The sequence below is a fragment of the Vigna umbellata genome, chromosome 9, assembly GCF_029865625.1.
Source record: "Vigna umbellata cultivar VRB3 chromosome 9, Vumbellata_1.0, whole genome shotgun sequence".
Taxonomy (NCBI): domain Eukaryota; kingdom Viridiplantae; phylum Streptophyta; class Magnoliopsida; order Fabales; family Fabaceae; genus Vigna; species Vigna umbellata.
In genome coordinates this window covers 17,004,618-17,076,706 of record NC_142173.1, presented here as the reverse complement: position 1 = coordinate 17,076,706, position 72,089 = coordinate 17,004,618, and the positions used below count along the sequence as shown (strand labels likewise).

The 72,089-nt window shown below is 34.2% G+C and overlaps 3 protein-coding genes, 2 long non-coding RNA genes and 1 pseudogene across 7 annotated transcripts in view; 2 read left to right on the top strand and 4 right to left on the bottom strand.

The window, feature by feature from the left end:
- Positions 1-8,392, top strand: part of LOC148192746 (uncharacterized) — an 8,556-nt gene extending 164 nt beyond the window's left edge. The window contains exons 1-4 of the mRNA XM_088099276.1: positions 1-1,179; positions 2,545-2,723; positions 2,949-3,105; positions 8,267-8,392. The exon at positions 1-1,179 is cut by the window's left edge and continues 164 nt beyond it. Of these exons, the coding sequence (XP_087955402.1) occupies positions 319-1,179; positions 2,545-2,723; positions 2,949-3,105; positions 8,267-8,392 (1,323 nt within the window). The 5' untranslated portion in view covers positions 1-318. The remainder of the gene's footprint in view (positions 1,180-2,544; positions 2,724-2,948; positions 3,106-8,266) is intronic.
- Positions 8,393-8,706: 314 nt separating this feature from the next.
- LOC124834454 (bifunctional TH2 protein, mitochondrial) lies at positions 8,707-13,381 on the bottom strand. 2 transcript variants are annotated; one of them, XR_015782317.1, is made up of 7 exons: positions 12,945-13,381; positions 12,325-12,433; positions 11,467-11,757; positions 10,912-11,326; positions 10,540-10,806; positions 9,000-9,610; positions 8,707-8,904 (listed from the first exon to the last, which is right to left on the bottom strand). XR_015782317.1 is itself a non-coding variant. In XM_047309149.2 (6 exons), exons 1-6 carry the CDS (start codon positions 13,283-13,285, stop codon positions 9,198-9,200), a joined length of 1,836 nt encoding a protein of 611 aa, XP_047165105.2. In that variant the 5' UTR covers positions 13,286-13,381; the 3' UTR covers positions 8,707-9,197. The 2 variants fall into 2 exon arrangements, 1 of the variants encoding a protein (XP_047165105.2); XM_047309149.2 differs by having other exon boundaries at positions 8,707-9,610.
- Positions 13,382-25,901: 12,520 nt separating this feature from the next.
- On the top strand, positions 25,902-46,100 carry LOC148192745 (uncharacterized). The gene is made up of 4 exons (XR_015782106.1): positions 25,902-30,853; positions 31,599-31,901; positions 32,006-32,086; positions 45,965-46,100. It is a non-coding gene; the product is annotated as an uncharacterized LOC148192745 (long non-coding RNA).
- Positions 42,392-46,201, bottom strand: LOC148192744 (uncharacterized). The gene is made up of 2 exons (XR_015782105.1): positions 46,062-46,201; positions 42,392-42,684 (listed from the first exon to the last, which is right to left on the bottom strand). It is a non-coding gene; the product is annotated as an uncharacterized LOC148192744 (long non-coding RNA).
- Positions 46,202-48,217: 2,016 nt separating this feature from the next.
- LOC148192743 (myosin-11-like) lies at positions 48,218-63,978 on the bottom strand (annotated as a pseudogene). Its single transcript, XR_015782121.1, has 38 exons — positions 63,650-63,978; positions 62,268-62,396; positions 61,287-61,430; positions 61,055-61,200; positions 60,810-60,966; positions 60,608-60,666; positions 60,067-60,226; positions 59,843-59,992; positions 59,611-59,747; positions 59,389-59,534; positions 59,167-59,268; positions 58,963-59,020; positions 58,782-58,883; positions 58,161-58,198; positions 57,837-57,963; positions 57,588-57,758; positions 57,293-57,424; positions 57,063-57,172; positions 56,884-56,943; positions 56,460-56,637; positions 56,098-56,302; positions 55,899-56,018; positions 54,863-54,961; positions 54,478-54,699; positions 52,701-52,840; positions 52,185-52,296; positions 52,055-52,099; positions 51,702-51,968; positions 51,448-51,603; positions 51,158-51,364; positions 50,864-51,007; positions 50,392-50,462; positions 50,202-50,301; positions 50,063-50,119; positions 49,916-49,972; positions 49,762-49,842; positions 49,560-49,642; positions 48,218-48,759 (listed from the first exon to the last, which is right to left on the bottom strand). The product of XR_015782121.1 is annotated as a myosin-11-like (transcript).
- A 1,016-nt stretch (positions 63,979-64,994) lies between these two features.
- On the bottom strand, positions 64,995-68,113 carry LOC148192742 (GRF1-interacting factor 1-like). The gene is made up of 4 exons (XM_088098579.1): positions 67,784-68,113; positions 66,719-66,795; positions 65,816-65,900; positions 64,995-65,668 (listed from the first exon to the last, which is right to left on the bottom strand). The coding sequence occupies exons 1-4, from the start codon at positions 67,862-67,864 to the stop codon at positions 65,276-65,278; spliced, it is 636 nt and encodes a 211-aa protein (XP_087954705.1). The 5' UTR covers positions 67,865-68,113; the 3' UTR covers positions 64,995-65,275.
- Between the last annotated feature and the right edge of the window lie 3,976 nt (positions 68,114-72,089).

Here is a 72,089-nt window from a genome sequence, read left to right as displayed (position 1 = left end):
CTATAAATAGGGAGCTCCTCCTCCATTCCAATACACACAAAATTTCATTCTTTCTTATTCTCCTCTTTTCTGAGTTTCATTCTCTAGCTCCTTTTTCTCTTCTAAAATTATTCTGGGTTGTTCTTATACTCTATTGAGAGTTCCTTGCTAGTTCTGAGATCCTCAGAAATTCTGAGAAGTTCCTGTTGTATCCTGGGGGGCTTGCGCAATACACCGCGGATAAGTCCTTAAGGGCAGTGATCTACACGCCTCAGGAAGTATTTTTGTTCGTGATCTTTATTCTACTTTTGTCAGCTTTTACAACAATCTTAAGGACTTATGGCTGACAACAACAACAACTCAATCCCGGAGAATCAGAATAATGTTTCCGGAACTCAGACGGTCTTCGCGAAACCTTTCCCGGATGTATCAAAAATTGAAGTCTTCTCTGGTCAGAATTTCCGGCGCTGGCAAGAACGCGTGTCAACCCTCTTAGACATGTACGGAGTCGCTTTTGCTCTTTCATCTTCAAAACCCGACTCCAGTCTCCCTCCAAATTCAAAACAAGTTGAAGATTGGGTTCATGCAAACAAGGTATGCCGTCATACTTTACTTAGTGCACTCTCTAACGATTTGTTCGATGTATACTGTTCCTATAAGGAAGCGAAAGAAATTTGGGATTCGTTGATTCTCAAATACACTGCTGAAGATATAGTCAGACAAAGATTCATCATTGGGAATTACTATCGTTGGGAAATGGTTGAAGATAAGGACATAAAGTCGCAAATTAATGAGTACCACAAGCTACTCGAAGATATCAAAGGAGAGAACGTTCTTCTTCCAGATGAGTTTCTTTCAGAGCTTCTGATCGAGAAACTGCCGCCTTCATGGACTGATTACAAGCAACAACTAAAACATAGGCACAAGCAAATGTCACTTTCAGAGCTGATCACTCACATAATTATTGAAGATACCAACAGGAAAGAATGTGCTGCTGTAAGGGCCAAAGCATTGTCTGCAAAAGCAAACATGGTAGAAGATAAACCTGCTCCAAAAAGGTACGAACACAAACCTGATCACAATAAGAAAAATAATTTTCGAAAATTTCGCCCCAACACATCTAACCCCACCTTTAAGAAGAAAGGAAATTGCTTCGTATGTGGGAAGTCGGGCCATCATGCACCGCAGTGCAGACGCAGAGTAAGAAACGACAATCCTCCTAAGGCTAATATAGTCGAAGGAGATGACATTATTACTGCGGTCGTTTCTCAAGTAAATCTGATGACCAATGTGAGCAAATGGGTGGTAGACTCTGGTGCTACTAGGCATATCTGTGCAAACAGAAGTGCTTTTACCTCTTACACTAGTGTAGGGGATGGAGAAGAACACGTTTACCTCGGTGATTCCAGGACCACTCCTGTTCTGGGAAAAGGGAAAGTTCTTCTCAAACTCACATCTGGAAAGACTCTGGCCTTGAGTGATGTGCTACATGTGCCATCAATCAGAGTTAATTTAATCTCTGTAGCACTACTGGGAAAAGTGGGGGTTAAAGTGTCATTCGAGTCTGACAAGATTGTAATGACAAAAAATAATGTTTTTGTGGGGAAGGGATATTGTGATCAGGGTCTCTTTGTACTTAACATTTCTGAAAATATTAATGAATCATCTTCTTCTGCTTATATTATTGATTCATATGATATATGGCATGCTAGATTAGGACATCTAAATTCTTCCTATGTTATGAAATTAAAACAACTAGGATTAATTAATATGCATGATAAACAGAGTAGTAAGTGTGATATATGTGTAGAATCTAAAATAACAAAGAAAACATGTTTCTCTGTAGAACGCCAAACTGAATTGTTAGGGTTAATTCATACTGATTTAGCTGATTTGAAACAAACAATGTCTAGAGGAGGTAAAAATTATTTTGTGACCTTTATAGATGATTATTCTAGATACACCAAAGTATACTTAATCAAACATAAAGATGAAGCCTTTGATGTGTTTCTTACCTATAAAGCAGAAGTAGAAAATCAATTGAATAAGAAAATTAAGAGGATTAGATCAGATAGAGGTGGTGAGTATGTGTTATTTAATGACTATTGTGTTAAAGAAGGAATCATCCATGAAGTAACCCCACCGTATTCACCTGAGTCTAATGGAGTAGCTGAGAGAAAAAATAGAACTCTTAAGGAGATGATGAATGTTATGCTTATTAGTTCTAGTGCACCTGATAACCTTTGGGGAGAAGCCTTGCTTACTGCGTGTTTTTTACAAAATAGAATACCTCATAAGAAAACTGGTAAAACTCCGTATGAGATGTGGAGAGGTTATCAACCTAACCTTAAATATTTAAGAGTGTGGGGGTGCCTAGCTAAGGTGATGTTACCCGATCCTAAGAAAAGGAAAATAGGCTCTAAAACCTCTGATTGTATGTTCTTAGGTTATGCTGAACATAGTGCTGCCTATAGGTTTCTAGTTCTTAAAAGTGATACACTTGAAAGAAATTCTATAATGGAGACGAAAAACGCTGAGTTTTTTGAACATGTTTTTCCTTTAAAGGTTAGTGAGACGTCTCAACCTATAGAAGATAATAATAATAGTGATGCCTTGTGTGAGGAATTAAGAAGAAGTAAAAGACAGAGGAAGGAAACTTCATTTGGTAATGATTTCTATACCTATCTAGTTGATAATGATCCAAGTAACTTTGTAGAAGCCATTAGTGCTCCTGATGCAAAACAGTGGGATAAAGCCATTAAGACTGAAATTGAATCAATTCAGAAAAATAATACTTGGACCTTAGTAGATTTGCCTAAAGGAGCAAAACCCATTGGTTGTAAGTGGATCTTTAAGAAAAAGTATCATCCTGATGGATCTATAGAGAAATATAAGGCAAGATTAGTAGCAAAAGGTTTTACTCAAAAACCCAACATAGATTACTTTGATACTTTTGCCCCTGTGACTAGGATTTCCTCTATTCGAGTGTTGTTAGCTTTAGCAGCAATCCATAAGCTAGTGATACACCAGATGGATGTTAAAACTGCTTTTCTAAATGGTGATTTAGAAGAGGAAATTTATATGACTCAACCTGAAGGGTGTGTTGTACCTGGTCAAGAGAATAAGGTATGTAAACTTTTAAAATCTTTGTATGGATTGAAACAAGCACCAAAACAGTGGCATGAAAAACTAGATAATGTATTGTTATGTGATGGTTTTTCACCTAATGATGCTGATAAATGTGTGTACTCTAAATTTGAAAATGGTGATTGTGTTATTATATGTTTGTATGTGGATGACATGTTAATTTTTGGTACATGCAATGAGATTGTTACTAGAACTAAATTATTTCTAGGATCGAACTTTGAAATGAAAGACATGGGTGAAGCCAACGTAATTTTAGGTGTTAGAATCATAAGGAAGGGAGATAGTATATTACTATCCCAAGAACAATACATTGAGAAGCTTCTTAAGAAGTTTGGGTATTATGATTTCAAACCCGTGAGTACCCCTTATGATGCTAACTCCAAATTAATGAAAAATAGAGGAGAATCATTATCTCAGCCTCAGTATGCCCAGATAATTGGGAGCTTACTGCACTTGATGAGCTTTTCTAGACCCGATATTGCTTATGCAGTAGGTAGACTAAGTAGGTACACTCAATGTCCAAATCAAGAACATTGGGATGCACTTTCCAGGCTTATGAGATACTTAAGAGGTTCAATGGATTATGCCATTGAATATAGTGGATTTCCCGCTGTACTAGAAGGGTATAGTGATGCTAACTGGATCTCTGATTCAGATGAGACAAAATCCACTAGTGGTTATGTATTCACACTTGGGGGTGGTGCGATTACATGGAGATCTTCCAGACAAACTATTATTGCAAGATCAACAATGGAATCTGAGTTTGTAGCTCTTGAGATGACTGGAAGTGAGGCTGAGTGGTTGAAAAACTTCTTAGCAAACATTCCACTAGGAATGAAACCAACCCCATCGGTGTCAATACACTGTGATTGCCAATCGGCAATAGCTATAGCTAAAAACAAGAATTACAATGGAAAGAATAGACATATTCAATTGAGACATAATTTGGTGAAGCAGCTGCTAAAGAGTGGAACTATTTCCATTGACTATGTGAAGTCAGAAAGGAATCTAGCCGATCCTCTGACAAAACCCTTGGGAAGAAATATGATCTTAGAAACATCGAGGGGAATGGGACTTAAGCCCCTAGCAAACAAACAAGTGATGGTAACCCAACCTTTGTGACTGGAGATCCCATGAATAAGGTTCATATGGGTAAAAACAAGTCATTTGTTAGTTCTGATAGCACTAATTTGATTTTAAATCAAATATGTCCATTCCTATGGTGTGTGTGAAAGTGCTAGAGACTGCATAATTGAGAGGTTAAACTTTGTAATTAAACAAAGTTTTTAATGATCTTCATATCCCTTACGGGTGGTGTATGAATTGCAGCATACACTTGATGAAATCACCTATATGAGTGTCAAGTGGGGCCGCTTGCATGAGATATTGGCATGATCTCTAGAGCACTCATGAATACCGGGCACGCGCATGGCCTATTAAGCGCATCACAGCGATAACAGCAAGGATTGTGGGGGTATAATGTGATTGATAAACCTCTAACACACTCAAGTGTCTTTGGTTCATATAGCTTGCTATACCAACTACACTGTGTGTTAAGTTTCTTGATCTAGGACTGGTTCATATAGCTTGCTATACCAGCTCTGATGCATTACATCTTATAAAACCCAGGATTTTTCTTCTTTTCTTCAATCTATTTTTGTCGTCTTTTGCAATATGTGGGGGATTGTTATTATTTTTGAATATAATATTGCAAAAGAAGATTTGATCCATCAAATGCGGAAGTTTTTCTGAGCTTGGACCGAGACTTTAGCTTCCAACGTTTTGATTTAGAGATATATCTCAAACTTACCAAACTTCACGCTGCAACGTTATAATGTTGTTTGCACGTTCTTTATTTGATTAAAAATTATTATTTTAATAGAAGATATTTTGGATTTTTGGATCATGGGCCTGGTCTATGAACTCTATAAATAGGGAGCTCCTCCTCCATTCCAATACACACAAAATTTCATTCTTTCTTATTCTCCTCTTTTCTGAGTTTCATTCTCTAGCTCCTTTTTCTCTTCTAAAATTATTCTGGGTTGTTCTTATACTCTATTGAGAGTTCCTTGCTAGTTCTGAGATCCTCAGAAATTCTGAGAAGTTCCTGTTGTATCCTGGGGGGCTTGCGCAATACACCGCGGATAAGTCCTTAAGGGCAGTGATCTACACGCCTCAGGAAGTATTTTTGTTCGTGATCTTTATTCTACTTTTGTCCGCTTTTACAACACTATTGGTGTTCTTACAAAGGACCCAGGTGTCCTTATAAGATCCTCCTTTGTCTTCTAGTACCTTCAAATTGTTAAGATCATTCACCATATATATATATATATATATATATATATATATATATATATATATATATATATAAAGTATTGTTTGCTTTAAAAATTGAAGTTTCGTAACGGTTTTTTCTTTAAAGAATTTCTCAAACAGTAAAAGACATAAAAAGTATTTAAATTGCACTTAACCTCTTAAACGATGGAAAACTATTGATTATGGTAGCACCATAATTGAACAACCTGATGCTGTTAGTTTATTTCCTGCTGCCAATTAGTTATCAGGTTATCTAAGTCTATGGAAGCATTTGGCAGTTAATGTCTGTTATTAATGTTTATAATGAGTTGTGACAGTAGAATGAGGACAAATTTATATTAATTGCAAAGTACACGAGTATAATTATTCAACCTTGCATTAATCTTGGTTGTGGAGTTGGTGGTTTTCTCTTTAATGAAAAAGTAAAGCTTTATATAAAGTATGAACTACGGTTGTTAAGCTTGATATATAAAGTTGCTGAAGATGATTGTGCCCATGATTTTGGTGGATGCTTTATAGTTTCTTCTATTGTACTCAACCATATAAATCGATGTTTAGAAACAAATCATTTTCTCAATTAACCAGCCCAAATTTCATGCTAAAACTGATTTTATTTCATTTTGTCTAAAATTAGACCAATATTTCCAGTTTTCTTTAAAGTAAATTTTGTAATTTTTTACCTTTTACGGAATTGCTAAATATTTTATAATAACAGTTTATCAAATAAAAATAATGTTTTTATTTTTTATATTTATATTTTCCTTTTATTTTTATATTTATAAATAATCCAGGTAATCTTATCATAAAAAATATTATCACGTTTTGATAAATATAATTTCAATACAAGTATAGTATAATTAAAACTACAACAATCTTATATTTTGATAAAATTAAAGTTTGATTACACCCTTGATTTTAAATTATGATTCTTTTAATAAGGTTTTCAAAAGAAAAAGCTGATCTTTTGGTTGTTTTTACAAGACTTCCTTTAAGTTATTTATTTATTTTTACAGAATACATTTTAAATACAGTTGTATTAACTAATTGAGTGAAATGAAACTAAGACTTTTCAATAATTCCCAGGATAACGTTGATAAGTAATAGAGTCAATTGATAAATTTAATACTATTAGCCGAATTTGTTGAATAATTTAATTCTTGTGAAGTAGTTAAAATCATTTTCATTTAACTTCCTAAAAAAATCACAATCTCCCAATGTCGAATATTTTTGGGGTCAAAGACCAATTCACAAAGGCAGTACACAATTACAAGCAAGAAACTCAAACTATGTCCTCGTCTTTTTAAGCTTCAAGGATGAAATAATTAGGTTCATTTTTTTTCACTAAAGCATAATTGATTAAAAAAATAATAAATAATAAAATTATTTATTAAACATAAAAAAAGACATAGTTAACATTTGTCAAAACATAGTTTTTTGACATTATATGAGAAAATCATGATTAATATTGAGCTAGAAACAACAATGATTTGCAAGAAGAATATTAACAGTGTAAATAAGAAAATAACTCATTAACATGAGAAAAAAAAAATAAGTAATTCTCCAAATGTTGGGTAGGAAAATCTTTATTAACGTTAGTAAAAAAATAACTTGACTTATGTTACCTAGAAAGTTAATTTAATTAATATTGGTATGAAAATAATTTGACTTATGTAAACTAAAAATGACCTCAGTTCACATGAATATAAAATATTGTGTTTGATATTAGTCAAAAACATCGTAATCATCAAAATGTTGGCTAGGAAAATCTTAATTAATGTTAATAAAAAAATAACCTAGCATGTATTACTTAGAAAATAACTTTAATCGATGTTGGTAGAAAAAAAAATATCGATTGACATAAACTAAAAATAAACTCAATTCACATAAATCTAAATTAATGTGCATGCAATTAGCCAAAAACACCATTAATGTTGACTAATAAAACCCTGACTAATGTTAGTTGGAAAAAAACTCTGACCTAAGATCAACAACAAAATAATCTTTATGATGTCAACTGAAAAATAAACATGATTAATTTTAGCCTGAAAGAAACTTTTTCACCAACGTTTGTAACAAAATCTAAAAATTATTATATTCAAACCTTAACCAAACCAATAATGTCTCGGTCTTAGTTTAGTCAATTATATTCTGGCCAAAACTAAGTTGGAGAAAGAATATAAAAAGATGATACATGAACATGGTAACACGTTACTTTTTTAGTTAAAATTTGAATCTTTAACTTTAAGAAATCCAATTTCTCCTATAAAATTATAAAATTTATTTATATTTTCAAATTCTTTACCTATACAACATATTTTTATCGTAAAACATTTTAAAAAATAATTTAAAAACTTTTGATTTATGCTATGTTCCCTGACTTTAAACTCCATCACAATCCGTCATGTTCGAAAGGACAATTTCCCTCTCAATTATTTTATTCCATTTTGTGTATACTAGGTCAACTAGTAAAGGGCAACATACTCACCAAGCAATATGTACACAAATAACTCATATTACACTTTCGAAAAAATGGTTTAATAACATTTTTTATCCTTATATTTGTAATATTGTTCCCCTATTTGTAATATGATCTCATATTGTTTAAAAAGACTTAATGTAATCTTTTTTATTAATATTGTTACATTTTGGCATTTTGAGATTACATGGATATTGCATAGGTTGAGTATTAATTTACTTAGGTGAAAAATATGTGTGAAATGTTTAAATTTCTCTTATGGATTTTAATTAAGTCATACCCTTTTTTTCCCTTGTCTCTTCTCAAAATCTTTCCTTTTACTAAATCACTGGAGAATTCAAACAAAAGGGAATGAAGAATAACCTTGCCAAGGACCTGTGCAATTGCCCTCAAGATGCCAGCAACTATGGGAGAGAACCATGGTTATGCAAGGAAGAGGATTTTGAGAAGAAGGGAGAAAAGAGTAGAGTTTAATTAAAATTCATAAGGACAATTTTTTTATCAGCATATCCCTCGTCAAGTATTTGTCTGCCCACATTCATTCAAAATTTCCTTTCTCTCTTTACCCAAACTTCTCTAATTCATATGCAAATTAATTCTCTCACGAGCTTGATATATTAATATTAGAAGTAAAATACATTTTTCTATATTTTAAGAACATACATAAAAGGCCCCTCTGCCATTCCATTCTTAACCTCTCCCACATATATAAGAAAAATTCCATAAATCTAGCTTAAAACTAACCAAAATTATTCGAAAAGGAATAAAATAAAATAAGTGTCCCAATATAAACATGAACATCATTTCTGCATCTGCATTCATAAAATGATCAAGGAGTCAACCCAAAATACACAGGATCTCTGCTGAATTTTTAAAATTATGGAACAGCAATAGCCTACTAAATACCAGTACAAACACTTCAAAGCCTGAATTGATGTCCTGATCTAACAAGCATTTGTATTATTGCTGTCTGAATTTTCTCATACCTGACAAGATTTAAGGGGAAAGAAGATATCAATAACAATGAGCAAACAGAAATGTCAAGGAAACATTTGAGAAAATTCCAGGTAATCGCAGATACCCTGGTTACAGCATATCCACTAATCAGAGTGACACCATATCTCTGAATTGCAACATCCTGTGAGAGAATAAGAGACAGCAGAAAATCTGTGGCCGCTTATAAAAATTAGCCACCTGCTTGTGTATTTGTATTGCACTATATATATGTTTCTTTCTTTTAGCCTAGCATGAATTTGGGTGCGAGAGACACAAAATAAGACTAGCAACCCAAAATAAAAGCATGCACTTCAGCCCAGCTAGAGACTGTGTAAAGAACGCCAGATAAACCCTTCCAATCAGAAGTAGTTCCCTCAACGTATTCTTTCTGTTTTTTAACCAAGCCAGAATACAATGGGACAAATGAAATACCAAACTGCATCCCTACTCTCCTAAGGCTTGAACTTGAACCAATGACAATTCCTACATCTGCTTCAAGTAGGCAGAGTAAATCACCCACTGAATCTCCGATGTAAACAGTCAATTTCTTCTTGTCATCGTTGCAATTTTTCAATATGCTCCGAAAAGCTTCAACCTTGTCAATGGGAGACTCCATCTTCTTAACAATTTCACCCGTGGAAACAGATCCCTCATAAGTGAACTCATTAGCATGAACATCCAACTCATTTAAATCGGCTGCTCAACAATTAGAAAAATATAATTATAAGACAATATAGGAAACAACAACATAAGCAATTGCAACATTCTAATCATGTGGCAAGTTCTAAGCAAAATGTAAACATAAATAATGAAGTACTTGGGTAAACAAGAAAGACATCAACTATTATTTAAATTACACAGAAACAATGAAGGTTTGATATCGGAAATCAGAGCTAGACAACAGAAAACATGTATTTTAATACAAAATTACACATATGCTCCAAGCAAATAACAAAAAGAGATCAGGACAAACAAGAATGCGGAGTCCATATCGACCAATTCATTCTCACTAACCATAACAACGAAAAGTCCATGCTTTGCATGTAACATAGAAATGTACAACTTTAACAGATAATATCTTGTCTGGTTGCACGATCAAAGTTGAATCAGTATCTGTGGTGTTTTTTTTTTTTTTTAACTGGCTATCTACTGTAGTTAAAATCACTAAAAGTTGAAAAAGAATTATATATCTAGTAGCAAAATAGAAGCTAGCTGCTAAAGTGGATCGAAATTCCAGCAGAGCTTTCCATTTTTATTGCATACCAGTAACAAAAAGTCCCTTAGCATAACCATGGGTAGAGCAGGAATGAGAAGCACTAAAAAATAGTATTCCCCAGTAAAAGTAAAGATTTAAAAACATGGAAAAATAGTTCACTCTCCAACAAACACATCAAACTTGCATAAACCTCACAATACCATTATATGCCTTATTCCGTACAACTTTAAAAGCATTGCGAGAATATCCTCAGCACTGAAGAGACACGATTGTTCATCAACAACCCAAACAACTTACTCTATGCAACATGGCTTGATAAGGACGACTCTCAGAATGAAAAATCAAGATGATAATATGATTCACTATTAGCAAGAAACAAAGATTACAGCTCATGGCAAGGGATATGTACCTGAAGAGAAAGCAGACCTGATGAGGTCAACACACCAGCAATATGAAAGAACATGCACGTTGGCATTCAAATTTTCATTCTTAACAATGCTGTGAAAGAAGTTAGTGCAACCATCTTGAAGTATCAGACGCTCTCCAGCACGCTTTATATCTTCTAGACTTATACCTTTGAGTACCCCAGACTCGATAACCCTATTATTTGCCGTGTTCTCAAATTTTGAAAGTTGCTCAAGGGCAACAGACAATTCTTTATAATCAAAATAGTCCACTGCAAAAACATTAGGTTAAAGCCAATTAACAAAGTCTGAGAAAAACAATGGCTTCCTAAACCATTTAAGACAACTGGAGAAAGAATAGTTGAAAAACACCATACATCTATCGGAAGGCATAATGTTTTCTATACATTGCTCATACTCCTCTGTATACTGTTTCGACAAAAAGCCCCATGTATTCCTGAGATCAGAAGATGACATCCGAACAATTTGATCTTCAGGTTGATTCTGATCAGATTTCGGTGCCGTCACTATAGCAATTTCAGCCAAGATGGCAGACGAATCAACAACAGTGCACGTTAAATCAAAATCAGAAAATATTATGAGGTGATCTTCCATAGGCTTATGTTCCTTAGTCAAGGGTGCTACAGTCGGCTGAAAGAGTGGCTGAGCAGAGAAGAACTCTATTTCAAGCTTCATTGCTTGGGAATAAAGCTTTTCAATGACATCAAGTTCTTCACCGGTCAAAGAGACACTTAGTTTGTCGAGCAAATCTTCAGTTTGCAGAGCAGTAGCCTAAATTCAAATATAAGAATAACTGAGTAGTTGGGTTGCAAGAATGCCATGACTAAAATGTATATTTGACCAAGATTCAAAATAGTATCCAAGCACCCACAAGGGCAATATGGTATGGCTCTACTGTCAATATGACAAACCTGGAAACCATCAGATGAATAGTTGTCGATCCACTTGTTATACGGGTGAGTACCTTCATTCGAATCCAAAAGTTCTTGGAACTTCTTTCCCAAAACGGCATAAAGCCTCATGCAAGGAGTCATGGCACCTAAAGTATAAGCAGAAATTTTTGTTTTCTCAAACGGTGTAGCAAGTTTACCAGGACCTTTTAGTCCTTCAATCTTCCCAGAGGCTGTAGCCAGCAGGAAATCAGTGTACTTAACAGTTGCAGAATTAATATTGTGCTCTTTGGTAAGGTCCAACCCCCATTCCTACACACCATCAGCAAAAACCCAAAATAATATGCGCTAAATGGATAGCATAAGGAAAAGAAATCCGAGCATGTGAACTATAAATTGGTTTTTTGAAAATTCATAAGTTAGCACAATATGTTGCATACATTTTATATATTTGAAGTTTAAAGATTCGCTTAATCTCATATACAAGACGCCAACTAGAAGTTAAAAATTGTACATATCTTTCCTTCCCAGAAATAATTTACAAGCACCCATTGCCTAGTTCCACTGGAATGGATGTCCCGTGTGATCAAACTCAAACATAATAAAACAATGCAAATTTATTGAGCTTTTTAACTAATGAAAACGGATCCAATCCGCATATAGAAGAGTTTTATTTTTGCTATCAACACACAAACCCTACAATATTTTTCGTACAGCTGTTCTATTTACGAGTTGAAAATCATAGCAAATGACTTTCTAAACCTGGAATTATTTACAGTTAGAGTAACGATTTACAAATATAAGTTACATAAGCATACTGAGTAAGATCTGAAGACCATAATTCAGTCCAGCACCGTGTTAATGAGGAAATTGTCTTACCTGTACCAACGAGTGGTGCATCTTCAACTCCTCTAGAACTGCCTTCCTCAACTGACAGATTCCAAGTTTTGCATCGTCATCATCAGCACACTCTTCAGCCAACTCATACCTAAGTAACAATTAAACACACGAGAAACTTTAAACAACCAAATTATTTTGCACAACCTTCTAACACTTTTTTCTATTATTTTAAAAAAAAAAGACAAGGGAGAGTAGAGTAGGTCTCGTACAGTTTCTTTCCTAGATTAAAGACCGAAACTCACCCCAATGAATGCATATGCAATATCACCAAATAACCTAACCTTCCAGTTTTGGTTGCAAAGAAAACTGACAAAAGGAAAAAAGACAACAACAAAAAAAAACAACCGAACATATGAATTGAGCGGCACTTGAAATCCATAAATTGAGTGAGACGAAATAAATAACGCTGAGTGACGAGAACATTTTCACATTTTCACACTCTACCATCTGAGACAGACAGATAGATAGATAACAATTTCAACATAATTGTAGAGCTTCTCCGCAACCAAACTATAGAGAATAAGACCTAGGGAAGCCATTGTTTGTGGATAAGCATGTATGAGTGTATGAATAGTATAAATTGAAGAAAGCCAACTCACGCTTGAGCAAAGGCGCGTAGGAAATGGACATCTTGGGCGATGTAATGGTGGAAGGAATCGATGTTCAAATTCCCGGAGGCCAAGGCGATGGCGAAGGGAGTGTACATGGCAAAGATGGATTGGCGCGTGAACTTGATCCAGAATCGTCTGGCAAGTCCAGCTTCGCTGTTGCTGTGGTTGTGGATGGCTGCCATTGGAATTGACGATCTCGGAAGGGAGCGAGGAGAAGCGGGACTCGGCCAGTGAGGAACCAAAGCTCTCAACGAGAATGAACGCTTCGGGCTCAGGTTCAGATTCAGCGGGCTTTTGATTGGGCTTCGGAGGAACCACCGCATGCGCATCAAATATCAATTACACACACGCGCCGATGCCTCTCTTTCTCTCTCTCTCTCTCTCTCTTTCTCTCTCTTGTCCTGTGTGTTTGTTTTACAATCTACACAGTGAGTGAGACGGAGAAAGAGACGAGTGCTACTCCTGGTCCTGGGTCTCTTCGCTTCCGCTCTACATGGGCTATCATTTCTTTATGCACCTCAAAATTTATCCATACAACCCCTAAACCATGAAATGACTAAAATACCCTTAGAGTAAGGGTGCCTCTCGTTTTTGTAATTCCAAATCTAAAACTTTAAATCCATAAACTTATCGAGATTCCGAATGATAATAATGGAGTCTTTCTTCCATATCATAATTATGGAATCATTTCCATATAATTAGTTACACGATATTAAAAATAAGTAGTATCCAATGTACTAATAATTTTTTTATTAAGTTAAAAAAATGATAATTAAGCTTTAATTATAATTTTGGGTATTTTAATTGAATTCCTATTAAAAATGTTTAGTATTGAGTAGTGAAAATGTTATATTATTTTAATTGAATTTCTACGATTTAATTTTTTTTGTCTTCGAATGTTAGTTTGTGTTAATATTAAAGTGTGTAGTATTGTGGTTAAACACATGAGGGTAAAAAATTGAGGTGCAAAGCAGCATGAAAACAAAAAAGAAATCAAAACGAAAACTTAAATACATAATCTAGAGACTGTAGGACAAGAATGAGGTTCAACAACATAACTGTTAGAGAATGCAGAGAATGAAACTGATAGAAGATATCAGAACAGAGAGAAATGAAACGTGAAAAAATACTGAATGTATTGAACAGTAAAATATGTAATACAAAGAGTGTTTTATAGTAAACAAAAATAACAGAACAAACTGTATAACAGCTTGAATTTAAAATCACCTAACATTCCTTCCTAAATCAAGCTGTAAAAGGTAACACTCCTATCTCTTTTCTGAGAAACTCAATTCTATCAGTCTTAAGTGGTTTTGTGAGAAGATCTGCAAGTTGTAAGTCAGATTTGCAGTAGATCAGCTCAATTCTTCCTCTGGTTACCATGTCACGCAAGAAATGATATTTGATCTCAATGTGCTTACTCCTTCCATGGCTAACAGGATTTTTAGCCAAGTTCATAGCTGAAGTGTTGTCCATTTTTAACAGCACTGGACTTTCTTCAACTATCCCTAACTCCTTCATTAGTTCCTTTAACCAAATCCCTTGACAAGCTGCATGGCAACCAGATATATATTCTGCTTCGCAGCTAGACAGAGCAACAACATTCTGCTTCCTAGAACTCCATGAAACAGGTGCTTTATTTATGAAGAATATGTTTCCAGACGTACTTTTCCTTTCAACAAGATCTCCACCGTAGTCAGAATCTGCATAGCCAATAAACTTCAGTTCATCCTCACGCAAACCATATGGAAACAAGATTCCATAGTTAGTTGTCCCTTTTACGTATCTTAATATCCTTTTGGCAGCCATCAAATGACTCTTCTTTGGATTTCCCATGAAGCGACTCAGCAGGCCTACACTAAACATCAAGTCAGGTCTACTATTACATAGGAATCGTAATGAACCAATAACCTGTTTGAAGATCGTTTCATTCACTCCTTCTTCAGTCTCATCTAACTTCAGCTTGGTATTTACTTCAAGAGGACTTCTAACATCATTGCATGAAGCCATCTTGAATCTTTCCAGTAACTCTTTCATGTATCTTTGCTGATGCATCAACAATCCTGCTGCTGTTTGAGTAAATTCCATGCCCAAGAAGTAATTAAGCTTCCCGAGATCAGTCATTTCGAACTCGGATTCCATCATACGCTTGAACTCGTCTATCTCCTTTAGGCTTGATCCAGATATCAACAAATCGTCTACGTACAAGCAGACAATCATCTTGTTGCCATCAGTACTCTCCCTTACATACACACCATGCTCCACAACACAGCGTTTAAACCCAAGATCAAGGAAAAACCCGTCAATCCTTCTGTTCCATGCTCTTGGAGCTTGCCGCAAGCCATAGAGAGCCTTATGAAGCTTGTACACTTGCTGCTTCTTATTCCCTTTGTTAAATCCTGGAGGTTGTTGAACATAGACTTCCTCCTCCAGTGGTCCATGCAAGAACGCAGATTTAACATCAAGTTGAATCATAGACCATCTTTTAGCACAGGCAATAGCAATTACTACACGAATTGTTTCTAACCTTGCTACTGGAGCGAACACCTCTGTGAAGTCAATTCCTTGTCTTTGCAAAAATCCTCTTGCCACAAGCGTAGCTTTGTGCTTTAAAACAGTGCCATCTGGATTCAGCTTTCGCTTGAAAACCCACTTCAATCCAATGCATTGCTTTCCATGTGGCAGATCGACCAAACTCCACGTTTTATTCTTCTCGATGGATTTGAGTTCTTCAATCATGGCTTCCTTCCATTCGGTTTCTGCCATAGCTTCATCTACATCTATTGGTTCAGTTCCAGCCATTAACACCATGTGAACCAGATCACCTTCATCACTCACACCAGTATCCGTATATAACTCGTAATCTGAAAATCTGGGTGGTCTTGTAGACTGTCTTCTAGGTCTCCTTAGTGTATCATCACTATTAGCACCATCAACAACTTTCTTATCAGTTGCATCTGATATCTCAGTCACCATCGACACTTTCTTAATATTGGTCTGCCCTTTCTCCTAATCCCAACTCTCATCTTCTAGAACTACTACATCTCTGATGATCACCATTCTGCCTTTGTTAGGATCGTAGAGCTTATATGCCCCTGTCGGATGGTATCCCACGAGAACCATCGCCTCTCCTTTATCTTCAAGCTTTGATCTCCTCTGATCTGCAATATGGCTAAAAACCAAAGATCCAAACACTCTAAAATGACTTACACTTGGTTTCGTACCTGTCCATGCCTCGAGTGGAACTTTGCCTGTGAGTCTCTTGGTAGGACACCTGTTCAATATATGAACAGCTGTTGACACAGCTTCACCCCAGAGATTTCGTGGCATGCACTTATCACGCAGCAAACACCTGGCCATGTTCATAATTGTTCTGTTTCTCCTTTCTACCAAACCGTTGTGCTGTGGAGTGTATGGTGCTGTTACTTCATGATTGACTCCACTGTCTTGGCAGAATTGTTCAAATGCATGAGATGTATACTCACCCCCTCCATCGGTTTTGAGTATTTTAATGGTTCTTCCACTCTCTGTTTCCACCTTAATCTTGAACCTCTTGAATGTCTCAAGCGCTTCACTCTTCAGCTGTATCAGGAACACCCAAACCATTCTACTAAATTCATCAACAAAAGTGATAAAATACCTATTTCCAGCCAAGGTCGACACTTCCATAGGGCCACATATATCAGAGTGCACCACATCAAGACATCCTTTGGATCTCATCTCCAGTCTCGCTTGAAATGGTCTTCTGCTTTGTTTTCCCACAATGCAAGATTCACACACGTTTTCTGGTATACTGGTTTCTGTCATTCCAGAAACCATACCTTTTCCACTTAGCTGCCTTAGATCTTTAAAGTTTAGATGGCCAAACCTTAAGTGCCACTTCCAGGTATCATCATCCTTTACAGTAGACAAACAATGCCAGCTTCCTACTGCATCCATACACACTTGAAATGTTCGATTTTTAGAAATCTTGCTTCTCAAGATCAACACTTTGTTTTTATCAAACACTTCTACTTGATCACAGCCTCCCATAACAACTGTAAATCCTTTCTCAACAAGTTGTCCAAGACTTAGCAGATTGCATTTCATTGCTGGCACAAGAAGAACATCTTCTATGATAGCATGTGAGCCATCTTTTCTTCGTATAACCACGTTTCCCATTCCTTCGACCTGGAGTGTGCTGTTATCTGCGAATCTGACTCTACTCTTCTTTGATTCATCTAATCTGACCAGCCACTCCTTGTTGCATGTCATGTGATTTGAGCATCCCGAGTCCAAATACCACGATTTCACAAATGATTGTGAATTATCAGATGTTGTTGTCACCATCAGCGTCAATGGTTCTGAGTCAGAGTCCTCTTGAGCTAGATACGCCTCCTTGTTTTGTTGTTTCTTCTTCTGTTTACCTTTATTTGAGTAACATTCGAATGCGTAATGCCCCATCTTGTGACAACTAAAGCATTCTACATTCCTTCTATCTTTCTTCTTAATGTTCTTTTCAGAACCACTTTTGCCTTCTGGACATTCAACCTTTTCATCTTGCTCATTTGCATTATACTCATTTTTCCATTTTCCTTTCGCTGGTTTTCCTTTCCACTTCTTGAACTTCTTTTTCTCTTCATTTCTGACATGCAACGCCTTGAGTGCTTGCTCATCATTCTTTACGGGATTTCGGTCTATCAATCTCATTTCATGCGCCTCTAAGGAACTTTGTAGTTCCTCAATCTTCATCTTCTCTGTATCTTTTGATTCTTCAATTGCCACAACAATGTAATCGAACCGCTGGGGTAGAGACCGCATAATCTTTTCAACTATCATGAAATCACTAATGGACTCGCCACATCTCTTCATCTGGTTAGTAATACTCAGAATTTTAGTGAAATAATCACTAACCTTATCACTATCCTCCATTTGTGCTAGTTCGTATTGTCTCCGCAGCGTCTGGAGTTTCACTTTTCTGATTTTTTCTCCCCCAGAATGACAGCGTACCAATATCTCCCACGCTTCTCTAGCCGTAACTGCATTTTGTATCTTCTCGAAATGCATATCATCCACACATTGGTGAATGATCAGCAAGGCTTTATTATCTTTCTTTCTTAGTATCTCCTTCTGATCTTCTGAACCACGAATATCACTTACGACTTTATCTCCTTCTACCACACTGCTCACATCTTGAACGCGAAACAACACACGCATCTGCGTACTCCACCTACTCCAATTCTTGTCGGTGAGTACAGTAAGATTTGTCGTAGAGAAATCAGCCATGGTCCACCCTTCTTCTCTGCCCAAGAACTGCTTTCTTGATCGTTCTAAACCACCCACAGTCAGCCGTACTGAACTCGGAAACGATACCCCTTAGGTCCTCTTTCAACCTGGGCTCTGGATACCACTGTTAGAGAATGCAGAAAATGAAACTGATAGAAGATATCAGAACAGAGAGAAATGAAACGTGAAAAAATACTGAATGTATTGAACAGTAAAATATGTAATACAAAGAGTGTTTTATAGTAAACAAAAATAACAGAACAAACTGTATAACAGCTTGAATTTAAAACCACCTAACAATAACAATATGTGAGATGCGATTGAAAATGAAGTAAATGTGTTGAATGAGGGTAAACAAAATAAAGATAAAACATAAACTTAAATAAAATATTGAGAGACTGTGAAACAAGACTGGAGTTTGTTGCACTGATTGTTAATATAGAAAAATTATGAACATTTAAGCTTGTTAGGTCTTGCCTTTCAAGTTTTACAATTGGTTGAACAAGGAAATTAGAAAGAAAGCAAGAATTAATTAAAATATTCCCAAAGTGCTAAGAATTAGTAATTATATACATGGTGGTTCTTGTAAAACACTAAATTGGTCTCATTATACAAAATCATACCATGTGCTAGTAATATAAATATCGACTTTCAAATTATATTCTCTTAGTAAGAGAAAATACTAAACCACAACTATAGTTGTTAAAACATGTACGGAAAATCAAATGAGTTTGAGAAATAGGTGCTTTAGTTAAATTATTATGTGAGGAGTACATAGTCTTTTAAAATCATATTTAAGTTTTTGTTTTATTTTCTTTTGGGTTAAATATGTTTTTCGACCCTTAAGTATCACACGATTTTGGTTTTAGTCCCTACTTGAAACTTTGATGGTTTTTAGTCCTCGTAGTTTTGAAACTATTAGTATTAGTCCTTAAAAATGGACGGCGTTAAGTTTTAGTAGATGTGGCAAACGGCGATGTCCAGCTGCGCTCTGCACTCTATGCCACGTTGCTGGCCAATAAGAATCTGACACTCACATGGCCATTCTCGTTCTTCCTCCCTCACCCTCACTACAACTGGAATTTCAACCGTCAAAAGGACTCAGAATGTTGTTGCCAAAGCCGCTTCTCAGCGCCTCGCTCAGGTCATGGCTTCTCAAACTGCCGACGACGACGAAGATCTAGGTTTTCGGTACACTGCTCCCCCGCCTCAAACTCTCTCCAGAAACTCTGCTAAGTCCACTGCAACTCTCAGATCGCCATCTCCTGCCGCGGTCCGATTCTTCCCATTCCACTCCACATTTATCCCATCCATCATTAACTGACTTCGCCGTTGTTTGCAGTGGTGTTTGTAGTTTTTTTTTGGTATAGGTTGTTTGTAGCGTTTATTAAAGGATTCCACAGCCCCACTGTTAGCAGTTTTCAGATCATGGTGTTCCTCTGTTATTGGATTTTTTTACTATGCTGTATTTGTGTATGAAATATACTATAATTACATGGTGCTTCCTTCTTAGTATGGCCTAAACGTTTCTTAATTTCCCTTTTGAATAATCTAATTTGTAAATACAAAAGAATATGCAAAAGTTTTTAGATTTCATTTCCTATATCAGAAGTACTCCTTGTGAAACTCGAAGCGTGTAGTTGTCTTGTGGCTGAGTTCAAGTGATAGCTTCTTCTTTAGCTCCTTTGCCAATACTGGCATTCCGCAATAGAACACTCCTGCAATTTTTATACATTTTCTTGTTAAAGTTTACTAATATTAGCAAGTAACAAATATGCATCAAGCTTTCAAAGTGAATACATCAAACAAAAGTGTACCATATGCTCTGTATGCAGATAGGGATGGTTTGTAACTCAGTTGTTTCTGTTTTAAATCTCAGTTATTAATATGAATATGTTCTTTTACGATTAACTATTTAATCATATTGAACAATGGATAATTAGTATATTACTATTAATTGACTTAATTAACTGAGATGAGTAGTCCTAATAATAAAAAAGTTGTGGATAAAGTTATGGTATATTAACAATTTTATTTAAATATATAACCAGATGAAAACTCTATTTAATTTATCAATCATTTATTTGTATTATTATATTTTAGTTGTTAAATAATTGGTATAGTCGTAAAAGTATTATTTACTTTTAATATATACATCAGGTAATAAGTTTTAATCTTCTTATAATTACCGATAAATTTTTTTTTGTATCTTAATTAACTACAATACTTCTTTAACTTTCCCAGTATCAGTTTTTTTTAGGAGGGAAGGGTTAATTTTCCTTACACTTTAACTACTTTGGCTTTTACTTTTATGTAGTGGGATTACTTGTATTAGTTTAACTTCTATCTTACGCAAACTAAATTTTTAAGATTTGTATTATTAGTAAGATACTTTAAACTAAATATTGTTTTATTTGTAAATAGTTTAAATTATTGAAGAACTGCACTAGATATCCATTTCTTCATATTTGTATTGAACAACTGGATCTATGGATCTATAGTTCCATGTAAATTATCAGCTCATACTTTAGTATTATAGTATCATTCATAGTTTCAACCGGTTACTACAGCTCCTTTATCTTAATTTTTATCAGTATCCTTTACTTCTAAGCATATTTATAATTGTTGTCCCAATATTGCAGGAAAAAAGAAGGAAAATTCAATATCCTCTCTAGAAAACGGTTCTGCACTTGTAGCTAGCAATTTACCTATTGTAGAAAACGGATGTTTGGAGGCAATCTTGTTGAAAACCTCTTTCCAATTAGGCCTAGCAAAGTGTGTTCTTACATGCAGTTGGACAACAACAAAAGGAAAATGATCACTTTTAATGTTTGGGTGTGTAATCACAATAAGCACAGACAAAAAACCTTGTTCTTTTTGTGTTCAGAACTCTAGATATTGAAGATCTTACTCGAGTGCCTGATAGGATGCTAACAGTGGGGCTGTGGAATCCTCCAATAAACTCTACAAACAACCTATACCAAAAAAATAACTGCAAACAACGGCTAAGTCAGTTAATGATGGATGGGATAAATGTGGAGTGGAATGGGAAGAATCGGACCGCGGCAGGAAATGGCGATCTGAGAGTTGTAGTGGACTAAGCAGAGTTCCTTGAGAGAGATAGAGGTGGGGGAGCAGTGTAGCGAAAACCTAGATCTTTGCCGTCGTCAGGTGAGGGAGGAAGAACGAGAATGGCCACGTGAGTGTCAGATTCTTATTGGCCAGCAACGTGACAGAGAGTGTAGAGCGCAGCTGGACATCGCCGTTTGCCACATCTACTAAAACTTAACGCCGTCCATTTTTAAGGACTAATACTAATAGTTTCAAAACTACGAGGACTAAAAACCATCAAAGTTTCAAGTAGGGACTAAAACCAAAATCGTGTTATACTTAAGGGACGAAAAACATATTTAACCCTTTTCTTTTTCGTTTTCATTACTCACATTCAACACATTTTTGTTTTCACTTCAATTTTAATTTGGTTTAATATCCAATTTTGTCTCCACTTTGGTTCGGAAATCTCAAGTTAGTCCCTTTATAGAAATGTAAGTGCAATGGATCCTTCCTTGTAATTATTTGAGTCTAATGAGTCCCTTCCGTTAAATAGAAGGAAACGGAGTTAGTGGACTGATGATGTGGCAGTTGTCTTTGGTGAGGTGTCAAGACGCAATTGTTTGCGTGCTTACCTGGTGTTAGGGTTTCCATTTTGAAATTGGGTTTTATTAAAAATTGGGGATAAAAGGATTTGGGGATGATTTGTTGGAGATTAGTGCATCTCCGTGTGTGAGAAAGAAGACAGAGGGAGAAATCGCCGTCGAGCGACACATTATGCGATTCGAAATCGGAAGAGGAGAGTGCGGGCAGCATGACCTGGCGCTCCTTGCGATCGAGATTAGAGGCGAGCGCGGCCAAATCGAACTCCGAGAAGAACGGACCCTGCAAAACGGTGTTCACACAATGCACCGCACACAGCTTCGACTCCTGCACCTCGTGGTACAGCATCCCTCCATTGCTAGCTCCTTCCATCATCATCGAATCCTCAATCTCGCAAAAACCGCAAAAGGTAACAGAGTATAAACCCTAATTGCAATTCGCGGTGCTTTTGGTTTGTTCTCTTTGGTTGTGTGCGATGAGAGGTAACGGTGAAAGTGAGAGAGATGGGGAAGCAAAGGAACTGTAACGGATAAAAAAAACATACCTCATCTTCTTTCCTATGCAATATAAAAATGAGTAAACTGCTTATTCATGAAACTAATTACACACGTGTCCATTACTGTCGGTACGTTTCTTTTCTATTTTTCTGGTTCAATTAAATTTGTTGTATATCAAATTAAAAAGAATATTAAAGACAACTGCATAAGCACGCAAACAAAATGGGAAACCCTAACACCATGTAAGCACGCAAACAATTGCGTCTTGATACCTCACCAAAGACAACTGCCACATCATCAGCCCACTAACTCCGTTTCCTTCTATTTAACGGACGGGACTCATTAGACTCAAATAATTACAAGTAAGGATCCATTGCACTTACATTTCTATAAATGGACTAACTTGAGATTTCCGAACCAAAGTGGGAACAAAATTGGGTATTAAACCTTTTAATTTCATCAACTTTTATTTTATGATTTTTCGTTTTTCTTTGCGCTTTCTTCTTCATTTTTTTTTATGGTTTCATATAATAATAAAACTAATTTGTTATTTTAGATGATTACGAATCGAATCAAATACGAATAATGTTTATTTGCTATCTAATTCACAACAAAAATAATTTGATTATTGTCCATTTCGCTACATGTTACATGTTAGACACACATTTAAAAGTTGTCCGCGAATGTTTTAAAACTTTTATATATATATAAACATCCACACATATTTAAAAAATAATAATTTATAGATTTTTAAAATAAAATTACAATAAAATATAAAATATAATTGTAGATTAAATAAAATATAAATTAGAATTTAATTTTAATTAAGTTTAATCTAATAAAATAAAATTACTCAAACATATTATATACTTAAAACTTAATTAAGCATTTAAAAAAGAAGAATATTTTTAAAAAATAAATATTCAGAATACTTTGGATAAGCAATCTGAAATATAATATTTCTGTGTCTTTTTAGTGATTACATGGTTTGAAATGTAAAATTATATTTAAAATTATAATTTGTAATTCGAAATATGTATTATAGCAGGTTTAGATTAGCACTTTGGTGTTACCATTCCCGTTCAAAGGATCTGGAAGCTACGATTGACAATTGATAACAAGTGCTTTGAAAGTGTGGATCTAAAGTTAGGTTCATGTACTCCATTGTCAATTCATGTGATTTCATTCGATGAAGGCACAGAGACGAGGAGGATAAGGTTTGCTTTTTAACTTTTACTCAAAGATTTTTTAGTGATTTTCCACCCACTACAGGGGTGCATGTAAAAATCATGAGAGTTGCTCCCTCCACCACCACCAACCGCTCCCTGCACCTCCCCATACCTTATTTGCCCTTCTATAAAACGGATGTCAACATCCGTTTCACCTTCAACGGATGTTGACATCCGTAACATCCATTTACACATTTCATATTTTAGTTTATTATTTTTATTTAAAAGAAAAAAACTTCAACGGATGTGGCCACATCCGTTAACGGATGTGCCACATCCGTTTAATAGATTTTTAAAAAGTTTTTAATTTATTATTTAAATAATAATATATAAATTAAAATAATTATTATTATTTTATTAAATAAAATAAAATTAATTTATAAATAATTAAATAATAATTTTTAAAAAATTAAATAATATTTATATATTAATTTAAAATATAAAAAATTAAAAAACTAAAAATTAAAAAACAAAAAAAGGAAACGGATGTCGCCACATCCGTTAACGGATGTGGCGACGTCCGTTTTAATATATTTATAACAAATTTTTTAATTATTATTTAAATAATAATACATAAATTAAAAGTAATAATAATTATTTTATTAAATAAAATAAAATTAATTTATAAATAATTAAGTAATAATTTTAAAATAATTAAATTATATTTATATATTAATTTAAAACAAAAAAAATAAAAAAACTAAACTAGAAAACAAAAAAAGTAACGGATGTCGCCACATCCGTTAACGGATGTGGCACATCCGTTTTAATATATTTATAATAAATTTTTTAATTATTATTTAAATAATAATACATAAATTAAAATTAATAATAATTATTTTATTAAATAAAATAAAATTAATTTATAAATAATTAAGTAATAATCTTAAAATAATTAAATAATATTTATATATTAATTTAAAACAAAAAAAATAAAAAAACTAAAAACTAAAAAACAAAAAAAAGCAACGGATGTCGCCACATCCGTTAACGGATGTAGCATGTCCGTGGAAGAATTTTTTCTTCAACGGATGTTGACATCCGTTGAAGAAAAGGGGTGGGGTGTGGGATATTTTAAAATATAAAGGATAGTATTGGCATTTTAAAAAAATGTGGTGGTGCAGGAAGTAAAGTGGGGTGGTGTAGGGAGTAAAATAGCCCATGGACTTTTGCATCTAGGTGAGGCCCAAGTCCAACTTCAAGTACACATGGCTCGTTAAAGCCTGTGTATTATGTGTTCACTTAAATATGTTTCTAATTTTTGGAGATTTATTGAATTTAAACATCATTCTTTCTATTAGTTTTTTTTTCTATAAATTTTGAAATTACGGTAGCTTATTCCTATGAATAAGTAAATTTTTTCTATAAATCAAAGAGAGAGATAGAAAAAAAAAGTCCTTCAGTGTTTTTGTGAAATCAATATTTAATCACCACCTTTACTGCATGTTTAATCACATATTTATATTTTTTTAAATATTATATTTAGAGGTATAATTTGACTCATGATCAACTTCAACTTACTCCTAAATAAATATTCTCTTATTGATTTACCAAATTATTAAAATCAAGGAAGCTTCAAATCCTTAAAATGAATTAGAGTTAGGAGAGTCCATTTGATTTCATTATAATATTTTAATTCATTTTTATTTTTTTCAAAATAACACGAATTTAAAAAATATTTTAAATTATAAATTGATTTTAAATAATTTATATTAATTACAAATTGAATTTTATTTATTTTTAAATGATTTAAACTTAGGTTAACGTTAGTACAATGTGAGTCTATTCTATCACACTTGACATGATTAAATAAAAAAAAATCCGAATAAACATAACATAAGTGAAATTGACTAAACTAAATCTGATGAGATAAACTCGATTTGATTTGATTCAACTCAATTTTACTAAAAAGTGAGTTTGTTTCAACTTAACATAAAATATACTTAACTTGATTAGAATTAATTCACACCTAAAATTGAAAAAAAAATTATAAAATTATAAAATAAGAATCAGGCTAACTCATTAAAAGAAAAATTAAAAAACAATATTGAATTAAAAAGTATAAAATTTATTAATACTCTATATTTTAACATGGGTTTAACTAAACATATCCAAACAATTTAAAACTTAATTAAATCTAAATTTTAATAATATTTTTAAAAACATTTAAATATGAAAAACATATTTAAAATAATAATTAAAATGTTTTTCACTATGTAAATTTCCGTTTCTCAGCTAACAGCTGTTTCAACGTTCATAATAATAAAGGTAAGAAGCCGTTAGCACCATGCCAAGTTGGTGGTCCCAAACGGAGAAGGACCTGCAACATTAAAATTTTAATTGCATCCTCACCGTTTAATTTTCCACACACCACGTAATCTCATCCGTCAATCTCGACTCTCCTTTTTTATATATATCTTTTGGTTTTTCTGAACCTTTATTGTTGGTTTTTCTTTTTGGCGGGTATCTGGGTCTATGAATTTTCTTTTTGCCATCGATGATAAGAAAAACATTATTTCTTCTGAGTTTCCTTTCTAATATTTAATTTCTCTGGTATTGATCACCGAACATATGGATTGAACTGTGATTTGTTTACCTGTGGCAGTGTCTTAGTTTGTTATGTGATGTCCTGCATGGCATGGAGAGCGATCCCGGTTATGAGTTTCTCGATTGCTTTCTCAGTTCTTGAATTTATCTTTTGGTTCTATACTTGAATTTTTAATTCTTGAATTTATCCAATAGATTTTTACTGATCTTTTATTTTCTCTTCTGTTACATCAGACATTTAACTTTTATTCATTTGCAACGGCTCAGGGTAACATAGTTTCTTCTGTATTAAATTTCTCTGGACTTGATCACTGAACAGTAAGGATTGGATTGTTATTTTGTGTCTCTGCTCCAGTCTTTGGATTAGTTTCGAGAGCCTGTTACGAGTTTATCCATTGGGTTTTTCGTTCTTGAATTTATGAATTGTTCCTGCGTAGCATCGAGGCTGTAATGATGTTATCTATTAGTTTTTCATTCTTGAGTGTATGGATTCATCGTAACTTGGTTTTCTAGTAAGACATTCTTGGTCTTTGGAAGGAAGACAACCAATATATCATGTGAAGGTATTTAGATGACAGATATATATATCAAATATTTGTATCCATTCTTTTTCAAGCACTGAACAAGCAATGCTGATTTCTATCTTCATCGAGTCTTGTGCTTGTGTATTTTCCTTGTGGTTTCTGTACTTTTTAATCTTGTAAGAGATTATTTTTTTCGATTTAATTCTTCCTGCTTTCCTCTTGAGCTTTGTAGGGAGGCAATGGATGTGTGCTGTAGGTTTGAGAAGCAGTGGATGAAAATCCTGTGAAACTGTAAGTTTTATTAGAAGTATTCGTTTTATTTGACACCCACAAAAGTACCTCTTCTAATTGAAAGAAACTTAGCCATTACGGTTTTTGAATTTTTGTGAGTTTCATCACGTCTGTGTCAGCCATTCCCTTCTTCAAACTGTTGCGGGTAAGCACTTTTCTCTCCTGTTCTCTCTTTTTGTCCACACTTATACTTTTCTTTCTGCAATTGAGTCATCTTATTGTAAAGAGTTTCGTTTCCTTCTATTTTAATTTGTTCTTTTACAGACTCGTAAAATTTTCTCAGCTATAGAGCCATGTTATTTTCAAAATAATCTTTCTTTCTTACTTTATATATTTTCCCTATTAATTTTGGTTTTTCATAGTTATGCTATTTCTATCCGATCATTCCGTTTTTGTGCTCTGTTAATTGTAGTTGTCGTGGTTATTCATGTGAGGATTGAGTCCCATAACGCTTTTCACTTTTATAAAAATATATCAGGGCTTGCACTATTTGCATTTATTTGTTTGCAGCAAGTAGAGTCTTTGTTTTCTTAATTATTCTCCATTACTTGGGCTCTACAGGGAAGACTTATTATGAATGTTTGTTAGGTCGTGGAGGCTATGGCAGTTGATTATTGGACTTCTTGTGAGGCTTTAGGTTTTATCTTTATGTTTTATCTTTATGTTCGAATTGGAATTGCTTTAGTCTCTCTTGTTAGTTGAATAGGAAGGTAGTCTCTCTTGTTAGTTGAATAGGAAGGTACGTATGTCTGTCAATTTTGTGGTGCTGGTTCTTGATGCAACGAATTGGAAGAAGATTTAAAACTGCTAACGACCCAGGTTATTTTATTTCTGACAAATCCAGGAGTTGGTTGAACTGTTTGCATTCATAGCATTAGCATTCTAGGAGATTTCCCTTGCCGATTGAATATTAAAATTGTACAAGAGTTTAGAATGACTTACAACTCTCAATAATCTAATTCTTTCTGAGTTTCCTTTGTATTAATTGTTCTGCCCTGGTGTTGACAATTATATGGTCACTCAAAACTGGTATTTTCTTTGTGTTTTGTTCTTTGGTTGTTTTCCTTGCTATTTCCATACATATCAGGAATTATTCCAATCTTAACGGCACTAGTTTTTGGAGTGGAGTAGCATGGCACGACTTTGTTGCTTTGCAATTTCGATAGAATTTTTTATATGATCTATTCCAATTTGAATGGGACATCCTTTTTCTTAACAATCCTTTTGGAATAGTATTTGTTTAAGCACTACCATGAAGCTGGAAAGTAACATGAAAGGGCAACTTCTCAAGATAACCTAATTTCTTTTACTTGTTTCTTCTACTATTATTTGAGATTGCTATAGTTGACCATCGAACATTAGGATTGAGTTGTGATTTGTTTCTTTGCAGCAGGGTTTGAATTAGTTTCCTGTCATGACTTGTATCTCGTAGAGTCTGTTATGAGCGACTATGTTGTCTCTATTGTTTTTGAAGCCTATAATTTATTATTCATCATTGTTTTTGAAGCCTATGAGATCTATTTGAATTTGAATGTAGGTTCTATGTTTGATTACGTCTAGGTATTGAACTGGTTTGTTTTCATCGTAAACTAATTTCTTTTAAGTTTCCTCTCTATTTGGTTTCTCCGGATTTGATGACTAAACATAAGGATTCAATTGCCATTTGTTTCTTTGCAGTGGTGTTTTTGTTACTCTTTCACATAAATTTGATGTGATTCTTAGTACACAGAATTAGGACTGTCAAATTTAGGAGTTGTTTGAAATATTTTCATTCATTCCTTTTCAAGACACGCTGCCTAGTCTCTCTGAGATTTCTTTTGCTGATTCAGTATTAAAAATAACTAGAGTGTGGAATTTGACAACTTGGGATAATCTAATTTCTTCTGAGTGTTGTCCTCTCTATTTAATTTCTCTATTATTAGCATCTTTATCTTCTTTGGATTTTGAGTTCATGAACAGGATGACGTAATCACATCAAGTTTCTTACCAGGTCTCCCCTGGTTTTATACTATTATTCTGAATTTGCTATTTTCTTGTGTGGGTTTTGGGTTGGTTGCTTTCCTTGTTGTTTCCAGATCAGTAAACAACAATACTTTTGGAATAGGATTTGTTTGAGCCTTACCATCTACATAAAGCTTGAAATTAAACGTGAAATGATAACTGCTCAACATATTCTTAATTTCTTGATCACCGAACATTAGGATCGAATTGTTATGACCTGCATCTATCGAGCCTGTTGTGAGCAATTAGATCCGTTGGGTTTTTTGAGTTCTTGCATTTCTGGTCCTTTTAGGAAGACAAGCAATGCGTGTTTCTTCTTGTATGGCATCGATTATGTTATGAGTTTTGGATTAGTGTTGTGTGCATCTCATCGAGTTTGTGAGATTTTCCCCATTGACTTTTTGAGTCAAATTTACATATCGTTTCTATATGTCTTTTTCTATTAGTAGTTCCTCTTTATCAGAATTGCTTTTCATCTTGTTGCCAGATCTGAGATTTCTTTTGCATACATTTGATTAAAATAGTTGAATAGAGGTTAGAACGGTGTAGGATAATCTTTTGCAGACATTTTGGATGATGATTTTCTTCTGTTATTTATGTATCAGACTTCTTCACCATAAACATGGATTGAATTGTGATATTTTTGCAATGGTGTTTGGATTTGTTGTGTAACGTAGTGCACAATGAGTATAGGACATGTTGGGTAGGACTTTGATTCTTTGTTTGAAAGTTCTATAAATTTGAATTTTAGTAGTGGTAATTAGCAACCTTGATAATCTATCATGTGGACTTTTCGTTTTCATATTGTCCTTTTCTCTCTTCACTTTCATTGGGTTGATTGTTCAATTTTGTGATTCTTGATTAACCCACTTCTGTTTTGAAGTTCTGATAATTATTTTTTTATTTTCTTAGGTGTTTTGAAAAGATGAATCTTTTCAATGGTGTTTGGATTTGTTGTGTAACTAGTGCACAGTGAATATGGGACATGAGGGGTAGGGCTTTGATTCTTTGTTTGAAAGTTCTATAAAGTTGAATTTTAATAGTGGTAATCTATCATGTGGACTTTTCGTTTTCATATTGTCCTTTTCTCTCTTCACTTTCGTTGGGTCGATTGTTCAATTTTGTGATTCTTGATTATGTCACTTCTGTTTTGAAGTTCTGAAAATTAATTTTTTATTTTCTTAGGTGTTTTGAAAAGATGAATCTTTTCAATGGTGTTTGGATTTGTTGTGTAACGTAGTGCACAATGAATATGGGACATGTGGGGTAGGGCTTTGACTCTTTGTTTGAAAGTTCTATAAAATTGAATTTTAGTAGTTGTAATTAACAACCGGTTCTTGATAATCTATCATGTGGACTTTTCGTTTTCATATTGTCCTTTTCTCTCTTCAGTTTCATTGGATTGATTGTTCAATTTTGTGATTCTTGATTATCCCACTTTTGTTTTGAAGTTCCGAAAATTAATTTTTTATTTTCTTAGGTGTTTTGAAAAGATGAATCTTTTCAATGGTGTTTTGGATTTGTTGTGTAACTAGTGCACATTGAATATGGGACATGTGGAGTAGGGCTTTGATTCTTTGTTTGAAAGTTCTATAAAGTTGAATTTTAGTAGTGGTAATCTATCATGTGGACTTTTCGTTTTCATATTGTCCTTTTCTCTCTTCACTTTCATTGGGTTGATTGTTCAATTTTGTGATTCTTGATTATCCCACTTCTGTTTTGAAGTTCTTTAAAATTATTTTTTAATTTTTTCAGGTGGTTTGAAAAGATGAATCTTTTCAATGGTGTTTGGATTTGTTGTGTATCGTAGTGCACAATGAATATGGGACATGTGGAGTAGGGCTTTGATTCTTTGTTTGAAAGTTCTATAAAGTTGAATTTTAATAGTGGTAATTAGCAACCGGTTCTTGATAATCTATCACTTTTCGTTTTCATATTGTCCTTTTCTCTCTTCAGTTTCATTGGGTTGATTGTTCAATTTGTGATTCTTGATTATCTTAATTCTGTTTTGAAGTTGTGATAATTAATTTTTTATTTTCTTAGGTTATTTAAGAAGATGAATGTTTTCAGTGGTGTTTGAATTTGTTGTGTAACGTAGTGCACAATGAATATGGGACATGTGGGGGTAGGGCTTTGACTCTTTGTTTGAAAGTTCTATAAAGTTGAATTTTAGTAGTGGTAATTAGCAACTGGTTCTTGATAATCTATCACGTGGACTTTTCGTTTTCATATTATCCTTTTCTCTCTTCACTTTCATTGGGTTGATTGTTAAATTTTGTGATTCTTCATTATCTCACTTCTGTTTTGAAGTTCTGAAAATTAATTTTTTATTTTCTTAGGTGTTTTGAAAAGATAAATCTTTTCAATGGTGTTTCGATTTGTTGTGTAACGTAGTGCATAGTGAATACGGGACATGTGGGGTAGGGCTTTGACTCTTTGTTTGAAAGTTCTATAAAGTTGAATTTTAGTAGTGGTAATTAGCAACCGATTCTTGATAATCTATTATGTGCACCTTTCTTTTTCATATTGTAATTTTCTCTCTTCACTTTCATTGGGTTGATTATTCAATTTTGTAATTCTTGATTATCTCACTTCTGTTTTGAAGTTCTGATAATTAATTTTTTATTTTCTTAGGTGTTTTGAAAAGATGAATCTTGAACATTCCATTCATTTTATTAGTGGTAATTAGCCAGCATTCAGGTTGACTTCATTTTTTTATTACAAACCTTTATTTTGTAGTCTTGTTTCGTATCCTGTATTGGCAATCGAATTTTGAACTCGTTCTTGCAAAACATCAATGTTCTTGTTTAACATTCTGAATATATGTAAATATATATAAATATATATATATTTATATATATATATATATATATATTATATTTTCTTGGGCAGCAAATTAAAAGGACGGACCTTTCAGTCATTCCTTTCATTTTAATGGTAATAACCTCAAGATTAGTATCGTGTACATCGAGTTTATTAGGGTTTCTTCATTGGTTTCTGTGGGTCCTCTTTATTAAAATTCCTTTTCATGTCGTTGCCAGGTTTAGGATTTCTTTTGCGGACATGTACTTCGTCTTCTATTTAAATCATGGACGGGCAGAGGAAATTTTGTGCCTGTGAAGGTAAAAGTTTCACTGCTTATGCTTAAATTATTTTTCTTTAAGTTACTGTGCATTGTGAAGGTAAAAGTTTCATTACTTACGCTTACATTATTATTTTTCTAAGTTAATTTGTGGCTGACTAAACTTGTTGGGAGAATTATTAATGGTGTGTTATTGGAAAGTGGGAGCTTGTGAACCTTCTACAAGTTATATTAATGGTGCATATGTTGTAATGTGGGAAGAATATACTAATTGAGGGAGGAAATTTTGTGCACTTTGAAGGTAAAGGTTTTATTACTTTGTAAAGTGGGAACGATATACAAATTGTGGGAGGAAATTTTCTGCCCTATGAAATAGGTTTCACTACTTTGTAATGTGGAAGAGATATACAAATTGTGGGAGGAAATTTTGTATCCTGTGAAACTAAAAGTTTCACTACTTTGTAATGTGGGAAGGATATACAAACAGTGAGAGGAAATTCTGTGCATTGTAAAACTAAAGGTTTCATTACTTTGTAATGTGGGAAGGATATAAAAATTGTTGGAGGAAATTTTGTACATTGTGAAACTAAAGGTTTCATTACTATGTAATGTGGGAAGAATATACAAATTGTAGGAGGAATTTCTCTGCACTGTGAAACTAAAGGTTTCCTTACTTTCTAATGTGGGAAGAATATACAAATTAAGGGAGGATATTTTGTGCATTGTGGTTTCATTACTTTGTCATGTGGGAACGACATACAAATTGTGGGAGGGAATTATGTGCACTGTGAAACTAAAGGTTTCATTACTTTGTAATGTGAGAAGTATATACAAATTGTGGGCGGAAATTGTGCACTGTGAAGCTAAAGGTTTAATTACTTTGTAATGTGGGAAGGATATACAAATTGTGGGAGGAAAATTTGTGCACTGTGAAACTAAAGATTTCATTACTTTGTAATGTGGAAAAGAAATACAAATTGTGGGAGGAAATTTTGTGCACTGTAAAACTAAAGTTTTCATTACTTTGTAAAGTGGGAAGGATATACAAATTGTGGGACGAAATTATCTGCACTGTGAAACTAAAGGTTTCATTACTTTGTAATGTGTGGGAAGGATATACAAACTATGGGAGGAAATTTTGTGCACTTTGAAACTAAAAGTTTCATTACTTTGTAATCTGGGAAGGATATACAAATTGTGGGAGGAAATTCTGTGCATTGTGAAAGTAAAAGTTTTATTACTTTGTAATGTGGGAAGGATATACAAATTGTGGGAGTAAAGTCTCTGAACTGTGAAACTTAAGGTTTCATTACTTCTTAATTTGTGAAGGATATAAAAATTGTGGGACAAAATTTTGTGCCTTTTGAAACTAAAGGTTTCACTACTTTATAATGTGGGATGAATATACAAATTGTGGGAGGAAATTCTGTGCCTTGTAAAATTAAAGGTTTCACTACTTTGTAATGTGGAAACGATATACAAATTGTGGGAGGAAAGTCTCTTCACTGTGAAATTCAAGGTTTCATTACTTTGTAATGTGGGAATGATATACAAAGTGTGGGAGGAAATTTTGTGCCTTCAGAAACTAAAGATTTCACTACTTTGTAATGTCGGAAGGATATACAAATTGTGAGAGAAAATTTTGTGCACTGTGAAACTAAAGGTTTCATTACTTTGTAATTTGGGAAGGATATACAAATTGTGGGAGAAAATTTTGTGCAGGGTGAAACTAAAGGTTTCATTATTTTGTAATGTGGGAAGGTTATACAAATTGTGGGAGAAAAGTCTCTGCACTATGAAACTAATGGTTTCATTACTTCGTAATGTGAGAAGAATATACAAATTGTGGGAGGAAATTTTCCGCCTTCTGAAACTAAAGGTTTCACTACTTTGTAATGTAGAAATGATATACAAATTGTGGGAGGAAATTCTTTGCGCTGTGAAACTAAAAGTTTCACTACTTTGTAATGTGGAAACGATATACAAATTATCGGAAGAAAGTATCTGCACAGTGAAACTAAAGGTTTCATTACTTCGTAATGTGGGAAAGATATACAAATTGTGGGAGGAAATTTTGTGCCTTTTGAAACTAAATGTTTCACTACTTTGCAATGTGGGAAGGATATTCAAATTGTGGGAGGAAATTTTATGCTTTGTGAAACTAACTGTTTCACTACTTTGTAATGTGGAAACGATATACAAATTGTGGGAGGAAATTTAGTGCACTGTGAAACTAAAGGTTTCATTACTTTGTAATGTGCGAAGTATATACAAATTGTCGGAGCAAATTTGTGTCCTGTGAAACCTCCTGTTAAACAAAAGGTTTCACAACTTTGTAATGTGGGAAGTATATACATATTGTGGGAGGAAATTTTGTGCATTGTGAAAATAAGGATTTCATTAATTTGTAATGTGGGAACGATATACAAATTGAGGGACGAAATTCTTTAGGTTTTATTACTTTATAATGTGGGAAGAATATACAAATTGTGGGAGAAAATTTTGTGTACTGTGAAACTAAAAGTTTGATTAGTATGTAATATGGGAAGGATATAGAAATAGTGGGAGGAAATTCTGTACACTGTGAAGCTAAAGGTTTAATTACGTTCTAATGTGAGAGGGATATACAATTTGTGGGAGGAAATTCTGTGCACTGTGAAGGTAAAGGTTTCATTATTTTTTAAAGTGGGAAGGATACACAAATTGTGAGAGGAAATTTTGTGCCACGTGAAACTAAAGGTTTCACTACTTTGAAATGTGGGAAGGATATACAAATTGTGGGAGGAAAGTCTCTGCACTGTGAAACTAAAGGTCACATTACTTCGTAATGTGGGAATGATATACAAATTGTGGGAGAACATTTTGTGCCTTTTGAAACTAAATGATTCACTACTTTGAAATGTGAGAAGGATATTCAAATTGTGGGAGGAAATTTTGTGGCCTGTGAAACTAAAGGTTTCACTACTTTGTAATGTGGGAAAAATATATAAATTGTGGGAGGAAAGTCTCTACACTGTGAAACTAAAGGTTTCATTACTTCGTAATGTGGGAAGGATATACAAATTGTGGGAGGGAATTTTGTGCTTTCAGAAACTAAAGATTTCACTACTGTGTAATGTGAAAATGATATAAAAATTGTGAAGGAAATTTTGTGCCCTGTGAAATTAAAGGTTTCACTACTTTGTAATGTGGGAACGATACACAAATTGTAGGAGAAATTTTTGTGCCTTTTGAAACTAAAGGTTTCACTACTTTGTAATGTGAGAAGGATATTCAAATTGTGGGAGGAAATTTTGTGCTCTGTGAAACTAAAGGTTTCACACCTTTGTAATGTTGGAACGATATACAAATTGTGGGAGAAAATTCTGTGCAATGTAAAACTAGAGGTTTCATTACTTTGTAATGTGGGAAGAATATACAAATTGTGGGAGCAAATTTGTGTCCTGTGAAACTAAAGGTTTCACTACTTTGTAATTTAGGAGTTGTGAGAGGAAATTTTATGCATTGTGAAACTAAAGGTTTCTTTACTTTGTAATGTGGGAAGCTTATACAAATTTTGATAGAAAAGTCTCTGCACTGTGAAACTACAGGTTTCATTACTTCGTAATGTGGGAAGGATATACAAATTGTGAGACAAAATTTTGTGCCTTTGAAACTAAAGATTTCACTACTTTGTAATGTGGGAAGGATATATAAATTGTGGGAGGAAATTTTGTGTCCTGTGAAACTGAAGGTTTAACAAATTTGTAATGTGGGTATGATGTAAAAATTGTGGAACGAAATTCTTTAGGTTTCATTACATTGTAATCTGGGAAGGTGATACAAATTGTGCGAGGAAAGTCTCTGCACTGTGAAACTAAAGGTTTCATTACTTCGTAATTTTAGAAGAATATAAAAATTGTGAGAGGACATTTTGTGCCGTTTGAAACTAAATGATTCACTAGTTTGTAATGTGAGAAGGTTATTCAAATTGTGGGAGGAAATTTTGTGATATGTGAAACTGAAGGTTTCACTACTTTGTAATGTTGGAACGATATACAAATTGTGAGAGGAAATTCTGTACAGTGTGAAACAAAAGGTTTCATTACTTCATAATGTGGGAAGAATATACAAATTGTAGGAGGACATTTTGTGCCGGTTGAAACTAAATGATTCACTACTTTGTAATGTGAGAAGGATATTCAAATTGTGGGAGGAAATTTTGTGCCATGTGAAACTAAAGGTTTCACTACTTTGTAATGTGGGAACGATATTCAAATTGTGGGAGAAAATTTTGTGCACTGTGAAACTAAAGGTTTCATTACTTTGTAATGTGGGAAGGATACACAAATTGTGAGAGCAAATTTGTGTTCTGTGAAACTAAAGGTTTCACAACTTTGTAATATGGGAAGGATATACAAATTGTGGGAGGAAATTTTGTGCACTGTGAAACTAAAAGTTTCATTACTATGTAATGTGGGAAGAATATACAATTATTGGGAGGAAATTCCGTGCCCTGTGAAATTAAAGGTTTCACTACTTTGTAATGTGGAAACAATATACAAATTGTTGGAAGAAAGTCTCTGCACTGTGAAACTAAAGGTTTCATTACTTTTTATAGCGGGAAGGATACACAAATTGTGAGGGGAAATTTTGTACCCTATGAAACTAAAGGTTTCACTACTTTGTAATGTGGGAAGGATATACAAATAGTGGGAGGAAATTATGTGCCCTGTGAAACTAAAGGTTTTACTACTTTGTAATGTTGGAAGGATATACAAATTGTGGGAGGAAATTCTGTGCACTATGAAACTAAAGGTTTCATTACATTGTAATTTGGGAAGGATATATAAATTGTGGGAGAAAATTCTGTGCACGGTGAAACTAAAGGTTTCATTACTTTGTAATGTGGGAAGGATATACAAATTGTGGGAAGAAAGTCTCTGCACTGTGAAACTAAAGGTTTCATTACTTCGTAATGTGGGAATAATATACAAATTGTGGGAGGAAAGTCTCTGCACTGTGAAACTAAAGGTTTCAATACTTCGTAATTCTGGAAGGATATACAAATTGTGGGAGGAAATTCTGTGCTTTCTGAAATTAAAGGTTTCATTACTCTGTAATGTGGAAAGGTTATACAAATTGTGGGAGGAAATTTTGTGCCTTGTGAAATTAAAGGTTTCACTACTTTGTAACGTGGGAATGATATACAAATTGTGGAAGGAAATTTTGTGCCTTTTGAAACTAAAGGTTTCACTACTTTGTAATGTGGGAAGGATATTCAAATATTGGGAGAAAATTTTGTGCCCTGTGAAACTAAAGGTTTCACTACTTTGTAATGTTGGAACGATGGAATGATATACAAATTGTAGGAACAAATTTTGTTCTATGAAACTAAAGGTTTCACTACTTTGAAATGTGGGAGTTGTGGGACGAAATTCTGTGCGCTGTGAAACTAAAGGTTTCTTTACTTTGTAATGTGGGAAGGATATACAAATTGTGGGAGGAAATTTTGTGCCTTTGAAACTAAAGATTTCACTACTTTGTAATGTGGGAAGGGTATACAAATTGTGGGAGAAAATTCTGTGCTCTGTGAAACTAAAGGTTTCACTACTTTGTAATGTGGGAACGATGTAAAAATTGTGGGACGAAATTTTTTAGGTTTCATTGCTTTGTAATGTGGGAAGGATATACAAATTGTGGGAGGAAAGTCTCCACACTGTGAAACTAAAGGTTTTATTATATCATATTGTGGGAAGGATAGACAAATTGTGGGAGGAAATTTTGTGCCTTTTGAAACTAAAGGTTTCACTAATTTGTAACGTGGGAAGAATATACAAATTGTGCGAGGAAATTATGTGCGTTGTGAAACTAAAGGATTCACAACTTTATAATGTGGGAATGATATACAAATTTTGGGACGAAATTCTTTAGGTTCCATTACTTGGTAATGTAGGAAGGATATAGAAATTGTGGGAGGAAATTTTGTGCACTGTGAAACTAAAAGTTTGATTACTATGTAATGTGGGAAGGATATACAAATAGTGGAAGGAAATTCTATACACTATGAAGCTAAAAGTTTAATTACATTGTAATGTGGGAAAGATATACAATTTGTGAGAGGAAATTTTGTGCACTGTGAAGGTAAAGGTTTCATTATTTTGTAATGTGGGAACGACATACAAATTGTGCGAGGAAATTATGTGCACTGTGAAACTAAAAGTTACATTACTTTGTAATGTGAGAAGGATATACAAATTGTGGGAGGAAATTCTGGGCACTGTGAAGCTAAAAGTTTAATTACTTTGTAATGTGAGAATGATATACAAATTGTGGGAGGAAATTTTGTGCACTGTGAAACTAAAGGTTTCATTACTTTGTAATATGAGAAGGATATAAAAATTGTGGGAGAAGTTTTGTGCACTGTAAAACTAAAGGTTTCATTACTCTGTAATGTGCGAAGGATATACAAATTGTGAGAGCAAATTTGTGTCCTGTGAAACTAAAGGTTTCACTACTTTGTAATGTGGGAAATATATGCAAATTGTGGAAGGAAATTTTTTGCACAAACTAAAAGTTTCATTACTTTGTAATGTGGGAGTTGTGGGAGGAAATTTTTTGCACTGTAAAACTAAAGGTTTCATTACTTTGTAATTTAGGAAGGATAAACAAATTGTGGGATGAAAGTTTGTGCATTGTGAAACTAAAGGTTTCATTACTTTGTAATGTGGGAAGGATATACAAATTGTGGGAGGAAATTTTTGTGCACTATGAAGTTAAAGGTGTCATTACTTTGTAATGTCTTATGGATATATAAATTGTGGAAGAAAATTATGTGCAGTGTGAAACTAAAGGTTTCATTACTTTGTAATGTGGGAAGGATTTAAAAATTGTGGAAGAAAATTCTGTACACTGTGAAGCTAAAGGTTTCATTACTTACGCTTACATTATTTTTTTCTACATTAATTTGTGGCTGGCTAAACTTGTTTGGTGGATTATTAATGACGAGTTATTGGAATGTGGGAGTTTGTGATATTCACTTGTACAAGTTGTATTAATGGTGTATATGCTTGTAATGTGGGAGTGTATATTAGACTTTGACATTTGCGGAGAATTTGTCTACTACACTGTCCTTTAGTTCCTGACGTGAATTTTGGGTTTAGAGGTACTATGGGATGAATATGGGACATGTGATGATATGCTTCTCGGTTCTAAAATTTCTACTACTCAGGTGCCTTCTCGATAACCACTTTTAGTTGAAACCTTTGACTATTTTCTATTGATATGAAAAGAGAAAAGTTTTATATGGAACAAATTTTCCTTGAAATATTATCGTTGCCAGGTTTGAGATTAAAATAGTTGAAGATTAGTTGGAAGGCCATTATGAGAGTCTTTCCATTGGTTTTTGTAGACGTATAAGCTATGAATGTGTGGTGTAGGATATACAAATTGTGGGAGAAAATTTTGTGCACCTTGTAAAGGTTTCATTACTTTTACATTTTTTTCCTTCGTTAATATTTGGCTGGCTAAACTTGTTGGGTGAGTTAACTTGTACAAGTTGTATTAATAGTGCATATGCTTGTAATGTAGAAGTTTATAATGTCATTTAATTCTTGATGTGAGTTTTTGGGTTTGTTAAAGGCACTCTATAGGGAGAAAAAGTTGTAGAATGTTATTGTTATCAATTTATTTGACATCTCCGAATGCTTTTAACAAAACTTATGTCCTGTACGTCGTTTCTCTACTACTAAAAATGACAATTAAAAGTGTTTTATGAGATCTTTTCTTCTTACTCATGGCTAAATTGAAAATGGGAAACATAAGAATGTTATGTAATTCATATGGATTTGATGATTTCATTGGATATATAAGCTTTATTTATCTCAGGCCAATGAAACTCTCTTTCTGGAATCGAACCTTAATTTTCTATCACAAGTCATCACCATGATAGTCACTATCATACTATCGAAAGTTTATAGGATAAAAATTTGAAAAGTTCTACTACTCAAGTGCCTTCTTGATATCTTGATAACCACTTTCAGTTGAAACCTTTGACTATTTTCTCTTAATATGGAAAGAGAAAAGTTGTAAAACGTTATCATGATCAATTTATTTGATATGTCAATATGCTTTTAATGCTTATTGATTTCCTATTGGAGCTTAACAAATCTTATGTCCTGTACGCAATTTCTCTAGTACTAAAAATGACCATGCATTATGAGATATTTTCTTCTTACTCATGGCCAAATTGAAGATAGGCAACATAAGAATGTTATGCCATTCTTATTTTATATAGTATGGATTTGATGATATCATTGGGTATATGAGCTTCTCCAAAGATTTATCTCAGGTCAACGAGACTCCCTTTTTAGAATTGAACCCAAATTATCTTTCATCAGTCACCATCATGATAGGTCATTATCCTATTATCGAAAGTTTACAAGGCAAAAATTTGAAATTTTTACTACTTAAGTGCCTTCTCAATAACCACTTTTAGTTGAAAACTTTGACTCTTTTCTCTTGATATGAAAAGAGAAAAGTTGTAAAACGTTATCGTGATCAATTTATTTGATATGTCCATATGCTTTTAATGCTTATTGGTTTCCCATTAGGGCTTAACAAATCTTATGTCTTGTACACAGTTTCTCTAGTGCTAAAAATGACCGTTAAAAGTGCTTTATGAGATCTTTTCTTCTTACTCATGGCCAAATTGAAGATGGGCAACATAAGAATGTTATGTTATTCGTATTTTATATAGTATGGATTACATCATTGGGTATATGAGCTTCTCCAAAGAATTATCTCAGGCTAAAGAGATTCCCTTTCTGGAATTGAACCTTAATTATCTGTCACTAGTAGTGGTAAAAGAGTTATGTGCGGGGAAGGCGTAAAAGAGTTCTACGCGAATGATAGAACATTCACTGTTGAGGTTGAGCCTTTAATGAGTTATGTGCGGGGAAGGCGTGTCCCGTTTGATGTTGAGACAATCAACTCCTTCTTGGGAAGGGAGTGACAAACTGGCGAAAATTTGTGCCAATATGCACAATATGTAGATGATATGGGAGAAGTTAAGAGAGTAATTTTTCGTCCTATGAGTGCTTTTCACTGAAACAAGCAGTAACAACTTGTGCACATTAAGAGATTTGCGCTCTAACCTCGGTGAGCAAACTTTGGCCCACATTGATCACGCTAACCTCTCTCCATGCTCTCATCTCTCCGACATCACAGTGGGGCAGTCCCTCATTCTTTACAGCATCCTCTCGGGGAAATCATTGAACTTTGACCGTCTCATTGTTGAGGAAATCTGCCAATGTACTCACACTATAGGGAATAAATCTCCCCTCTAGCATGGCTATCAAGATGTCCCTGATCATCCTAACTGTCACTATACCACTCCTATAGAGGGCTTCAAACCTGACTTCCACCAACTGCAATTTGAGATCTATCGTGCTATACGAATCAGGTTGGGGATCAACCTGCTATTGACAGCGATGGCACCGAGGGGGTGATGACGGTGTTGCGGTAGGGCTTTCCTTGTCGTCCAAGCAATACTGAGTATAGAATGCAAGATCTATGGTTCGACGAGGTCGCTCAAAAGGAGGTAAATAGATGTAGTCCCTTGCTAGTTGGCATAAGTGTGTGACCAAGGAAGGATGCCCAAGGGGAGATTTATTCCTTACAGTGTGAGCACATTGGTAGATTTCCTCAACAATGAGACGACCCAAGTTTAATGATTTCCTCGAGAGGATGCTGTAAAGAATCAGGGACCGCCCCACCATGATGTCGGAGAGATGAGAGCATGGAGAGAGGTTAGTGTGATCAATGTGGCCAAAGTTTACTCACCGAGGTTAGATTGCAAATCTCTTAATGTGCACAAGTTGTTACTGCCTGTTTCAGTGAAAAGCGCCCCTAGGACGAAAAATTACTCTCCTAACTTCTCCCATATCATCTTCATCTTCTACATATTGGGCATACTGGCACAGATTTTCGCCCATCTGTCGCTCCCTTCCCAAGAAGGAGTAATTGTCTCAACATCAAAGGGGACACACCTTCCCCACACATAACTCATGAAAGGCTCAACCTCATTAGTGAATGTTCTATCATTTGCGTAGAACTCTTTTACCACTACAATGTTTGCGGGGGCAGGATAAATACCCTCTCCTGACTCCACCATGAAATCAGAAACATCAGTAGGCTTCAAAATAAATGTCCTCTCTATCAAAGTCTTCTATTTTCAAACACAACAATTTTTTCTCATGTTGCCTAAAGAGGAAGCGGTTTGAGTAAAACTTTTCCTTTCGTTTTTTACCCCTATAGGGCTGACCAATAGGGTTCTTCAGCCTTTTTAGTCTTGAGGAAGGTGTCATTTGTATAAAAAAAACAAGGCAAAGACACCATCATGATTAAGTACTGGAGATAAGTTAAAAACGACTACTGCATAGGCACATAAACACTAGGTCAAAAGCCTAGAAAGACTCAAAATAGGGGCAAAAAAAGAAAAATCACAAGCACAGACTACACAATTAGCAATAGAGTCAAACTTGCCGCTGGTGTTGAGCGCCGCAAAATAGTCGTTGCATAGCGAAAACATAGAGGGCTCCATAGAACATTGGTGCTCAGCATATAAAATGCAAGCAGTAGCGAACCAGACATGGACACCTACAACCAACAACACCCAACAGTTAATCTTAACATAGAACGAGACAACAAGAAAATAATAGCACTATAAAACCTAGTAATTTGTATTTACAACATCGAAAATGGGCAAAGAAACTTATGCTTACTTGAACACAAAAAAGAGAAATAGAGGAGTGTTGAGTGCACAAATTCAAAAGCTTGAAATGATCTTCTGCAGCTGACTCCTGTGGTGCTTAAAAAGTAAGCACAGGTGGCCTTTGGGTGGGGAAAATGGTGGGTTTGAGGGGCAAAAAGTGGTGAGGGATTAGCAAAAGAGGGGTGGAGGTTAAGTGTGTAAGACCCTTTCGGGATGTTACAGAGTGTAAGGAGGAGAGTTTGAGTGTGAGGGAAGGGACTAAGTGATATGATCATAGATGGGGCAAGAATGAAGAGTGTTAAGAGTGACAAGAAGCATAAAAAGAAATAACATAAGTTTTATTAGGCTTGTATTTTGCCTATTCTAGTTTCTAGTTTCTTTCTCTTTGTTTGGTTGTAAAAAAGCTTATATATTCTTCTTTTTTTTAAGGTGTAAGCAATGTGAGATTTCACATAGCTTGGACTTAAAAGAAAGAAGAATACATAAGTTTATTCTCCTTTTAGTTGTTTGTATTGCAAGTTATCACATGTATAGTTTTATTTGTTATCTTTAGACTAGTTAGGTAGCTTATATACCCTTAAGAAGTTGTAAAATTAAGAGATGTGGGACTTAAAACAACCTTGAGAGCTGTTGTCCAAACTTAAAGGCCTCCAAGTCTCACATCATTTAGTTTTCTCCATCTACTTCGTCTCCTAGTGCTATATAAGCAACCTAAGGTCTCCTTTGTACACACACCTTGAACACATTCAAATTTGAATATAAAGAGTGTTTTGCATTCAATTGCATTACTTCTTTGAGATAGAATTTTGTCTCTTAGTCTAATTTTGGGTTTTATCTTGTGAAGAACAAGTGACGATTCTCCTTGTTATTTATCTCGGATCCTTTCAAGTGACATGTCTTCCAATTCATAAGTTTCCTCTTTTTTCTCTCTTACAATTTTAGTCTTTTAATTCTATTTCTTAATTGTTCCTGTTTAGTTCTTAGGCTTTCTATTTAGGCATGTTGTTCCATATCACCAAGCTGCATAGAAGAGAAGGTGAGTGGTAGGGTTTCGGAAAATGGCCCCTAAAAACAATGCACCCAGGCTCAATTTGTAGGTCAGACCCAATTTTTCAGTTAGACTCACCATTGAGCAGTATATATATAAAAACAGGGTTAAGGCTCTGCTGGTATGGCGTTTAGTGTCAGAATGATATCGTTGAACGGTAACGTTCCAGAAAGCTCATTTCTATACAAGTTACTATTGCACATAAAAACAAATGACACAACAACCACACAAACAACAAGAAAAAGGGTTAAGAAAATTTGTTTGCTCCTCAGCAAGTATACTGAATTGCTTAAGTAATATAAAATGGTAAGACCAAGTATCGTAATACTAAAGAATTGTACGATTAACAACTCATTTAGACTAACAAATACAAGAATATGTGCAAGTAATTAAATCAACAAAGAATTAAAGGTGGACTTTGATAGTTGGTAGAATTCATGACTTCACTCTCGTGCACCCACAAAAATATCTCCTCTCCATCAAACACTAAATTCAACTCGTTAAAACACTAAAACCCTACTCCCTTAGGTGAAAGAGCCTAGGTTTTCTCACTAAGAACCAATCCCTTGGAAAACTAGCAAGCAAACGCACATTTCAACGTCCCTATTTCAAGCAAGCATTAAGAGTAAAAACAAGAAATTAACATTAAATGGAAAAAAAAAAAAAAAAAAAATATATATATATATATATATATATATATATATATATATATATATATATATATATAATCAACGCATTTACATAGTACATGAGAGTTCAATGGCTACAAATGCGAGTTTTTCCATAAGCTCCAAGTAGCGAATCCAGGCTAAGTGCTTGGATCGCATACTTCTTTCAAAGGTTAACATGGCTCATGGTGCGAGGGAAGTGATTACCATCGCTCAGCCCTTACACTTAGTTGGACAGGATATGCTTTGTGAGCTTATACATTTGTCTCGGTGGGTGATTTGTCGCCATTGTCTTTGCACTACTCCATAGTTTGTGGTTTGGGTCTTTTGATCGTTTGGTGTTAGCAGTATACTACCCCTTAGGCCCCGAGGTAGGCCCCGAGGGTATAATGAATTTGTGTCTGTAGCTGAAGGGTTGTTTCTCCTCAAGTTGTGCACCATCGAAGAATCACGTTCCCTTGTAGGTTGTGTTGTTTCTGTGTTGTCAGTGGTGACGTGATATGTTGCCTGATGTACAACAACTTTGGATGGGGCTTGAACTTATGGTTGTGAAGCAATTGCTGACTGACCTTGACCTTGGTCTTCTTTATAGATAGTGGTGGGGCTTTCTTCCTTCCTTCTGTTGAGCCTTATTAGCATTTCATTAACAGAGGAGTTTTCGGAAAGGAAAGGTTGGGGATACGCGAATGGTGCATCATAACGCGTTGGAGTATGCCACCTAGTATAAGTGAGGGAAGTTTATCCGGTACCTTGTCGAACGCATTGACTTCCTGGAAGAAGAAATCCCCAATACCCTCTTCAATTTTCAGGTTTATAAAAGAAATGAGCATGTATGCCATGGCCGTGAGGGTTCTAAAGAGGCTTTTCCTACACTTTCTTGTTTCCTGATTTACACGTTCTACTACCTTTAGATGATTTCACTTGACGTACTTTGCAAACTGAATGTTGTCCGAACACAACTTCATCTGAACATGTGGTATTTTCTTCAAGCATTATGACTCCTCTGTAAAGGATTAACATTATTTCTTCACCATTTTAGCACTTGGCGTTCTGAGAAGACTGGGATGCTCTCGTTAATAAGTAGGTCCAAGATGAGCCAGTTTACCCCTTTTGCCTCCTCTTACAAAGGCTTTAAAGTTTGCTTTTAAGGTAGAAATAAATTATGTCAGTCGTCAATATTACTTCTACGAAGATCGACCAAAATTTCCGTTGTACTGAAATTGTCGACCTACCTACATCATGTCTAGGGCCTGGCCCGATATGACTCCCGAGGAATTATCTGCCTTGATATATTCTAAAATAAATTCCTCGAAAATTTCCTACCTGAAAACTTCTATAGGCGTATGGATCTTCCCGAATGTGGAAGGATCTCTGTGGTAAGTTTTTTTCTTAGTTAAAGAAAATACTGACCGAGTTTTTAACTTATCAAGGTTTGTGCTTGTATTACAGATATTATGGTGTCCAAGAGCCCTAGAGATAAAGCTTTGTTCAAACATATATTCAACAAATACCAATCGACGTCGGATGAGGCAACTAGGAAACTGACCGTCGCGGTGGTTACAAATGTTGTGCCTTTGCAAAAGGACAAGTCTTTTTGTCATCACCATGGCGAAAGTTCGTCATCAACCTGTTCACCGAAGAGGAGCCGTCAGGGTGTTGAGAGCTCAGTGCCTTTAAAAGATGGCATCTTCAGCACTGATTATTGTCTAGGCGAAAAAGTGTCGTTTAACCTCACTGATGCCAAGAGGGAGATTTACAAAGGCCTCTCTCTCATTCAGAGATGTTGTATGCTTTAATGAAAATGGTCGCCTAAGCCATTCTTCTCAACTGCGAACTATCTTCCAAGGGAGAAATGAGTTTGCCTAAAATTATATCTTCAAGATAAAACCTTAAATAATTTGTAATAAATTGAAAGAAATATATAATTATTTGTATAAAAAAATTATACAATAAATTTAAAATATTGAAGTTGATTATTTAAATATTTTTTTATAAGTAATTAACCTTTACTTTTAATCATAGTTATGGATTAAATTAGATTTACTTTTAATTATATTATATAAGGAGAGATAATTCATATTTATACATCGTATTGTAAAGAAAGTGATAAAAAATAATCAAACTATTGTAAGAATATATTTTAAGCTTGCTGAAATCATATCATTAATTAAATGAAAATATTATGTATTACAACTTTTTATATTTTATATAAAACATAGACTTTGCTGAAATCAAATTATCCAAGCGAGCAGTAAAAGAGTAAAGTGTGATGGTGTGTGTTGTGAAGTTGTTCATCCCTACATCCAAAACAATTATATTTTTAGTATTTTAATTATAACACAATTTTGGAATTTATCTTAATATGAAACTTTATATTTTAGAAATTAATAAATAGAGTTCTTATCACCTAACGAGTTAATTTATTTTGACGTAATAAATGATATTGTCATAAATATGTCGTGTCATAAGATATGTGGAAAAATATGATTTATTTATTTTCATGTTCATAGGTATCCTTCCTTTTATCATTTTTTAAAAAAAAATATATTTTTTTATTCTTCATCGCTATACTTATTTTTAAAAAAAAGTTTAAGAATAAAATATAGAAATATTCCAGATAGAGTACTCAGGTAGGCAAATTTGGATAAAAGAAGTATCAGTGAAGAAATATAAATACTGCAACATTGCATAATGAGATAAAGTTTTAAAAACCCCTGATTGTTAAAAAGCAAACTTCAATAGTTTTCAATAGTTTAAAGTTAATAGTTTTCCCCAAATACATTTAAGTCGTAAATTCAAGATTATAAATATTAACAATTAAGGATTTGTTTTTTTCCCAAAGAGAAGACCGTTTAATTCGCATAAATGAATATTACAAACCTCAATATGTTAAAAGTTTCTTCTTTTGGTAAGAGTTTAAGCTGTATAAACAATTATTTCAAATCGTAATAAAGTTTGTTCTTTTGGCAAAGAAAATCGTGATATGAACATCATAAACAAAGATAAAAAAAAATTAAACTTTACCCGATAAAAGAAAAATAATTTATCAAAATCAACATAATCAAATTTCAATTCTTGAAGGCAAAAATAACGACACAAGATATGTTTTGTAAGTAAAAAAATAAAAATTAAGAAAAAAATGAAATCGCAATGAAAGTCAAGTTTAGATCTTACGGATTTTGTTTCCAAAGGTGTAAATTTTGTCGTTTTTGGTGACTGCTAGACTCAAACTACAACCTCAGTACGAAGTGTAATGTATCGATTTGGCAAACCATGACTTCAAAGAGCAAGAAAAGCATTTTACAGTGCATTGTATCACCATTTGGACAAACCTTAAAATGGTGCATCTTAGAGTTTGCAGTGACAAAGGCATGGAATGAGAGAGAAGACAAAACATAAGAAGACAAAGCGTTTGCGAAATGAGAAATGTGTCTAGGAAAATATGTACCTTTTGAAAATGGAGCACCATGTTCTATGTACCAGAGAAGCCAACGACAGTCCCATTAGTTTCCTTCTAGCGAAGCTTTTATTTATTTTGATTTTCAACCATTTTTGGCAAATTTCTGCAACTTACACGTATCAAAAGTTTCCAAATGTATTTCTCCAATTGTTATAATTATGGATTCATTATTCGAGAATTCGTCGTGATAGGATAAAATAAGAAATCGAAAGCAATGAAAATTGTACGACGGAACATGCCCATATAAAAAATGAACTTTTGTTACCACATTCTAAGCCATGGTCATGGACTTCATTCACTATCATAGTTGGGTAAAATTCCTATACTTCTTTCTAGATACAAAATCTTATTCCAAGCAAAACAAAGTGCTCAGAACTAAAAAGGTTCATAAAAAATGAGGATGAAAACTTTATCGAAAAAGGCTATTACAGTATTATTCCTTTTACCCTCAGCCCAAAAATCCACTTACACGACGTGATGATCTATGTTTTGTCATCCATCCCTGAGATGTAAATTTTGGTATGTTTAATACAATGACCTGTTCAGACAACCAAAGTCAACAGTTCAAGCACAACCATGATAGCATCTAACTGATGTGACTTGGTAACTCCATGGTGGTGGGCAACAATACTGGTGGATCAAAATCTACACCAAAAGCTCTCAATCTGGGCGCGGCAACAAAAAGCTAAAGCCTGAATTTTCACGAATTAGTGGCGGGGGCTCTATATCTGCAATATCTATCTGTTCCATTGATTTCGATATGTCATCAACAGAAAACGGAATGCTGCACAAAATACACGTTTTGATATGGTTAATGATAAAATGTCATTTCAAGAGGATTTATTAAGAATACAGGCTTCTCAAACTAGTATTAGAGTCAATTTGGATAAACTTTTCATCAAAAACATGTAAGAGTAAAATATAAAATAAATGTAAATTAAACTTTAAACTTTACATAAAATCAGCTTACACCACTATAATTTTTTAGAAGCACCCTCGTCCAAATTGTTCGTCGGCATCAGTAAATTCACAAAAACATGACATTCTTGCTTTCAATCATATTAAGTTTTCATAATTAAAAACCTCGAACAAGTTAATCCGAACTACGCCTTGGCCCCCACTTAATGTCCAGATTAGCATATTTTGGAACTTGATTTATTTATTTCCCTTTTCTACAATATTTCTGGAAAAAAGAAACATTGTCCTTAAAATCGCTTTACCAAGCAGGCTTTCTGCCTCGGGACACAACAAAGTAATCTTGAAGTGAGGTTTCAGCTGAATGCATGTGATTATAAGCTTGGTAGCTTATACATGAGAAAACTGTATATTCCGTGTGAGCGTGTGTTATTCTGGTCAAGTCAGGGATCACAACTTTGAATTTGAGAATAATTAAAGTCAGGGATTACAAATTGAAAACTTCAGGACTGCCACAAGCTTAACTCAGTTTTATATTTTTCTTTATTTAGGTTCAGTGCATCATGGTTAAACTAATCAGTAAGAATTAAAAGTGAGTGATATTTTGCTGGAATATTAAAAATAGGAAAACCTCAGCAACTACAAAAGAACTAATGATATCTGACTGACCTTGAATCATCATCCAACAGGAAAGAGTTACTAACTGCATTATTTGAATCTTCAGTCATCAATACTCTCATGTTGGATATGACCTAGATGAAAACATTAATACCGCAAAGCTCAGCGTGGCTTTTCTGTACATCTTATGTTTGAAATTATGGTACTGGATGATTTTATAGAGCTTAAGTAAAACTTTTCTGTAAAAACTTACATCAGAAGACACACTATGCGTTCCATATTTGTCATCCCAGTACATGGTGCTTATACGATATAGTTGCTGTATACTAAGGACCTGTACACAGGAACTGATAATGGTAACTATACCATAAAGTGAACTTTCAATGACAAATATTTGTTCTACTTACTGGGCACAGGTCATGGCTTATTTCATCCAATGTTTTCTTTGGTTTCTGATGAATGACCTAAAACAAAGGAAAAATCATTTGTATCATATCTCTGACAATTTGCAAAAATGAGAGCCAGACGGTTGATAGCAAAATATAGACCGATACCAGAAATCCAATAGCTTGTCTAATATGTTTGAGCTCATCCCAGGCAGAACCTGCATACTGAAATTTTTTTGGAGGGCCGAAGATATTAGTACATGTAGTTAAAAGAACTGAAGAGAACAGCAGTGCAAAGTTAATGCACCTCATCTGTTGCCTTATAACACCAATGCTCCAATTCAGCCAGACCAGCTTTGACATATTCTCCATTACTAAATGAGCAGCACTCCCGTCGTAAAAGAAGACTAACAAAAAAATGAGACGATTAAAATGAAAATTCCAATTTACTGAACACAAGTTTAAAACGGGATATTAGAAGTGCAGAAAAAACCAACCTATTAAACAATTGTACATTGATGAAAGAAAAAATTTGCGTGAACACCTTACGAACTAAAAAGGGAGGAACCTGCAAAAATTAAGCCGCGAGAAATTACAGCATTGAATAAATGAAAATATAACAACTTCCAAAGAAAGGAAAATAAAGTAATGTTAGAAGAACATATTATGCAGACGTGTCTGGGACCAAATTATGAAGACCAACCTTTTGTTCAAAAATTTATTCGAACCTATAAGTGAATTATCAAAATAAATCTCCCTTTATTTAAAATCAAAGTAAAGAAAAAGTATGTAAATTGAGAAACAATAGGGGGAGGTCATGTAATTTTATTGAATTCAATAGAGGTATACGTAATTTTATCACACTATATTTAACGGCACCAAAATTATATGTAAAGAGCAAGTATTACTGGCACATATTGCTATGAGGCAAAAGCACAGAAAGAATACTTCCAAAAGGATTATACTAACATGGTTAGCTTTCAAAGTGTTTAGAAAGTTTCCTAGGCTCTTCACTATCCCCTGCCAGTGAGCAATCAAGGCACGCTGGGCTTCAGTGTTTGCAACAGAACGTGATGATCCCTTAACAAGGCTTGCTCTCGATGTTCTTGGTGCCTATATCGTCACATACCAACAGTGATGTTTTAAATGAATGATATTCCAGGGAAATGTGAAATGTATAAATTGGAAAAAAAATTATAATTTTAAAGCCTGCATTATAGACCAGTTTGTAGAATGTACACATTAAGGAATAAACTGTCAAACCTGGATGCATAATCCGAGCAAGGGAGAAATTTCTTTCTTCAAATTATCACGAATCATTCCATATATCTTTTCCACATATGCTGTAAGCTGCTGTTTGAAAAGCAGGGCAGGGTACTTGGCTTCAACTTGTCTTAATGTATCTACTCCTCTGCTTGCGCTACCATTGACTAGGGAAAGGTTTACTCCAGCTGGAGTTCCACGGAAACTCTGGAAAAAGGGAACTATGCTTACCTGAAGAACAAAAGATTTCCATTGGGAAACAGTTCATTGAAATCAGAAGCTATACTTACTTGAGTCATCCTCCCAAACAAGGTTGCAGATGAAGAACGGCGGCGTTGTGGAGCCATTCCAGCAGCACCACTAGCCTTGAGTGTGCGCTGGAGTAACAAGAGAAGTGTAGAGGCATTGGATAACCAATAAGCCAAGACATCATTATTATCCTGGGTCTGAAATTCGAATGGAATCTATCAGCAACTTGAAAGTGTTAAGCTGAGAGGAACAAGAAAAAGAGGGCACTAGCATGTGGAAGTTGCCTTTTTCACACCTCAATTGCATGGCCAATAGTTTGGATGATACGATCAAAAACACTAGTACGCTCAACTTCAAAAGATCGCCAGTGCAAAAGGCATTTGTATATGATACAGGCAGCAATTGGCCTGTTCCCAGCAAAGCCAAGATGTTGTGCAATACATCTGATGAGTAACTCTTGATTCTCCTGTTGTTTCTCATTTAGTGACTTTTGTGGTTTATCATCCAAACCGTCAGAGGGTTCCCTCCGGTGCATTGATGCACTATGCATTTCCTGATTAGACTATTAGGTGGACAAGAAAAAGTCAAATCCATATAGACGTACCCAAAAGCAATAACAATGAATTTATAATAGATGTATTTATTTACCACAGGTGTCTTTGCTTCCGGTATAATATGACCACTTTCAGTTCTCTATATAGACAGACAAGAAACCCCGTTAAATCAATGTCAGGCTTATTATTGTTTCCATGCATAATATTTTTTATCGGGGGATTACCTGGATGATTGATCTTGAACGACCTGAAAGGAACTTGTTAGGAGCCATGGACACAGCTTGTTGACGTAGTACCTGATTCTCTGATTCTAAATTAGTAATCTTCTCTTCTAGCCTAATCATAGAATTATGAGATTTCAGTTAATTAAGAGTAGGCATGATATGATGGACAATTTTAAATTAGATATAATATATTCTGAGATATCAAGGAAAGATAAAGATAAGTTTTTAAACAGCTAGCCAATGATATTATGGAACATTTTACGAGAAAGGAAGTCTCTACAACCAAGAATTTGGCTCACAAGTTTAGACAAGCCATCCAATATTTTCAAGGTAGATCACCACTGATTAAAGGGTGACCCAGTGAACAAGGCTCCCACTACCTAGTAGGGTCTGGGGATAGTAAATGTACACAGTCTTGCCCCCATGAACAGAGACTCTATCCAAGATTTGTGCTAATGACTTCTTGGTCACAGCTAACAAAAAGAACTACATTAGGTTATTCATTATTTATGTTACCTAGTCAATGATTCTTGAAGCTGACGACCCTTCTTCTCCATGTCTTCTATTTTTTTACCTCTCTCTTCACTACAAGCTTGGGCTTCATTGTATTTTCTTTCAAAGTCATCAGATTTCTGTTTCTCTGACTCAAGCGAGGTCTGTGTGAAGATAAAGCCAACACAAATCACTTTAGATGAGATTACCACTATATGCTGCTAAACAAACATTGGTATATATAAACTTTGGACAAAAATTATGCTCCATCATCAGTTTTTAATAAAATTATCTAAAGACATTCAGAAACATAAACATTTTCGTTATATTATTTTTGCACTCTTATTAGTCAATCCAATCAAATATATAATCCTAATGCAAGTTATTTGAGTAGAGATATAACCTGTGGCTAAGTGCCTCCACCTAACCTCTCAATTATTTAAATGATTTGTTCTTGACATTTTTACATGGTATGGAAGCTCCATAACATGAAATTTACTAGTAAATTTTAGTGCAATCATGCTTGACATTCAGTACATTTAAACATAGTATGGAAGCTCCTAACCAGCCTCATTCTTCACAATCATTCATAATTGACGTAAGTTTTAGTTCAATGTGCACTCGTCAAAGGACATTTTGTGTGTGAAGAACATCACTCTATCAACAAGCATTAACTATATTTTTCTTCCATAATGAAGAACTTGATTTGATAATATTTCTAATTTGAAGAGAATGAAAAATTATCTTGCTGTTCCCTAAATCAACCAGAGAGAAACTTGCTTTGTTGTATCCCCTTATATTAAGGATCTTCAGAGTGTTAATGAAGTAAAGAATAATCTAGACTACTAGTGGTGTTTCATGGTAACAAAAAACACAGGTGGATCAGCTTCATATCAGAGAAGCCTTGGCCAGTCTCGTTATACATCTTGCTCACACATCTACTTCACTACAAAAAACACAAGTAGCTGATATTTTTACCAAGGCTATGAAGACAGAAGCACAGGTTTCTTATTGCCAAAATTTTTTGTTGGTTGTCCCAACTATATATACTGCATAGTCATAATCTTATGAATATATTTGCTTTCTAATAAATCTGCACTAAGTATTTCCAAGATCTCCTAGAATGTCTATCTTGAAAAGATGCTGAATGGCATTTAATAAGACTAGCGCGACGAGAGCAGTTCAATTTTTCCAAACACAACTTCTAATCCTTTGTTATGGTTCTTGTGATTTCTTAACACGATAGGTCTCATCAAGTTCTGAAAACATGTTTGATGAGTTGCATATTAGGCCTAGTTTGGATGAACTTTTCAACAAGTACATTTAAGGGAAGAAAATAAGACAAAGTTAATCAAACTTCTCCCATAATTAATAAAATCATGCACCTCAATTTTTTTACAATCTCTTTCATTAATTTCTTATAATGATCACCAAGAATATCCAAAATAAGCCATAGTTCCATATAAAGGCTAGGTTGCATAATTGGATACATGTCCGGAACAAAAATATATAATTTGAATAACATCCTCACATTGACATTCTTTATGGTCCTCAATCAGATATAACAAATTCCAGATCTGATGTTTTTTTTTTCCTTTACCAACTAAGCAATGAAGAAAAAGAGGCTACAAAATTAATATACAATTCTAGGAATGATATAAGTCGTATATCACTGAAAAAAATAATGTTAGAAATAAAAGCTTTAAATTTTAAATGAAGCATTTTGTATAGAAAATGATGCATCCTTGAAATAAGGTTTACCTAATAGGAAATTTGATCTCCTATGACTGAACTTTCTTACCTTTAGGCTCTCAATTTCTGCTGTCAGTGTCTCAATCTTCTGTGTATCTTCAACAATAACCTGTGTTTCTTTAATGACAGGAGGTTCTTCTTCAACAACTTTCTTTACATTCTCTCTCTCTTTAATGAGCAGAGCATTAGTTTCTTCATATTTGATCTGCAACTCCTGCAATGAATTCTGCAGTTTTGCTATCTCCTGAGCTTTGGATTCTTCCAAATTTGTCTGCACATGATTCCACATGGCTTACTTTATGCCTTACCAGTTGCAAGGGTACTTAGTAACTTGCAAATTTTTCCTTTTTAACCTTTTTCTTATTTCATATTTGTACAAGAGATCATCACAACAACAGAATCCTTCCAAAAGTATATCTATCCACAGATCTTACCTTTAAACCTTTTTCTAGTTGGAGACGCCATGTTAGTTCCTCCACTCGTTTTTCAAGTTTATCCTTTGCTTCTTGTAAGGCACCAGTTTCTTTTGCAGCCTATAGCAAATGGAAACAAATGTCAACTTAGAGAGAAAAAATTTATAAGGATATAACGAAACCAGAAAACTATATTGGAAAGGTGACGTTTATGCTACTTATGTTACCATAAAACAATATTGAGTTAGACTTAAAGTCCACCTCACTAAACATATCGGTGGTCCAATGGCAGGTGGAACAATAGACTCAACAAACATCAAATTTCGCTACAATAGACTCTAACCATGACTCTGATACCATATTAAGAAATGAATTTTAAACCTAACTCAGTCCCATAAAACTGGCTTGTAAGGTGTGATTTACAACCACTCATATACTATAAACTTATCTTATTTCTAGTCGATGTGGAATCTTAATCTTTCATATCATAAAAAGGAAAGAAATAAAATATCACAATACTCTTTGCTCAAATCCATTGTGGATGCGATATTCTATTTTGTAAATTTCTCAAAGGTCTATTTTGTATCTGTTTCATTTCTTTCAAAATACAAATGATAGTGGCTTATGAAATCGAAATAAAAAGGGGACAATTTTATGTCTTCTATAATCACAAGTAAAAAGTTAAGGCCAATTTCAATCTTGGTAAATCGTGAGTTTTGTATTCTTATGTTGTTTTTCTTACTAAAAGGATAATGATGATGACACCGACTATGAGGATGAAACAAAAAAATATAAATATTGTTTGTATTTACTTTTATGATTTAAAACTCAACTTCACAATAAAACAAATTAATTGGGTGACAAATAGTATCCTTTTCCTTTTGTTCCATAAGCTATGTAGGAAGAACATGTTGCTTATATATATATATATATATATATATATATATATATATATATATATATATATATATATATATATATATATATATATATATATATATATATTTGAAGGGTCTACTTAATCTCTATAACAATCATGGTAGACATAAAAACATACCATTTTCAGTTTCCTAAGTTCTCTCCTGGATACACGCCCCCTCCATCTGCACTGTGTAACTATTGTACCTTTCTTCAGCCTCTTATAATATATGGCAGCTTTGTGACACCGCCACCGAGCCTACAATTTTTTAGAGAGAAAATTATTGAACACTGATTGCTCTAGAGGATGATCCAAACCATTTAGTACTTGACCAAACCTGAATGATGATGGAAGCTTTAGTCTGCTTCCTAAATCTGAAGTCCTTGCGAGCAGCAGTGGCCCTTATAGCTCGTTGCAGTGTAAGTACTGCCGCCTGAAGTTCTTTATAGGCTTTCCTAGCTTCATGTCTACGTATGTTCTTTGAATTTTCACAGCAGCAGCTTCCCTTCTCAGATGCTCATAGAGTTTACATGCAAGTCTTCCTATAGATAATATATCATATATCTTAAGAATAACATCAAGTAATGAGGTCTCCTACAGATCTAAGATATATGTGCTAGTTAGGGACGTCATGCTATGAACATGGCTGCATTTATCCTAACGAATTAATCAGGTTATTTCCCTATTGAAACAATTTACCTCTCCACCGAGACTGCACGTATATGGTCTTCTTACGCAATGCAAGATAGTGTCTGCGTGCTTGATGGGTTCGTACACGTCGTTGGATAACTTTTGCTGCATTACTAAGTACTTGAGCTCTCCGAGCATCTAATTCAGCCATCTGACCTGCTCTCAAGAATACTTTTGTTTTTCCAATCTACAACATTTGAAGCCAACCAGAAACATATGAGCAGGGCATAAATATTATAGATATATGCACGTTACGACATACAAGGCCCCAGATAATCTTAGATAGTTAAGTCTGAAGAGCCATTAAAAATTACTGCTGAAAATGTACACGGATAATAGTTGTTCCCAGGGCCTAGAGGGATTTACAGCAGAGGTATGAACAACTCGACAAGAACAAGAACAATAATTATTCTTGTGCAATACATCATGTTACCTGATATCCTTTAAGCTCCATCTTTCCAGAATCTTTTGGCAAGCAGTTTTTTCATCGCAGCTACCCACAGGTGAAAAACTTGACATTAGCACCATGCCCAAGTTTGGTACAAAATGTTTTAAAAGTCAAAGCCAAACGTTTCCTCCCAAGCATAGAAGATAAAATAAAAGAATGCTTACTTTGCTTCCATGGTCTCTGGGGCAAGGATGCCAAATCTGTTTATAAATTCAAAGAAAGCACGACGAGTAGGGTAGCCAGCACAACTGATTCTGATTGCCTCCAAGACACCCTATAGGGGCAAGAGTTAGGAACAGCGGATGGGATAAAGACTTCAAGGAATTACAGATATACTTTGCAAAAACCATCTTCTAAACAATGAAATAAAGGAAATACATAAAAGCATACTCACACCACAACGAAGTTGTTGCATAATATTGATATTCTCAAAAATTGCAGGCTTGAGGAGGTTGTTTGGTTTCACACATCTAATGTAATGGGGTTCTGTAGAATTTAATGTGTCCATTAGGCTTTGTAGTTGAAGCTGCACCATTCAGAATTTATTAGCTTCTAGATAATAAGAATGCAGTTCAATTTTTGTAGGTAGTGAAGGGAGCTTGTTCACATCTTCATTATTTGAATGATTCCTTAAAATCTTGATTACAATGAAGTCCTAAAGTTTACAATGAAGACATGGAAAAGAATACCTTAAAACGAGAACCAATTGAAGAAAATTTGGAAGATTTTGACGTCTCTTCTGGAAGTGGTGGAAAAAGGCCAGATACAAAAGAACATTTGGAAGCACTCAATAAATCTTGATGTTCTGGAACGACATAATCCTTGTTTTTGTCTAAGAATTGCTCAGACTGGTATAGTACCTGCAAATCGACGAGGTTCAATTTGAAAAAACAACAATGTCTCATTTTGGCAGCAGCGAATGTTGAGATCAGTCATACCTCCCCAGCATAATGAGCAATTGTGAAATCCGTTCGAGACAATTTTGGCTTAATAAAGCGCTTGTGATTCTTAAATGTTTGATAAAGCTTGTTTGCAAATGTTTCATGAGTTGATTTTGGGAACATGCTGAAAGACAAAGGCAGAAGTTAATGGCATGAATGATGGATATAGGTTATGTTATTTAACAAGGAGCTATAGATTTTAAGAAACCAGAAAAAAAAACTGGATCATGTCTACTTTTACAAACTAAAGGTTAAAAATTAAAATCATCAAGCAAGCCATGAAAAGGAAGAAGTTCACAGGAGCAAAAAACAATATTTTACCAAGCTTCATCGAGGAGAGCAATGATTCCTCCAGGTTTCTGCAAAAGCAAAATCAATGTAAAAGTATAACAAGAACAAAAGGCAGGAAAAGCCTAACGAAGGACTGAACTAGGATGTAAAATGGGCCCAAAGTAATAACATGATGGAAGACTACTTAGAAATAGAAATTCCTTAATTGTAAATTTACTTTCATCAAAATAATATAGATTGTGTAATTACTCCAATAATACATAATAAAGATATCACAGTTCAGTTCCAAAGAAGCAAAAAAGAAACTCGTAAACCAATTTTATTTTCATCACACATTCCTGTTCCCCTGCTTCTCTTACTTTCTACATGTACGCCGCTGTTCTGTGAATTTTGTCAACCTTTTCCAACTTGGATCAATCGAGCATTCATTATTAATAGGAAATGTATTGTCACACCAAATAGACAGTGGGAAGAACCTATATTAGATAGTTAAAAAAGCGAGCATTGTACATATCATCATTAAGCATATAAAAAACACTACCTTTCAGTTTCATTAATGATATGAACAATTAAATAGAAGACTTCCGACTAAAAAAGAGTTAATATACTCAGTCTCTAGAAGAAAGTGGGAAATAAGGATAAAAAGAAAACCTTCTCAATAAGGTCCAAAACATCTTGATTGTCAACAAATTCAATGTAGCTCCAATTGATCTCCTCCTTTGTATATTCTTCTTGTTCCATTTTAAACACGTGCTGAAAGCCATCATCTTAATCATATTAAATACAGAAATAACAAAGAAACTTGAAGTGCATATTTGTTCTTAGACTTTGCCTGATTGAAATGTTGCTGCAACTTCTCATTTGTGAAATTAATGCAAAATTGCTCGAAACTGCAGAGCATGATAAACTGAAAATAAGTTACAAAAGATTGAAACTTGAGAACAAGTAGAGGTAGTTGCTTTCAATATCTTCAGTAATACACTCTTGTGGACATACTAATGGATAGATATGTTTATTCTTCAAAACTATATATTACCTGTTAGCTTTAAAACTTTCAAAACCATAGATATCAAGGACCCCAATCAAAGATTTAGATTTGGGGTCTTGTCCGATTGAATTATTTATCTTGTCCACCAGCCTGTTAGAAAAAAACATAAATGACTCAGGAATCAAAACCAGAACCCTGCATCCTTATATTCAGCGTATCTTACTAATTAGACTCTAAAAGATGACTGTATGTCCATTTTCAGTATCTTACCAGTCAAATAGCCGAGAATAAATTGTTTTTGCCAATCCATCTCTACTCACCGCTGCACTTTGGGGGTCAAGGCTCCTTTTTATAACTTCTTCAGGGTGATCATGACACGCTTACATAACGCATCTTCCAAGGCATCAGCATCACACCTGATCCAATATTGAAATCATCTTAAAGAAACTATAAACCATACAAACACAAGTAATGATACAACAATGACCATACATGAGAAGCTCAGCAGTTGTTTTTAGGTGGAATTTGGCATTATCATCTTTTGGAACCGACGAGTCAACATCTTTTCCTTTGGTGAATTCAATATTACCAATATGAAGAATTGCAGCAACAACTCTGAAAATGGCTTCCTGAGAACAAGAAACAGGACAAATCAGAGAGGTGGAAAATAATCATTCTATATTCTAGCAAGAAAGAAGCTAAATTTGCTATTCTTGAGAAATACCTGATCTTTTTGACTTATTCCAACAATATCCATAGCTCTTCGAGTGGCAAGATATTCACGAGCATCACTTACATCAGCCAGTTCATAGCATTTTGACTGGTTAAGGTAGTGAAATGATTTAGGATTTCCTAATTTGTATTTCTCAATTTCCTGTTAGAAGAATTTCCAATGACTTTACATAATTAAGAGAATCCGCAGTAAGTAGATGATAGACAGAAAGCCACCTCGTGCGGTGCAGCACAAAGAAGATAAAAGCAATGGTAATTCCTTTCAGGATCATTAATTTGGCAAACCCGAGATCTCTCTAGAAGATATGTTCGGATGGCTGCTCCTGATATTCTTCCACTTTTATCAAATTGGATCTCAACAAATTTACCAAATCGACTGCACCATTAACACTAGGAGAATTTGAAACCAACTCTTTGGTAATAGCTTGCACATTCAGTATCATGTAGCAGGTAATATTAGCAAAATATAAATTCTTTTCTGGAACAAAAACTTGATTAAGAAAGGCATCATTCTAACTTCCCTTCTTAAAATTATAATGACTTTTGGCAATATGACATCATATACTAAAAGTAACGAAATGAGAAAAATAACGGAGGCACAGTTAATCCATAATTTCAGACAAGCAGTACGAAGGAAGCACAGGGAATCCTTCATGGCCCACATGTCAAAAAAACTGATACCAAAGATAATTTATAAACCAGAAATCATAGAGAATAAAACCCACAAAATTCGTTATTTACCACACTATAGACTCACCTAGAATTGTTATTCCTAACAGTTTTAGCATTTCCAAATGCTTCCAGAACTGGATTTGACTGCACTCAAATCAATCAATATGGAAGTCTTGAATGAGTTCATATCAGAAGATAAGGAAAAGGAAAGTTATTCGGGAGGGGGAGGGAGCATGAGAATGGGAATTCTGGAGTTAAAAAAATGAGTATTATTAATTCAATCATACTTCAAGAACTTGTTGTTCAACTGTCCGTCCTTCGGTACCAGCCCTACCACCTAAGAAAGCAAGGTACTGCATAAGCATTTTTGTCGTTTCAGTTTTACCAGCTCCACTTTCCCCACTGACTAGAATTGAATTGCTTTTTTTTTCATTAATCATCGCCCTGTTATTAAAAAAAACATCAATTTAATATTTGCTTCAATCATTATAGAAAAAAAACTTCAATCTTTAGGGAAAAAGATTAAGATTACCTATATGCAACATCAGCAACTGCAAATACATGAGGGCTTAATTCTCCAAATGGTGCTCCCTTGTATTGTTGCATCATGTGCGCACCATAAATATGAGGTAGTCTTTGGAATGGATTTATAGCAATCAGAATATTTCCAGTATAAGTCTGCCAAAACCATTGGTAGCAACTTTTTCACTTATAAACTTCACTGTATCTCATCACTCATCACATTAAAGGGAAGAAATCCTTACGTATATTTCATTCAATTCATATCTAGCCTTCAAGTTCTGCAGGACTCCAGGCTCATGCAAATAGGACAGTTTAGTCATATCATCCACTCCACCAGGAGGAGCTTCCATGTCCTTAGGATATATTTTTGATAAATTTGCATTGACCTTGAAATAGCCAAAATAGAAGAACAAGTAATAATTCAGAAGTAACCTTTGGCCTAATAAGTCACGGTAAAATTTGCAGATTATCAGTTGGAAATAGAAGCATGAGAAAATGTGAGTTCTTCATCAATTAATGAGGTAAAATGCCTTTAGAAGTCAACAAATAATAATTAATTTTTTTACTACAGAGTTCATCAGTAAACATAAAGCAGGAATACAGTAAAGAAACTGACAGCGATAAATTAATTCAAGACTCCAATGACTTTGATGGTGGATTTTCAACATGAAAAAATTAATTAATACAACTTTTGATGGATCACAGTGATAACTTGAATACCAAGCTGGGAAGTTCAGTTCAATAATGAAAGAAAGAAGGCTTGTTTATGGATCTCGTTACTTTTTAGTTTTTCTTAAGCTTTTTTACACATTTTGTGATCTACTTGAAGCTAAGATACAGCTGATTAGCAGTGCTTTCTCTTAAGTTGATCATCGTGTAAGCAGTTTCTACGTGTGAGAATAAATAACATGGGGACACAATGTAAACTTGTTTGTAGAGGGGCAGCAAATTTTTTGTTTCCGAAAACTAGTATATAGGAAAAAAAAATGTGGTCAAACCCTTCCCTTAACATTTCACCACGCCTAAATGAGAGGTAAACCATTTAACTGTTGTCATACAATAAGCCAAAGTCTTATTTATCAAGACAGGATGCCGCTTATCAATGACCAAAATTGGCAATAAACCTACCAATCTTCTTCTCAAAATAGATTGGATAAAAGGCAAAAAAATATAATACTATAAAATACGGAACCAAGTAAATGGCACTCTGACAGTCTACAAACCTTTTTTCCATTGGTAGTTTCAATTTCAGCATCCTTTCCATTGATTTTTAATACCTGTCCATCAATCCAAGATACCTCTGGGTCTTCAATCCAGACATGAGAACCCACAATAATATTCACGGGAGTCCCCTGCAGATGGAGATATGGAATAATCTTTTATTACAATTATCTAAGATCTCATAACGGTCTAAATATGTACTACTATATTATCTTGTCCGCAAGAAAAGCTAGCAAGAATTGTACATCCATTTCTCCCATAATGTGTGCCTAGAAAGATCTAAAAATTCCAAACTAAACTAAAATATGTATACCAATAGCACAAGTTTCTTTCTTATAGTTAGTTACACAGGATCAGTAATACTAACAGCCAAATAAAATAAATCAGAATGTTTTAGCATAATTTTCACAAACAGTAGCCTAACAACCAAGTGGATACCACATTGTAGAAAAGTCAGCAGCTTAATCAAAGTTAGCTACTGGCTGAAAGACAACATATCATATTTCTTTCCCAATACACCCGTTTCTACACATAGATAGAGAGATATTAAATTTTGACATCTCGAAAAAATTGCTTTACAAGAAATCAGAATCTACAAATCTAAATCAATGCTTTTCAGAAGTAGAAGTTCAACTTTTTTTAGGCATAAACAATCACGAGGCACAACCCACAATTCAGGATCTTGAACTCAATATTAATTTGAAACTTGATATGCCAATTAAATCAAAATTTCTTCGACCCATTGCTACCAAAAGAATAAAAGTTTAAAAAATTAACCCCTTCTCTAACACATCTGGATAACATGTCCAATCCATCCACTTCACACAGAACAAACCAAGTGAAATTTGTCTGCAAGCATTTAATGATGGATCACTTTTTGTTTCATAATTTATCCACTGCTGGCATGATATATCTGAGCATGCTGCCTAAGTAGCCCAACTCCATCTGAATGCAACATCTCTGAATTCTTATTAAAAGAAAAAAAACAACACTAAAAACACCTAAGAAACTATACAAAAGTTTTATCCTAGAGCTTTAACCAGTAAACTCTCCAATCCTTTTTCCCATACTTATCCAAGATCCCAATGTGCATTAATCATGGAAGAGGATCACTATATAAAACAGGTATGAATTGCATAGAATCACGTGACTTAACACATTCTCAGGCATCTAGTCCATAGTTTCATTACATCGTTGACATTTAAGTATTTTCAATTCCATCGCATACGCGAGTATTCTTTTTTTAAATATAAAACAAACAGGTGATCGCATGAGAGACCTGTGTTGATTGCGCATGCGACTAACTAAATAGAAAGAAAAACGCATTAATTGAGAATGAAGAAAATTGAAAATGGCGAGATGAGTGTTTGAATTAGAAGCATACCATCGTCGCGGTTCATAAAGAGAAGGATAAAAGTTAGGGATCTGATCGTGCTATTAGAATGAAATGTGTTAAGAAAGTGAGAAAGGGTGAAGATGAAAGTGAGAAAGGGTGAAGATGAAAGTGAGAGAAAAGGGAAAATGAAAGGAGAAAGAAGTGGAAGTGAATGTAGGTGAGGATGAGGGTGAGGGTGTGGGTCTGGATCCATGAGAAGACATTCTTCGCAATGCCCTTCAACTTCGGCACTTTCTTCTTCTTCCCTTTGCTTTCGCGCCAACTCGTGGTTCCTAATCACTATGCATCCCGCTCTTCCCTTTTTATTCCCTTCCCTTCTCTTTCAAATGTTTATAGCTACGCTCAAATACTTTACTTCCTAACATAACCATAATCTTCACAATAATATTCAACTTATTTTAAATGCAATCTTATAACTAATTTAAAAAATGCATTAATAAATCTAATATGTAAACTTCTTCTATAGGCGAAAGAATATATATATATATATATATATATATATAGAAGGAATTAAATAATAATTTTGGGTTTCTTATCTAATTTATAATGAAATAAGATTATCTGACATTATAAATTTGGCTTTGTATCAGTTGTTAACTATGTAATTTTCAGTAACTTGGTAACTTTTCTGTGTTGAGTTGAGTGAGTTTTATATCAGAATTATTGACAATTCCCACAACTTACATATTATCTTTGTCGTGAAAAACAAACCATTAAAAAACCCACTTACCAAGTTCATGTATTGGTTCCAAATGCATAAGGTGATTAATTAAGAACATTTCTAATACACCCTTAATCATGATCTAGGTTTATACAAAAAAAAAACTTATTAGAATATACTGTTTAGCAGAAGATTATAAATTCTAAGAATAAAATAATTGATCACATAATTAAAATATTTTTTATATATAAATATGAAAATACAAATAAAAAATTATAAAGTGCAACCACTATAGAATCTCATCAAACTTCTTGTAGATGTGAAGTAATAAAAAAACCCTTAAATTAAAATAACAAGTTAAAAAAAAAACCTTGCAAAATAATATTTCTTATTCTCTATTAAAAATATTAAAATGGAACTTTAAACAATATCTTACAGAACATTTCTAAGACTTATAACATATATGAATTACATGCACAAACTTAATTTTAATATAGTTACTCAGTTTTAAATATTTTCTTCTGATTGTTTATTTTATAAAATTATAGAATATATAGTACTAGGTCGTGACTAACCATGAACCATAGCAGCATGTTGCATATATGGTGGGTTTGGATTCTGAGTCAACTTTGTCGGAAAATTTTCATCAGTCATGGTTCAACCAAATAACCCTCACGATAACAAGTGGTCATATTGTGACCTTGACATTTATGACTAAAGCTTTACACCAGAAAATAAAGCATGCATCATGTTACTACTAGTACTACTGCAGAAACATTAAGGCAGTGATTAGATTGTTTGCCTTTAGCACAAGATAAACAAACAACATATATAAGCAACAAGTGCAGCAAGTTTTTCCTTTCTTCTTCCTCTACTTAATGTCCACTGCCTAATTCTCCTAACTAAATAAACCACTAAAGGCCAAGGAAACTTCAGTATTCTCCCTGGCTGGTTTAGTTTCCATCAGCTGCAGATTTCAGATAAAGGGTCTCACCACCATCACCAGAGTGGCCACTGGAGCTTCCTCCTCTGCCTTCACCAGAGCTTCCAATATCTTGCTTGCCAATGTTACCAATGCGTACAAAATCAGGAAACCCTCCAGAACCTATGGTTGCATTGCCCCCTACAGTTGTGGCTTCACTTTGCATCATGTGAAAGCCTTGACTTCCGCTGGAGCTCATGCCAAGTTGGCTGTGCAAGCCCTGCTGCTGTTGAAGAGCTGAGAAGGGTTGTTGAGAGTATAAGAGGGAGGAGCGTGAAGCCATTAGCTGTTGTTGTGACATCTGCTGAGCTTGTTGAGCCTGCATGTAGTGTGCTCCCTGCTGCATAATTCCACCGGGAGGATACTACAATGATATTCAGAAGAATATGAAGTTAACTGAAGATTATGTATATGATACTGGATCATTACAGTATTTTGCATGTAAAATGTATCTAGCATGTCAAAGTGATTTCCGATGCTAATCAAATATTCTGAAAAAATGGTTGTGTACCTGACCAGGCATAGGAGGTGGTTGGGGCTGGGAATCAGCTATCGCAGCAAGGTACATCAGATTTCTCTGCAGCCTGGATTGGTTCCTGAAATAAAGACAAGAGGATTGTGATGCTTTAGGACCACAACAAAAGGAGCAGTAAAGGAACCATAAAATCTAATAATTGTTTTAGGTTTCAATCACAAGGCAAACATGGAGAACCGTGATTCTTTGAAGCAACTTTTTCACACCCCCACAGTTTCCCAAGAAAAAAGTTGATCTACTTTGAGTATCTGTGTCCCCTTCAAGTTGTGTTGACAAGAAAACCACGAAATGATGCAATTACCAAAAAGGGCTACAACCTTTCTCCTAATGATTGACCTTGTGGAAATATACATGTACAGAAAGTGACAACTGTTTTGTTTCAAGTCATCATGTTTGCAACTTCAATTCAAAATTGTATAAAACTATTGGTGTCCAATTTTTTTGAAGTATTGTGGGGTACACTGTATCTTAGAAAAAGCCTGCAAAAAGATACATAGTCAATGCAGACTCCATTTAGATTCAAGATTTCGAACACCCTAGCTTTATCGTCAGACTAATTAGGTAGTTTATATAACACGGTCTGCAACCGTGGCTAAAGTATCAGATAAGAAACTAGGAGGGTAAAGTTTGGAATAAGTCATTGTTAGCATGAACTATTTGACCCTGCTAATACCCAAAGTTAACCTATGAGGAGTTAGGCTATATTACAAGTGGAACAAATGACCAGAAAATTAAGACGGAAATTAACTAAAGGGATTGAGGTAGGAACTTGTTCCAGTTTCTATTCCTTACAGTTATTATATGACCAAACCAGAAGGGCTCATGCTTGCCAAATAATAAAGATTTGAGAAAAAGTTTTACAATGAGACCAGTTCTTACTCGGCACACTCGCTCAGCTTGCCAGAATTCTGGCTTTCAACAATCTTCAGAATCAGGGACTTGTTTTCATCCAGATACTGCTAGTAAAGAGAGAAACTAGTTATTTCAGATATGACAATTTCACAAAAACGAAGGGGGCAAATTGCATAAATACATGTGAAGTGGGGAAGCAAACAAACAAAAAGGCATCGTTGATCCGTCATGTTAATCAAAGTAAACTTCAGAAAACATGCAGGGAATTTTAGAGTATATTTTCTAAAATGTATTGTACAAAAATAGTCATGTATACCATAATATTAATGACTTTTATTTATGTCGACTGAGACTATGAATATGAGCATTTTCTGGCATGCAATTTCCATCCTGTCATTTTTTCTTTAATATCAAACACTTTCTTCAATGGACTGTAATTGTATGCAAGAAAGTAAACAAGCCCTTTAACCAACATGAAACAGTTCAACATTCTCTCCCACAAATCACCATAGAGATACTAAACCGAAACAGAGAAGCTAAAAACATGGCAGTACCAATCTACAAAACTGCAAGGACAACACATGAGAGAATCTAGCAGTCCAAGTTGAACACTTTGAAACATGAACGGAGCAAACAACACAGCAAGTATCAAAGTGGGGTGCCACCAGAACAGTGTAGACACTAAAGAACAGTTACTCTCTTTGAAAAAAAGTAATTAAAACGAAAGGCATACTGAAGGGGCCCAAGAATGAGTGGAGTCAAGCTTAATAAATGATAAGAACAGAGCGAATCAAGCAAAGTGGTGAACGTGAAGTGACAAAGACGGGGATTACGTTAAGATAGGCTCACAGAGATGTTAGCAGAAAGTGACAAAGAATAAAGAGAAGAGGGCATGATGAGAAACAGAGTAAGCAAGGGGTAGTACTAAAAGTGGCACAGTAAGACCCACAGGCTCAGAGACACAAAAGAAAAGGTTCCCTGAGCAGAGACAGGTGAAGGGAAAGTGGAAAGAGCTTGAGAAAGATAAAAGAAAAGGAGAAGAAGGAAAAGAAGGGAGAATGGAAATGGAAGAGTGAAAGGAAAGGAAAGGACCTGTTGAATGTGATCAGTGGTGACGTTGTTGGGGTAGTAGGCTGCCATGATGGGCTGCATCTGCATCAGGTGCTGCTGCATTTCTCGCACGCTAAGTAACTAAGTCCACTATTTATATACAGATGATGAAATTGAAATCTATTCTCTCTCTTTTTTTTCTCTCAAACGGAAGGGGGAAACAACCCCTGCAAGCTGAGAGTGCAAGGAGGAAGGAACTGCAAAGAGAAACAAAAGACTGTGTTTTTCTCTGTTCCCGCTTTTGCCTTCTCTCTCACTTGCAATTACAATTACAATTACATTTACAATGTTGCTACCACACCGAGAAAGATATTATTATTTATTGCAAGAGAGAGAGTTGAGGTTGAGGGAACCTGGTTGATTTGGCTCTTTCTTCTCTGCAACAGGGTCCCTCTCTGGAACTGCGTGTCTTTGCTCTCTTCTCTCTCTCTCTCTCTCTCAAAAAGTAGCTCACGTGATGGACCAGAGAGAGAAAATAAAAGATGCTGCTGTTCGCAACTAAACAGAGTCAAATACGTCAAAAGTTTCTCAATACATGGCAAAATTTGTTTTTTCTTTGTTAAGGTTCATTTTAGGAGTGCCTGTTTATTTAGTTTCAACAAAAAAAAATAATGCTTGGAACAAATAATCTATTTTTTTATGAATTAAATTACTTTGTTTATACATATTGTGATAATCTTTTATGAATTAAAAACTGTAAGATTCCACTTTTATTTTCCTTTCACCATTTCACAACCAAACGAGAGAGATGATGTGCATATCTTTGGGTTTCTTGTACCTAAATTCCATAGCATCAAATAAATTATACAGTAGTTTTGATTTTGGAAAGAGTGGAAGGAAAAAATAATGTAAAAGTGGAAAATAAAATAATTTTGTGGATTGTTGAGAACACAGAAAGAAAAGAAAAGCATGTTATGCTTAAAAAATAGTCTCATATAGTTCATGCTGGCTTTGTATACCGAACCCTCCAAAGGAAAGTATGTACTGTTTTTTTTTCTCACAAACTACTATGTCATTTATTGTTTTTGATTAGTATGTATGCTAAACAACCAATTTTTTTTTCTTTCTTTATAGATTTTGCTTTTGCAGTTAGTTAGTGAAGGATGTACTTAGATTTTAAGATACACAGTCAAACAAGGTTATTCTCTTATACAGACTAAGTATTAATAACTTCAAAGTGATTTGGCTTTTAATTTTCTTTTCTTTATTCACTTGTTAAATTTTTTGTTTCGTTTGATTTGATGGAATTTATGTTTACTTTATAATTATTCAAATGGTACTCTAAAAAATATTTTGATGTTTAAATATAAAAAATTCAGTCATTTTGATATTAAATGTAAAATCAATATTATTTATTATCTTAGTTAAAGCTCTTATTTATACAAAGTGTAAAGAATTTTTATTTATTAGTGACCTAATTATAACCCAATAACACCTTAATTATAATTACCAAATTGATTTATAATAATTTCTACATATGCTCTTAATCACGGTAGTTGTATGTTTGATTGATGACTCTCGCTAATTGTATGTTTGACCGGTGGCTTAAGGGACCCGTCAAATTCTTTTATAAGACTATGTGACTTTATTTGTTCCATCTATGTTTATGTTAAGTCGGTTTGACAACCCTATGTTAGGGTTAACTAGACTATTCTACATTGAATCGGTCGGGCTTGTACTATTCACGTATTAGCATCATCGTGGGGGTTGAGTGAGCACTTATAAACTCACATGGTGACAGTGAGGAATATGACGAGAACCATTGTAATAGAATAAGCTTTGGACGACCAATTGGATCGAGGGAGATGATAAGAAACCTACAAAAGCAAAAAGATGAAATGTAGAGCAAAAATATGAGAAAGAGTTAAAAGTTTTGCATGCGAAGAACACTATTGGAAAGTGGTTTTAAGCCTAACTCAACCCCACAAAACCGACTTGTAAGGTGAGGTTTGCACTCCACTTATATATTATAATTTGACCTTATCTCTAGTCGATGTGGGACTTCCAACTCACCTCATTCACTCTGAGGTATAGACATCTCAAGCGTGAGAGTATGATTAATGGGTGGTCCAGTAGTGGCCCGACAATAAGTTGAACAGAATGATCACATAGATCTCGCTAGGAATGGCTCAAACCATGGCTTTGATACATATTAAGATGTGGGCTTTAAGTCTAACTTATCCCCATAGAAACGGCTTGATCATAAGATAGGGTCAGGGTGCTAAGAATCTTGTACCTTCCACCCTGACACTACCCAGACTAACCAAACAACTACATGACAAACCTAACCTTACAGTTTAAGAGGTTAGCAGAGCCAACAAGGATCATAACTCATCCATTGCGATAGTGGCTGCGATCGAGATGCTACCATTCACCTTGGGCATTGTGGAGACCCATCTACCTAGTAATTGAAGGATGTCTATTTTCAACAATTATGATGACTCCACTAACCCATACAAGCATATCAAAATATTCATGAACCAAATTACACTATATACAACGAGTGATGCTACCTTGTGCAGAGTTTTCTTTACCTCGTTAAAGGGAAAGGTCTGGGCCTAATTTTTGTTACTCCTAATGAACTTTATAGATTGTTTTGCCACAATTCAAACGAAGTTTGGAGCTCAGTACGCCACGAGTCGACTATACCACTTGACCTTGATTGCCTTAATCAATGTAAGACAAAAGAAAGATGAATCACTACAAGCCTTCATGGATCGATTAATCAAGTAGCCTTACAAATAAAAAATTTCAATCCTAACGTGGTCATGTACCACATAATCATGTTATTACAGCCTGATCCGTTCGGAGACAAATTATGTATGCAATCACCTGAGAACCTCGATAAACTAAGATAAAGAGCAACCAATTTCATATGATTGTAAGAGATGGAAGATTTTCGGATGTGGATAAGAGCATATTATATAAACTAAAAGATAGAAATTTATAAATTAAATTATTTTAAAATATTTATCAAATATATTTATATTAGTTTATAAATTAATCACATAAATCAATAATTAACTTAATGGTCCTACCAAAGTATTCTAAAAAGTATACATTACCTTTTAAGAATTTCGTTTATCAAGATTAGAAATGGTTGTGAAATGTCAAAGGGTGAAACGCTGTGGCAGGAACAAGTGAAAAGGATAAACTGTGATATGATCACCGGAGTAAATGTTTAGAAGAGTTTAGTAATTTTGTACCCTGTTGAAATTCATTATGATTTTGAATTATTCTGGTCAACTTTTCTAACAGTACCTGATTATAAAGTTATTTATGAAATAAAAATATATTCTTTTATCGATAGATAACAAATCACAAAATACTTTTATTCATAAAAAATTTTTAAATATTTTCTCTTGAAGATCCTTTACCAAGAATTTTTTTTGTTTCTTTATCTTTTATGAAACGTCTGACTTTATTTTGTATATGCGCTCTCATATCTTTTTCTTGTATATAAATGGAGAGGGTGATCACAGCGAGGAAAGTTGTGTATATTCGTATATCCCAAAATAATTTTAAAGAAGGAAAAATCGAACTGGCTTGATTTGTTTCCATTTAAAAGCATTTTATATTTCTTTAAAATGGAAAAGAAAAAAGTGATTTATAAGGGAATATTTTCAAAGCAGTGTTGATGAGTAACAAAGTATTTTCAATTTCACCATGTCAGAAAATTGGTGGCTTCTTCTGAAATCTCTTGGTTTGAGCATATTTGTCGCTATTTGGAAGCATTATTGAATGATGGTGAAATTCTTATATCTATCGATAAAGTTCGACCAGTGACTAAGAAGAGGAAAGTATACTGAGATGAGAAAATGTAACATACTGAAGAAGAAGAAGAAAATTTAAAGTCTTATAATGTTTAACAACAAAAGTGTTTTAAGAAGATTATACTATTTTGTTCTCTATTATTTTCGTTTTAAAAGCTACTTTCTTCGTTTTTGTAAAATAAAATAAAATTAAAAATAGTAAAATTATTCTTCATTCCCAAATAGTTACCGTACATGTAAAAATCATATGCTATTATTATTCAGTTCTTTTATTTTAGTTTAACGAGTGTTTTAAATTTAAATCTGAGCATTTATTTTTTGAAAATAAATTAAAAGTTGAAAAATAAGAATTACTTTATTATATTTTTAAATAGAAAGTGATGTCATGGAGGAGCATAGGAATTTGAATGGAGATGTACAACTTTCAATAAACATGACAATGTGCAGAGGGAAGTTTATAGAGTTGTAGGTCTCACGTATATTAATGTTAGATGATGACGTTGGAGTTGTGCAAG

Excerpts from the sequence above, each read along its gene's own strand:
- LOC148192742 (XM_088098579.1), bottom strand. The coding sequence starts at position 67,864 with ATGCAGCAGCACCTGATGCAGATGCAGCCCATCATGGCAGCCTACTAC. Across the intron at positions 66,796-67,783 it reads CCACTGATCACATTCAACAG|TATCTGGATGAAAACAAGTC; the intron begins GTCCTTTCCTTT and ends CTTTACTAGCAG. Across the intron at positions 65,669-65,815 it reads CACCTCCTATGCCTGGTCAG|TATCCTCCCGGTGGAATTAT; the intron begins GTACACAACCAT and ends ATATCATTGTAG.
- LOC124834454 (XM_047309149.2), bottom strand. The coding sequence starts at position 13,285 with ATGCGCATGCGGTGGTTCCTCCGAAGCCCAATCAAAAGCCCGCTGAAT. Across the intron at positions 11,327-11,466 it reads ATTCATCTGATGGTTTCCAG|GCTACTGCTCTGCAAACTGA; the intron begins GTTTGTCATATT and ends ATTTGAATTTAG. Across the intron at positions 10,807-10,911 it reads CATTATGCCTTCCGATAGAT|TGGACTATTTTGATTATAAA; the intron begins GTATGGTGTTTT and ends ATGTTTTTGCAG.